Source organism: Paroedura picta, chromosome 5 (assembly GCF_049243985.1).
Source record: "Paroedura picta isolate Pp20150507F chromosome 5, Ppicta_v3.0, whole genome shotgun sequence".
Classification (NCBI taxonomy): Eukaryota; Metazoa; Chordata; class Lepidosauria; order Squamata; family Gekkonidae; genus Paroedura; species Paroedura picta.
In genome coordinates this window covers 73,863,756-73,935,844 of record NC_135373.1, presented here as the reverse complement: position 1 = coordinate 73,935,844, position 72,089 = coordinate 73,863,756, and the positions used below count along the sequence as shown (strand labels likewise).

Sequence of the window (72,089 nt, the reverse complement as noted above, 5' to 3'; positions counted from 1 at the left end):
ATTTAAATGGAAACAGCAGCAAATACTACAAAATTAAATTCCATAAATTTATAAATCACCCCAATTAAAACAAAATAATGAGAAACTGGAAAGTAATTGCATACCTAGCCACTTTGGTACTCAGGGCAGATAATTATTTAATACTTCCTTCTCTTTGGTTTTTGTTTGATTGTTTGTTTGTTGCCATTGAGTCATATCTGACTTATGGACATCTGTAGGATTTTCAAGGCAAGAGATGTTCTGAGGTGGCTTTCCATTGCCTGCCTCCATATTTTATTTATTTAGGTTTATTTATTTAGATTTTTATACCACCCTTCCCTATGGCTCTAGGCGGTTTACATAAAACATTTTGAAACATTTACATAGAACACTCGCAAAATCAATATAACAATATAAGAATAACAAGAACATACCAACAAGAACAGTATTTTAACAATAACTCTGACACTCCCTCAGTAGGTTCGGTCCCCCAGTCTGTGTGTGGGGGGGGCAATCTGTAGATGTTATGGGTCAGTTGGCCTCACCAAATGCCTGGTGGAAGAGCTCCCTTTTGCAGGCCCTGCGGAATTGTGGAAGTTCTGGCAGGGCCCTGATCTCTTCGGGGAGTTCATTCCACCAGGTGGGGGCCAGAACTGAAAAGGCCCTGGCCCTTGTTGAGGTCTGACGTGCCTCTTTAGGGCCAGGGATCCACAGCCTATTGGAAGTGGCAGAGCGTAGCATTCTTCTGGGGGTATAGGCAGGGAGGCGGTCTCTCAGATATACTGGGCCCAGACCGCATATGGCCTTAAAGGTGATTACCAAAACCTTAAGCTTAATCTGGAATTCAACTGGGAGCCAACTGAGTTCTTGGAGTACCAGCCGGATATGAGAACTCCATGATGTCTTATTGAGAAACCTGGCCTCGGCGTTCTGCACCAGTTGTAGTTTCCGGATCAAGGATAAGGGTAGGCCTGCGTAGAGTGAGTTGCAGAAGTCCAGTCTAAAGGTGACCATCACATGGATCACTGTGGCTAGGTGCTCTGGTTCCAGGTAGGGCGCTAGTAGTTTGGCTTGGCAGAGGTGGTAAAATGCCAGCCATGCTACCTTTGTGACCTGGGCTTCCATTGTAAGGGAAGCATCCAGGATCAAGCCCAGGTTCCTCACAGAGTGAGTTGCTATGAGCTGCACACCGTCCAGGGTGGGCAGGTGCACTTCCTCCCATGGTCCCTTCCTACCAAACCACAGGACCTCCGTCTTTGCAGGGCTGAGCTTCAGACGACTTTGCTTGATCCATTTTGTCATTGCTTCCAGGCATCTGGCTAAAGATGCCTTTATCAACCCTACTTAGCTTCTGAGATCTAACAAAATCAGGCTAGGCTGCAGCTATCCAGGTTGACTGCTTCTGTAGCAACAGTAAAACTTATCTGATCGTCTTTCACTGTCAAATTATGTGTGCTGTATCTTTTGCTTTGCCATTGTTTTTATGTAGTCGCTTTAATTGTTCAAATGTCTAAATCAGCTTAGTTTTAACTTTGTCCTAAAGCTAGTTCCATTCCTTTACTCATCCCCCAAACTCATACTATGAGTGAATTATTGTATGACATTAAACATATAGTTTGTCTCTGATGCTCTAAGGGTGCAGCTCTTTTGGAATATCCAGTGGGCTTGGTTCCCTAAGTAGAAGAGAGAAAGAACATTAGAAGATTTGTTTTGTTTACAAGGAGAGCATCTATACCATCAAAGAGGCATTTTGAAAGGACAATAGACCCATTATTATATGCTGCAATGCTATGAAATGTCAATAAATGGAATGAATGAATGAATGAATGAATGAATGAATGAATGAATGAATGGATGAATGGATGGATGGATGGATGGATGGATGGATGGATGGATGGATGGATGGATGGATGGATGGATCCATTACCATAACTAAGACTGGGGGAGAAGGAAATAAAAGAGTGAAGGGTCCTGCAGCCAAAGTCTTTCACCTAACTTACAACAGTCTTTTTCAGCCATTCTGTCTCTTCTGCACTCAAAATCCACTGTTTCTTCACACATTTGCATGTGCAGACACACCTGGCTTCTCCTCAGAGCAGGGGTGAGGTCACTTTCCTGGATCTCTAATAGATAGATGAGCCAATCACAGAGCCCAGCCTAGATCACAGAGTTGTTGTGATGTTAAAATGAAGGATAATGATGTAAGTAAATTCAGTGGGATCCTTTGAGACAAAAGGTAAGGGAGAAAGTAAGGAAGAAAGTCCTCAATTAACTTTCATCAGGCAGTATTCAGAACATTAGATTTTTAAAAGATAAATTAAAATAAAGACCCAAATCCTGACAAAAGGAAAAAATGTTGAAGCAATTTTTCTATCAAATTTCAATTCTTGATTAGGAAATGGTCACAAAGTGGTCACCAAAGTAGCCACAAAATTCAGTGGGATCCTTAATTGAAATGAATGGATACAAAGTAAACATCTTTACCTCTGAGTGTTTAAAAGATCTTTGGTATTTTCTATTTAATCTTTTGGCAAGAAATATAGAAGACATCTTAGTTATTCATTGAGAATGCTCTTCCCAGGAGGTTTTGTGCTTAAAGATGAATTGTGTGTTTGTGTCCTTATAATACTGTTCTATCAATGTGCTATACAAAGCTTACTGCAGTATTATTATTAGCATGCCCATCTGTATAAGATAATTTTGCCCCCTCATAGCTTCATTATGTTTTAGAAAAATGAGTGCTTTACCTAGCCCAGGATTAGAAATGTGCTCTATTTTATACAGGTGACAACAGCCATCAGATACTAGTTTTAAAGATGCAATTTCAGGAACAGTAACATGTTCCAGAAAGCTGATTCCAGTCAACTAGTATGGAGGACATGTGTAATGGGGAAAAAAATTAGGGGGCGTTCGGATGAAACAAAAAAAGAAAGTAAGGCAGATATTAATCCTTGTAAAACATTGGTGGCAGAATCGTTAATCAAAGGGATTATGACAAAGTGAAGATGTGTCAAAGCTTTAACTGATAGATGTTGTAAAATGAATAAGAAAATGTCAAGGATTTTAGAGGAAGCAAACACCTGTGAGCCAAAAATGATGCACATTTATATTTCACAAAACAAGTTCAAACATTAATCTTTGATTACAATTTCTGGCAATAAACTCTGCCAGAGATAATTTTAGTGCAATCTGTGTGAGTGCTGAGTACTGAGCATTTCTATAACATGAAGCTGATCAGGGCGGCTTATTCCATGAATTGCCCCCAAATGGATCCTCTGGACTATTATGCATGTACAATTTACTGCAGAAAAGCCTTGACTTTGAATTTCTGTGCTTGCTGTATGCACCATTCTTTTTTTTCTTCGGTGTATTTATTCTGCAGCTACAACCAAAATACCCACCATTTTTATTTAATTGGGGTGGGAATATCACTTGTGACATATGGGAAGCTCCTGGATGGGCTTTGTTGGGCAGTAAAATCTAAACTGGGATCTCCCCATAGGCTCCCCATGAATAATTTTTGTTCTCTAGTGATCCAAGTCTAGCAATAAACTCATATCACTAAACTCACTCTACTCGTAAAAAAAATAACACCAAAGAACCCTCTATATCAGCCTCTCTCAACCATTTTACCTTTGAGAAAACCCTGAAACATTCTTGAGGCTTTGAGAAACCCCAGAAATGGCACAATCTTGCAGGATATGGTTGGGAAGCACATCTGTGTAAACCTGTGTAATACTTGCTCCCCTCAGTTCTGGGACATTCTTCCTATCTAAATATAAAATACTACTATATTTTCACCTGCTGGATTCCAATTTATCTAGGAGGGGCCACAAGTGTGGCTTCGGGAAGATATCACCAAATATCTGCACCTGACAGATACTGGCTACATGGCTGTGAAGTCCCAGACACACTATTACATATTATTTTGGAGTACCCAGTTTTCTCCATCTAACGAGCTGCAATTCAGTTCTACTTGACAGATCTAAATTCCAAATGTAGTTCCAAGTCCCTTGTTATAAAAACAATGCTATCAGAAAATGATCCTATTAAGCTTGTTAAGGTACCTTGGGAATATGCTCCAGATAAATAACTACTGTTTGTTAATGCAGAAGCATAGCCTTATATTATTTTATCCTTGATATTGTTCTCACTATATTGTGATTTACTATGCCAATAAAGGTATCTGAGTCACAGCTGTGTACATGCCCACCCCAGGCCCATCCGCTTCCCTCCCCCTCCAGACCCATCATTGGCCATTTGCAAGGGGGAGGAGTCAATATGACTGTCATACAACACAAAAAATGTTTAATATTTTTTTCAATATAAAAATTAATTAACTTCCACCCCTTCAGGAAACCCTTCCATGGCCATCAAGAAACCCCTCAGTTTCACAAAGCCCTGGTTGAGAAAGCTTGTTCTTTACAATGGGAAAAGTTAGCATGGAAGAATGGGGGAAGGATTGTGGAAGGCACATTTTCTAGTTAGCCTAATTAAAGTTCAGGTCTTTGTCCAAAGGAAATTCTGTTATGGACAGATGTAACACAGGGGAAAATCATTCCCATGTGGCGAGGAGCTTGAAGGCACCAACACATAATTAACAACAATGCTTTGCAGTAGGTACCTCAAGAGCAAAAGTACTAAGCATATGGTACTAAAAGTACTAAATATCTTAACACCGCCCGTGGCGCCGCGGGCGCCACGGACTAAATAAAACAGTAAGAGGTCCTGGGGCGGGATGAGTCCGGGATGAGGAAGGGTCCAGATTGGACCCTTCCTCATGACAGACAATCGGAGGGACCAATCGGCAGGCGCTAAGCGCCTGCCGATTGGTCCCTCCGATTCCCAGCCCCAGGAACTGTGAGCCGCGCCTGCCTGTGTCGGCCTGCCTGTGTCGGGAGCGTCAGAGCCCCATCGCCTCTTCAGTCGCCGCCAGATGCGCCACCGCAACGGGACATCGCCCCCTCGCCCCACCCAGTCACTGCCGCCCTCCGGAGGACGCCTTGGGAGCTCCGCCACCACCGACATACTTCAGGAGCCCCCAGCGCCGGTGCCGCCGCCCTCCACCACGGCCTGCCAGCCTACCCCGCACTCCAGGTAGGCCACGAGCCCCCGGCCCCACAGCACAAACCTGACCTTGCCAACCCAGCCCACTGAGCCCCGCCGCCCTCATGGCCTGCCCTCCTAGCGCCCACTGCATTTTGACTGCAGTGGGCTTTTTTACTAGTTTTTTATAAAAAACCAAAAGCCAGTAACTGAACACCACCAAATACTGTTGGAGAGCAGCATCCTAAAATTCTAACTAAATTGGCATCCAGGTACTCAGCACATACAGTCTTGAAATTTTAACTCATAAATTCCTCCTGAACAGAACAATATTAAAATCTCAATTGAATACTGACAAAGATAGCACCAGATGAATATCCAAAAGCCTGAAATAGCCCTCCATGTTGAAATTTTACACCATACTTCAGACAGAGGTAGATATAGAGGTAGAGAAAGATCTCAGATGTCATGTTCAGTGCCCATATGAGTACAAATTCAGGCCTTAAAAGGTCAAGACCAGTCTGTTGATTAGGCATGGAATCAGGTTGATTGCAGCCTTTAAGTATAATACTTTGACAATACTGAAATTTTTCAATAAAGAGAGACACCAACTGAAAGAAGAACCTGGGACATTTCATCAACTAACACCACCATAATTTTATTATCTATGTTTCCTACTGGATGGTTTCCATTTTTTATTCTTGTTCCCAGAGTGCCAGCAGTACCACCAGGGAGACACATCTAGTGCAAATTGAAATCAGAAGCAGAAGAACCGTTTTTGGTTCTTGGTACCCCCCTTTTTACTGCCCAAAGGAGTCTCAAAGCAACTCACAATCAACTACTCTTACTCTCCCCACGACAGACACCCTGTGAGGGCTGAGAGAACTCTGAGAATTGTGACTAGCTCATGGTCACCCAGCTCGATGGGTGTGGAGGAGTGAGGAATCAAAACTGGTCCACCAGATTAGAGATCTCTGCTCTAAACCAAGCTGTCTCTTAAAATCATAGTCTGAGGCCATCTTTCCCTTTCTCTTTTAATGTCTAGCCTGAAAACTTCTATAATACTGGAAAGGTTGTGTGCTGTGATTTGTCTTACTAAACAATATCATATGACTTTTATTTTTATATTTTATTTTAGTAGTGTGTATTTAATCTAAGGCATGAGTAATTGTAACTAGATAACATGTAGGGTGATCCTCTGGTGGCGCAGAGTGGTAAGGCAGCAGACATGCAGTCTGAAAGTTCTGCCCATGAGGCTGGAAAGTTCAATCCCAGCAGCCGGCTCAAGGTTGTCTCAGCCATCCATCCTTCCGAGGTTGAAATGAGTACCCAGCTTGCTGGGGGGTAAATGGTAATGACTGGGGAAGGCACTGGCAAAGCCACCCTGTATTGAGTCTGCCATGAAAATGCTAGAGGGCATCACCCCAAGGGTCAGACATGACCCGGTGCTTGCACAGGGGATACCTTTAACTTTACTAACATGTAGGGTGGCCAATGTACAGGTGGGGTTGGAGTTCTTCCAGATTTCAACTGATCTCCAGACAACAGAAATTGGTTCCTCTGACATAAATGGCAGGTTCAGAGGGTGTACTCTATCTGTACTGAGCTTCCTCCTATCCTCAAATTCCAGCCAACACTGGCTCCACTCTCAAACATCCAAGAATTTCCCAAGTTGAGTTATAATTCTGCTAGAAACAGACACTGTGGGATTATTACCAAACTAGAAAATAAGCCCGCTGTAGTGTTAATACAGCGGGTGCTAGATGTTAGTCCTGTGGCCCCCCCTTGCCGTGGCCTACCTGACAGAGCGGAGTCCGAGTGGGTCTGTGTGCGGGCGCGGCGGGGGTGGCGGGCGCTGGTGCCTCTGGCGCTGGCGCCGCCGATCAGGGGCCCACTGCCGCCGCTGATGGCAGTTCTGCCGCCACCGCCAATCACCGCCCCACCGCCGCCGATTGCGGCCCCGCTGCTGCCGCCAATCATGGGCCTGCTGCCGCCGGTCGTGGCCCCGCCACCGCCGTAATCGCGGCTCTGCCTCCGCCGCCGATGGCGGCCCAGCCGGCGCCGATCGCAGCCTGGCCGCCGCCGGCGATCGCAGCTCCGCAGCCGATCATGGCCCCGCTGCCACCGCCGATCGCGGGCCTGCCACCGCCAATGGCGGCTCAGCCGCCGGCGCCGATGGCAACTCAGCCAGCACCGATCGCGGGCCCGCCGGCAGCGCCACTGATGGCAGCTCTTCTGCCATGGCCTCTGCCGCCGCTGCCAGCTCCTCTGTCACTGCCAGTTACAGCGCTGCCACTGGCGGCTCCGCCAGCGGCTCCGCTGGCACCGCTGCTGTCGGTGCCGGCAGCTCTGTCGCCACTGCTGCTGCCGCTGCTGGCTCTGCTGCCACCGTCAGGAAGGTGAGCAAAGTAATGGCGGTGGGTGGGCGAATGTGGGGAGAGTGGAAGGGGGCGGATCGGGAGGCGCTTTACGCCTCCCGATTAGTCAGTCCGGTGGCAAGGGACCAATTGCAAGCTGCTCTGCACGCGGCTTGCAATTGGTCCCTTGCCGCTGGACTGACAATCAAAGGACCCAATCGGCAGGCGCTCTGCGCCTGCCGATTGGCCCCTTCGATTGTCAGTCCAGGGGAAGGGGCCTATCGGCACCCTTCCTCATCCCGGACAGGGCCCACCCTCGGGGCCCTTACTGCTAGGAGCGGTTAAAGATGTGCATTGGCCATGACCATGCCAGTTGTCAGAGATTTCTAGCCCATTCCATTGCATCAAATATCCAGATGAAGTCAATTTCGGTCAGATGTAAACATATTAAAAACTATAATTGCTTTCATGATATCTTAAAATTGGCCTTTAAAAAGCATTGACAGTGACTTACCACTTCTCTGACAGATGTTCTAAGATTTGTGAGAGTTGCAAGTTAAACCTGGTAAAGAGAAGAGGGAGGAAAATGAAATACTCCTCTTTTTGACAACAAATCCATATTGTGAACATATTCCATGTTGAGCTAACAGCAATAAGAATGAAAGAACCACTGGATAAAAAACAAACTGACCTTATTCCGATCTATTCTACAACATTTAAAACAAGCTTTATAGAACTTTTCAACGGCTGGGTAGAATGCCCAGCTGACTCATCATCATTAGGTTTTCTACAGCTAATCATTCTATCAGTCCAGAAAGTGCCATGAATGAAAGGTGGAAGAGTTAATAAGCAAAAACAAAATTAGAACTGGTGCCAGAAATAGTGACTGGCATTGAAAGCAGTCACAATGATAAGCAAATGGTCCTACAAAGCCTATAAACTCTCTTTTTGACTGCATGCCTGTGATACAAACACAAGTGCTCTTCCCCAGCACGCATATATGAGAGTTGGCTGTTTCTTCAGCAGATGCATAAACTTAGTAATAGGAAAAGATGCCCTGTCAAAATGACAATGTGCATTGGCTCTGCCTATCTAGATGCCTTTGACAGGAGAGTTTATCTAAAACTTGAGAAAAATGGTGCCACATATTGGCACAGCTTCATCAATAAATAAAGAATCTATTCACAAAGGAAGGTTCTTTCCTTAACATAAAATCCCATTCCCACAGTTAGCTGTTAAATAAATGTAACCTTAATAAATATTGCAGTAACAATGACTCAATGGGAGTGAAAATTTAGAATAGATTATCAGCCATACACTGTGTGGTAGAATTTTTTAATGATCCAGAAATGCCTCCATTATCATCTTTGAGAATCACTCGTAGGCCCACTAAATCCTCTAGGATGAGCTTTCGAGGACAGGTGAGCTAACATAGCATACCAGTCTCTGCCCTGCCCCCTGTCCCTCACTGCCAGTTTGTCTATGAAGATGGAGCTAGTTAGTACCTGTGTAGTCTGTAGCCATTTTCTTGCTTCCAACATAGAATTGTCTCAGAAGAAAGGCCTCTTTCTGAAATGAAGCTGCCTCAGACTGAATTAGACCCTTGGTCCATCAACATCAGTATTGTCTCCTCAGACTGGCAAGCTCGGCAGAGGTCTTTCACAGTACCTGCTACCTCATCCTTTCTCCTGGAAATCTGGGGGATGTAAGATCCATTTTAGCATATATGTTAATGGATCATCTTTCTCTCCATACTGCTTTAGAACAAGTCTATCAGTGGTGCAGTAGAGAGTGCATATGTGGATCCATAGCGTATTCCAAACTAATTCATATGGGGGCAGGGTTACTGATGGCCCTGATACTGTTTAAATTGCTTTTCTTAGGGCTGGTTCTATGCCTTACAGTAAAAATCCCATAAAATGTTTTTAGCTGCTGCAGCTGGAAATAAAAACTAGTTTGTATCCCACAGCTAACTTGGTACATTGCCACTGGGGCAGACTAATCTCACCTTGGTCCATTTGCCATTAACTGTTCTCTCTGCATTCCTGTTTCCATCTGTTGGGTCAATAAACAGCTTATATGGACAACTGCAAACAGCATGAAGGAGTCAATACTCGACACTAAAGCAAAGGAAACTTGCTCATTCATGCTGGCACCAAGATCCTTACAACTGCGTCAGTGAAGGAATCCATATGATTAAACCAGTATGTTTCATTGGAAGACTACAGTGTTATGCTTCCCTATGTAAAGTATATACCAGAGTCATAAATGTTTCATTCTAAAGACATGTACATTGGAATATTCAGGAATTTAATCTTTTTAAGCTATAATCCTACAAAGATGTTCCTGGGAGTAAATCAACCCTACTTCTGATTAGACCATTTTAGGTTTGCTTCCTTTTGGCACTGAAAATGTCCTGTATATCCTATATATATCCTATATATGAAAATTAAATACACTACAGTGGTGGCAGAAAAAACAGTTGCTTCATAAACAATGTGGCATCTTTACTGTTTGCCATCAAATTACAGCCATCCGATGGTGACCCTGTGGGGTTTTTAAGGCAAGAGATGTTCAGAGATCATCTGCCATTGCTTGCCTCTCTGAAGCAAGCTGAGCATTCTTTGGTGGTCTCTCATCCAAGTACTAACCGTGACAGACCCTGCTCACCTTCCAAAATCTGATGAGATCAGCCAGCCTGCCAGGGTCCTGACAGGACAGGGTCCTGAATCTTACATGACTATAGCAGAGCCAATAAGGCCACGTTTCATGGGGCCAATTATACAAGGTTTATAGATGACAATGAACAATGCAGCAGCAATAAGCAGAAATACACTTAACATGCTGACGTGGAAATCCACAAGAGGTTTGATAGTATAGAGTTGTCAAGGTATTTGCATGTGTGATACTGCTGTCCATGTCACTCTAGTTTCTGAAGAATTTTGTAAGGCCTTAAGAAAAGGCCTGCTGGATCAGATCAAAAGTCCATCTAGTTCAGTATCTTGTTTCCCATAGTAGCCAAGCAGTTGCTTTTGCAAGCAGGATGCATTGGTCAAATCCTTCCCTGCTGTTGTTGCACCAGAAGTGTGGAGTCAAATGTTTCTGAGCATGTTAGTTTCATTTAACTACAAAAGCTATCCAGTTAGCCCTCTAGTGACTGTCCTGCCTTATAGACTATCTAAACCAGGGGTAGTCAAACTGTGGCCCTCCAGATGCCCATGGACAACAATTCCCATGAATGTGAATGCTGGCAGGGGCTCATGGGAATTGTAGTTCATGGACATCTGGAGGGCCACAGTTTGACTACCCCTGATCTAAACTGTGAGCTAGCTTTGTTACCTCTTAGATATAGAGGTAGTCCTGATTGAGATTTCATTTCAGACATAAATTTCAGAGAAGCTATTATTTCTTATCCTGAGAGTCAGCTTGGTGTAGTGGCTAAGTAGTGGTGGTCTCTAATCTGGAGAACTGGTTTTGATTACCCTCTCTTACACATGGGTATCCTTGGGCCAATCACAGTTCTCTTAGAGATCTCTCAGTCTCACCTACTGCCAGGGTGTCTGTGGTGGGGAGAAGAGTAGGTGATTGTAAGCCACTTTGTGACTTCTTTGGGTCGTATAAAGAAGCATATGAAAAACAGCCCTTCTTCTTTTTCTTCTTCTTCCCATCTGAAATATAGGGATAATCACAATGATGTGATTAATATGATAAAGATATGTAAATTCCATTGTGATTAATCAAGGTCCACACAATAAAAATATACTCTTCTTATACAAAAGAAGAATTGGTTCTTAAATGCCGCTTTTCTCTACCCGAGGAAGTCTCAAAGCGGCTTACAAACGCTTTCCTCTCTTTACCAGAGACACCCTGTGAGGCGGGTAAGGCTGAGAGAGCCCTGATATCACTGCTCAATCAGAACAGCTTTATCAGTGCTGTGGCGAGCCCAAAGTCACCCAGCTGGCTGCACGTGGGGGAGTGGGGGTTGCGCTCCACAGCAAGAGGAACCCATGCTGAGATAAGCTTCCCCCCTCATTGTCTTCATTTACACAGATGAAAATGTTTTGAAATTGAAAACTAATATTAACTGAGTGGGGAGTCACAAGATAGTGGTTGTCCACAATCAAAAAGAAGGGTCTAAATCTGCCTCCTCTGGCTTTTTAGAACTTGGGAAGAAAGTTTGTGATGAACTATGGAAAACAAGGACTGAAAGAATGAAGGGTTTTTTAAAAATATATGATGACAAACATGAAAATTATAAAGGCTGCAAGACTGACTGATAGAAGATGTGTGAATTGATTAAGGAAGCAGAAATGATTTGGAAATAATACTGTACACCACAGTTTTGACCTTTGCTGTGAATTTCAATAACTGAACTGTCTATCTGGAAAGAAACAATGAGAATGTTATATGTGTTTACTATTTTGAGCATAAATATTATATTGCTCAAATCATAGTGATGATTGCCCTACAAATTCTTGAGAGTTTGAGTGCTAAGCCAAGTTTAGATCCCAATCTTGCCATGGAAGAATTCTGTGACCCTGGCCCAGACACTCTCGCTCAGCTGAACCTATTTTACAGGGCAATTGTAAGGATAAAATGGAGGCAGGGAAAATTTTCAGTCCCCATTGAGGAAAATTTTATGGAAATATAATACAAAAATTAAAATTGAATATCATCTAAATAAAGCCACTCAAGATTACAACCCACCTTAACATAAACATATTTATGTGGAAATAAATTCTACCCCAAGAGAAAAAAAATGTATGTTTGACATTAAAAGGAAGAAAGAAATGATACATCAGATGGGGAGCAATGGTTTCCCCTATATATGAGGATAAGATTTGAAGCTACCCTAGAAATCTCAATCTGCAAATTTTACTGGTGTTGTTCCACCTTGAGCCAAGAAGAAAGCGTAGGTATATCTTTTAAAAATAGACAAGTAATTACACATTAGGAAGGTTCTTCTACCTCTAGTTATAATTTACCGGTGGAACATGCAGCTATGGGAGACAAGAGTTTTCTTTTTTGAAGGTTTTCAAAAGCTACTATTCAGATGTAAACAAGCCAGCATGATATAGTGGCTCAAATATTAGACCTAAACCTGGATGTGCTACATTCAAAATGCATTTAACCATGAAGTTCATCGGGCAAGTCACCATCTCTCAGTCTGACCTCCTTTTATAGGGGGGTTGTGAAGTCAAAATGGAATGAACCCATGAGTGCAGCCTGAGCTCTTTGAAGAAAGAAGAAAGAATAAGAAACAAACTGGAGAGATACATGGATGATGCTGCATACAACAGGGGCAGATTGTCCTTCCAGATCTAACCCTCTGTTCCTTGACTTCCAGGCAATGTCTGTTTTCTCAAATAGATATGCTTCAATAGCTCTGAACTGCCTTCTTCATACACAACTGTATGAGCAAGCACAGGTATAAATTTTATGAGGACTGGAGAAATTAGTGTTCATGGATGCAGGTGAAATAATAATCACAGGAGGCAATGTTCTGAAGTCAATTTATACACACCCACTAGTCTCCTAATCACAGCATATTTTAAAAGAGCAAGGGGAGGAAATGGGAAATGCTTTAGAAAAAAGTCAAGTGCTTTTCCTTAACTTGGGTGACTGAACATTCATAACTAATACAATCAAGCCTTTCCAGTAATAGCCTAAATGAGCATCCCAAAGGATGATAGAATGTTCATAATTTGCTGTTTTGTGGTTATTTGTGACTAAGCTTCTGCTTTATCTTTTGCCATTTGTGCCATTTGCCAAGGCTTCTGTTTGTGCTGCACTTTGTTATGGGGGTGCATTCCTCTGCTGCTAGGTGTTGTCCATTCCTCTGGAAGAAACTGCTCTTGTGTGAGCAGACAAGTCTACAGCTGGAGGAGTACAATTCTTCCTGCAGGAGGAGGACTAACAGAAAATGCCACTTGGCCCAATTATTCACGGGACAGTGACCAGGCCAGTGCTAGTATGTCATTGGGGCAAATCCCCGCAGACACACAACTTCAGCCTAGCCCCCTCCTGTCCCTGGTCCACATTAGAGCTTCAGATGCCCTACAGGAAGGGAATGCTGATTTTCCAACACTCCCTTTCTTAACGTGGGCATCATTGGCTTTGTGGTGTTGCGAAACTAAACACGATGGTGGGATAGAGTCACCATGCTACCTCACCCTCGTGCCAGGATGCCCACCGCTGCCACTACTGCTGCCATGTGGTGTGGAAGAACCTGTCTGCCCTGGAGTTGTGCATGCACACACACAACTCTGGGGCGGACCATGTGAGCCATGGGGTTTTGACCCCATGCATACATGGGAAGCGATGGGACATGCTGCCCCACCACTAGGAATCGGCAGCAGTGTGGTGTGGTTCCCGCTGTACATAATTGGCCATAGAAAGCAGAAAATGAAGACTTGGTATTCAAGTTGGAGAACTATCGCCACCTGCTCATTAGCATGAAAACTGAAAATGTGCAAGTGTGCTGCCCTGTGCTCTTTGAAAGTACAACAGGATAAAAATGCAACTGAGATATAAAAGATGTATCACTATTTTACAATAGCGGCTATATGATAATTCAATTAAGGCTCTTTATGATAGCAATAAAGTTTGGAATCACTGCCACATCATACACACCACCGTGAAATTAACCAGTATTACCACTACATCAAGGTTAAAGCAATTTGATTTTGAGAAAGACTTTGTTATTAAAGATTAATTTTCTTTCATTCCAGATGCGACATAAGCTGTTACTCAAATTATACTTTGCACTGTTCCGGAGATGTTTTTCACTGACACTTTTGTAACTGTAATCTATAGTGCCCTAGCAGGAGTACACTTTGCCAGACTGATTGTTTCATTTATTTAGTTTCCCCCTTCCCTCTGCCACATAAAGAGCATCAAAAGTGAGTGTTTCAATATACATTACAAGTATCTGTTGATACAGAGGCATTTGCGCTAATATTGACCTAAGAATTCATATTCCTTCTTTCATTTTTAGAATAATTGTTTATGTTTTTGTCAGCTGTCTTCTGTGTTGTGCACTTGGGTTTGGGTTTTTAGAATCTTTCATCTTGTGCATGCATAAAACTTGTCTTTTATGTGCAACTGGTATATACAGTACACATAATTTATAGATAATTTATCTAACATTATATAAACCCTATTAACTAATGCACAAATAATGCTGGGAAACTGCATAACGTTTACAATAAAATGGTGCAAGGATATGGAGAGCTGTTAAACCCTGTCCCCACAAGTTCAATTTGCACAACTAATGAGTTTGAGGCAATCACAAAAAGGATCCATATAGCCCTGGACTGTGAGTTTCAACAATCAAAGAACTAACTGGGTATGCAGGACGCAGCCTCCAGAGATGCAGTGGATGGCAACAAGAGAGAGGACTTTTCAGTGGTGCCATTTCTCTTTTGCAGTGCCCTCTCACCTTCAGGCTCATCTGGTACTGTTACCCTCCAGGCCAATACGTTTCTTTGCCCAGGCTTTAACCTAAGGAGTTCTCAAGTTCTGCTTCTAGAATGCTGAAAGTGGCTTCACGTCATCTGTTAGCAGCAATACTTTGTTATGTCCCAATCTTACTGAGATGCATCAAGTTTTGTAGGATGGGAGAACGAGCAAAGCCCAGCTCATTTCTCTTCTTTTCTCTCCAACCTCAACATGTCAGTGGGGGCTGTACAGAAAAGGAGGTGATCGCTCCCGCTCTCCACAATCTCAGCTATGCAGGGAAAAGAGGAGACACAACCTCTTTCCTCTCACCTTTTTCAAATGGGGAGAGGAGAAGCATTGCTTCTGTCTCTTCCTCATGCAACAGTTACCTCTAGGCTGGACTTCTGTAACTTGCTGTACATGGGCCTATCCTTATCCTTGACTTGGAAACTACAACTAGAAGAAGAAGAGTTGGTTCTTATATGCTGCTTTTCTCTACCGAAGGAGTCTCAATGTGGCTTACAGTCGCCTTCCCTTTCCTCTTCCCACAAGGGACACCCTGTGAGGCAGGTGAGGCTGAGAGAGCCCAGATATTACTGCTTGGTCAGAACAGCTTTATCAGTGCTGTGGCGAGTCCAAGGTCACCCAACTGGTTGTATATGGGGGAGCCCGGAATCAAACCCAGCTCGCCAGATTAGAAGTCTGCAGTCCTAACCGCTATACCAACTAGTCCTGAACACAGCTGCACAGGTCCTCAACAGGTCCTCCCTAAAGGGCCCATATTTGTTCCATCCACTGATAGCTCCACTGGATTCCAGTTGAATTCCAGGTCAAGTTTTAAGGTGCTAGGATCATAGAATCATAGAGTTAGAAGGAGGCATACAGGCCATCTCGTTCAAGACCCTGCTCAATGCAGGATCAGTCTATAGCATCCAGGGTGATAAAAAGAAGAGTTGATTCTTATATGCCACTTTTCTCTACCTGAAGGAGACTCAAAGAGGCATAAAATCACCAACCCTTTCCTCTCCACACAACAGACACTCTGTGAGGTAGGTGAGGCTGAGAGAGCCCTGATATTACTGCTCAGTCAGAACAGCTTTAACAGTGCTGTGGCAAGCCCAGGTCACCCAGCTGGCTGCACATGGGGGAGTGGAGAATCAAACCTGGCTCACCAGATTAAAAGTCCACACTTCTAACCACTACACCAAGCTGGCACTGTCCAGCTGCTACTTGAAGACTGTCAGTGAGGGGAAGCTCACCACCTCTATAGGCAGCCAATTCCACAGCTGCTCTAATCGTGAAAAGAATGTTCCAGATATTTAGGCAATAGCCACGTAGTTTAAACACATTACTGCAGGTCCTATTCTCTGCTACCAACAGGAACATATCCCTGCCTTCCTCTAGGTGAGAAGCTTGCCTTCAAAGCCATCTGTTGTCTGGGCCCACCATACCTAAGGGACTGCTCTCTGCCTAGGCCCCCCAAAAACATTGTGCTCTGTAAATTCCAACAAGTTAGTAGTCCCTGGCTCCAAGGAAGTATGTCTGGCCTAAGCCAGGTCCAAGATATTTTCTGTGCTCCTGGAGTAAGCTCCTGGAGGAGACCAGGGCCCTATCAAAGCTATCTCAGTTCTGCAGAGCTTGCAAGACAGAGCTCTTTTGCCATGCATTTGATTGGGGACAGTGTCCAAATAACATCAAATGGGCTGTCCCTGAACAACTCCCCACCTCTGATAGGTTATATTGGAAAGCTCCTTGTTGGTACTGAGATGTTGAGGTTTTAACACTGATTCATTTTTTTGTTTTTAAGGTTTTTAATATCCATGTTTTATTGATGTGATGTGTACACAGCCTTGAGCCACATGAGAGGGTAGCATATAAATAAATAAATAAATAAATAAATAAATAAATAAATAAATAAATAAATAAATAATAGTATTCTGATAGGCAGGGTCTACCCATGGACATTCTTCTTTCTAATTAAGTCTGTTGACTTTCTTCCCCTTCTGTTCCTCTCTCTCCCACTGTCTAAATTTAGATTGTAAGTTCTTTGGGGTAGAGACCCTGCTTTGTTCTTGACCTGCTGACTCAGACACAGCAAATCAATGTTTATGGGTTTGTTTGTTTTTAAGATAAACTATGTTCCTGGCAGTAATTAGTGATTTTACAGTAATTTTGGGTTGACCCCATCTAATAATCCCTCTTCTAGTCAGTTATGAATAAAATCATTTTTTTTAATTCCATGGATAAGCCAAACCTGCAGCGGTTTGAGCATCTATTTTGGACTGTTCAGATTTCAAGTATAATACTGATTGGTTTGATTATTTCAATGTTGCATCTTTTTTTTTTAATTGTGAATTACCATGAACAATTTTTTAAAAGTTAAAATGGACTGTAGTATATATACATCATGAAATTCATACTTCAGATGCAGAATTATGATTGCCTGCAATCAATACTTAGAATTTTTTTTAATGGAGTTACCAAGTGTTTCAAATTCTGTCAATGAGGAACAGCCATTTCACACTTCAAAACAAGGCAAACCCATTTCTGAGAGTTTCTCTTCCCTGCCCCATCACATTGTCAGTGCTTGTGCCAACTCCAAAGAGCTGAGCAGATGTGACAAGCAAACCATAACAGCTCTGTCTAAACCTATCTAGCAAGCCTATTAAAGCTAATATATCCCCCAAAGGAGTCTAAATTAAATATACAAATTTGCTATTATTCTACAATCTAATTAATCCATGGATCTCCTAATCATAAATCTTATTTCTAAGTAAATAAATATCAACTAAGAGGTAAAGAGGGAATCAAATGTTGTTTGTGGGGCTTGTAAAGGGACAGAGGGAAAATTGTTTCTGTATGCACAATATCAGTCTACATCAAACCATCAGGGAACTTTCTAAGTGAAAGGGAGGCAGCTATGCCTCCCTTTCACTTAGAAAGGACTCCTAGGAAAGTCCTTTCTGTTGCCTGTGCTTTCTTTGGGATTCCTTGAGTACAGACAGATCTCAATCACTGGCTTTGTCCTCATTCCATACCATCCCTATAAATAGGGATGCCAGGTCGCCCCAGGGCACCAGTTGGAGATAGTAGGGTAGTTTTTCCATATCCAGGTTGGGATGCTACAGGAGATTTGGGATAGAGTCTGGGGAAGGGGGGAACCGGGACCTCAGTGGAGTACAATGTCATAGAGCTAATCTTCACAGCATCCAGTTTATCCAGAGATATTGATCTCTGTAGTCTGGAGATAAACTATAATTCCAGAGGATCCCCAGGTCCTACCTGGAAGCTGGAATTCCTATCTATAACAACCATGGTGACACCAATCATAAGGAAATAAAACCCATGGCCCATATTATCTGTGTCTGGAAAATCTGCTTTACTTTCGCATTCCAGACAGCCTTATTTCTACAGAAGCCAAGGGGACACTGAACGTATATAATTATTCCCACTATCCAGAATTATTTTAAAATTGGATTCTGACGAAATCAGAATATTTCAAGTGGCATTGTTTCATTAAGCTCAAATACTTCAGAAGCTAGATTTAACATTACTAGTGGAGTCTACTTTGTGAATTACATAAATGAAACAATCAAGAGTAGAATGAAGACATTTAGATTGAACCAAGAAGAAGAATGGCACACATTGAAAGAGAGGGAAAGAGGTGTCACACCGGGCCGCGCCCGCACACCGGGCCGCACCCGTGGGCCGTGCCTGCGCCCGCGGGCCGCACCCACGCACCGGGCCGCACCCATGGGCCGCGCCCGCGCACTTGGCCGAGCGGGCGCGGCCCACACGGGCACAGCCCGGCCCTGATTCCCTCTCCCCGCCCTCCCGCAGTAAGAAGCTTCCCGGGCCGCAAGCTTGCGGCCTGGGAAGTTTTTTACTGCGGGGGAGGGGCGGGGAGAGGGAGCCGCGGCCCGGCGCCATGGCCTTTGCGGCCCGGCACCGGGCCAAGGCCCGCAGGTTGGGGACCACTGGTTTAAACTACAAGTACAATGATATAGGCTATCAGGGGGGGGGAATTCACAATCAGAGTAGTTCAGAAGTGGAATAGGCTGCCTAAGGAGGTGGTGAGCTCCCCCTCACTGGCAGTCTTCAAGCAAAGGTTGGATACACACTTTTCTTTGATGCTTTAGGATGCTTTGGGCTGATCCTGTGTTGAGCAGGGGGTTGAACTAGATGGCCTGTATGGCCCCTTCCAACTCTATGATTCTGTGATTCTGTGATTACTAAATTAATAGTTAGTCCTTGAGTGGCCATGTGAAGATTCACTGATAATATTGAGCTTGAAGAGTTGGTGGAACAGACTGAGTAACCTCAGAAAGGGGGGAAGAATGGGGGGGGGATTGTAGAACCTCAGTTTATCAGAATTCAATTTTAAGAAATGAGAAGTCATCCAGGAGTAGAACAGCAAGAATCAGAAGACAGAATTAAGGGAGGAAGTATCTGGCACTTGAACTAAAACTCATCACCATAGAAATGAAATTCTCTTGCAACAAGATGCTTTCTGCCACTTCCTGTGGTGTTGAAGAAACAGCAATAACAAGAGGTATATTTTCATTTCCCTCTGTTGTACTTGGAATATTGTTTCATGTATCTGTTTAGAGAGCAGGCCTTCTGTGTCTCTAAATTATGAGAATACAGAACACAGGTAAAAAGGCTATTCCCGTCTTCAGATGAAGGCAGATAAAGGCATGTGCAATCACTTGAGGTATGGCATTCTCCACAACATATTAAACAACAATCAGAAATATTTTGGGTAGTGGGATGGTGGAGAAATCATACATATAGTTTACTATCTAATAAAGGGAGCTTTGACTCTTGAAAGCTTATACCCTTGGAAATCTTGTAGGTCCTTAAAATGCTACTGGACTTGGAGTTTCACTGTAGACCAACACAGCTACTATCTTAAAACAGTGTACTGTATATATTATGAATCCTATCCATACAGGTAATGCATTGTCTTCCCATTCCTCAGCAGCATCCTGCTTTCACTTAAAACACCAACAAGAGATAAAGGAGACTCTAGAATAGGGCACAGAAAAATGCAATACTTGCCCAGATGTATTTAGGATTTGCTCCATTCATGAAAGAGGAAGAAAGGGCAGTTCTGGCTCAGTTCTCTCCTTACTGAAGCATCTCCTTACTGTACTTCACGGCATGCCATCCTGGAAGACCTTGAGCCTAAGTAGGGGCATTTCAAGAAGAGAAAGTAGAAGAGGAAGATATTTTAAAGGACAATTTGGTGGATGATCTACTGATGTAGCATATAGTCCAGCTTTCTGTGTGGGATATTCTGGGAGGGATTCTAAACATTCATACAGTTGCCATAAAAGAACAGAATTACTCAAGATGGGAGTATTGCCATAGAATTTTAGCATCTATAAATAAAAACAAACTGCACTAGTCCCAAACATGAAAATCCTTGAAAAAGACTTGTTTTTATTTTATATTTAGCAAAACAGAATTTTAAATTATAAGGGTACATATATTCCATAAATTCCCATTTACAAAATCCACTTCCATATAATCCTCATTTCTCTTTTTAAAAAATCTCTTGCTTAGAAAGTCCAGTCTCTGCTTTGTCCCACATAATTGGCTGTTTAGTATACCCATATTTCTTGCTTCACCCCTTACACTTTGGGCCTGGGCAGCCAAAGGTGTAGGCCTTTCATTCTAGTACTTTAATTTCAGTTAGGCTGGCACTGTCGGTCCAATCAGCAAGATGAAAATTGAACTGGGCACTTCCTGGCTCAAGCTCTCAACCACTATATTATACCAGCCAAAAGGTGAACTCAGCATTCCCACCTACATTTGGCCCAGCTACCACGATAATTAAGCTTGTTTTCTCCTAACAATTCAGGAACCTGGGTTAGTCTGAAGAAGATTTTGATCTGTACTATCTTTTCCCATGGACTTTCTTTTATATCTTCATTCTAAAATGTATTCTTTGTACCAACTTTGTTTTCCCCGTGGACCTTGTTAGTGATGATGTCTGATTTGAACATATGTGATGTTTACACTAACAAAAGAAAAAAATGTTTCTCTAGTGGTATATGTAGCTGAATGAAACAATGCTCCATCAGTGCTAATTGTCCACTTTCTCAGGTATCCATTTCCAGCTGTGACCTTATATCAGGTGTTTCTGAGGATAAGAAAAAGCAGGATCTCACACATGAGTATTCCCAACAGCATGAATAATTCTGAGTCAGTTTAACCCTTGCAAATATATTAGCACTCAAATGATTGAGATAGCCATCAGAGGTAGAACTTGAATCCATTTATTAAAGAGTTGCTTCAGTGAGGGATGTTTATTCTTATATGTGAGCACTGGTTTTCACCCTACTCTTCGAAAAGCAAAGATCAAATTATTGTTGGCTTTAGTATCATAGATTGTCCAGACTGACTTGCTAGTGATATCATAGATTTCATCACTTTCATCAGGGAACTAATAAAACTGACTGGGAGGTAGGGGAGGTTGCTTACTTGTAACAGTCATCACCTGTAGATTTATACTGATGGGTTTCATTCTTATGCTAGAAAGTGGTATTTGGAAATGCAGTCTTGGACTCTACATGCTTCAAAGTAAAGAAAGCATAACATCTAGTTCAGTTCTCTTCTGTATATTGCAGTGGTTACAGCATTTATTTAATTTTTTATTTACATTATTTATATTAGTCTGCCTTTCTTACTTGGATTTAAAGTGGATTAAACAGAGTAAATCAATATAATCCAAAAGATTATATTCAATAAACAATACAATATGATTTGGGTTATAGAACCTATCAGAACATAGTGCCCAGAACATAGCATCTTCAGAGGGTAAAAATCATGCTAAATTTACTGAAGTTACTGAAAAGAATGGGGGATAGAATTGTACCATGATGATAACTGGTTGCTAGAAACAATCCTTGGAGTCTGATCTGTGAGAAATTCAAAACTGTTTAGCACACATCTCCTGATACCTAGTTCTGTTTCCAAGCCCCTTAATAAGATGGCATGATATAGTGTATCAAATGCTGCAGATAAGTTCAGTAAAAGTAATTTAAAAAGCATGGCATCATCGATGTTTCCATTTTTATCTGATATATGTTAATAATCAAAGAATCAAATGAACGTTGTTTGCTGGTCTTTGACCATAATAATCAAATCCTGGATTCTTGTTGGCCCACTACTGTTCGCTCAATTTCCCCAAAACTGGAAGATTAGAGACTGGGCAATAATTGGCTGTATTTTTTAAAGGGAGGATTTTTAAAGTAGCAGATGAATACTGACATCATGGGGTGGTCAAGGAAAGATTCCCTGAGTTAAGATTGATTTACAATAGATACTATTTGTTGAAGTAGTCCTTACATGATTTTATCAGCCAGTATGGACAAGGATCCAGAATACAAATATTGACCTTAACTGATCCCAGGAATTTGTCAACATTAATTATGGAAACTGGGTGTAAACTGCACGGAGCTTTTATTCCAACCCCAGGTCGATTCAGTCCCTGCCCTCTACACAGAATGCAATTTCCGTTTGGATTTGGGGCGATTTAAATTTTCCTTCTGCAGCAAGAAGGATTGATCCGGAGTGACCCTACCTTTATTGTGCGATATCTTAGAGTGCTTTTAATGCTCAATATTTCAAGATTCAGATTAGAGAAACCAGGCTGTTTTGAATCTGGGCTCTCCTCCGTGGTAGAAGACCCGTGATTGGCCACAGGTGGTCATGTGGCAGACTTGCCTTAAAGGAGAAGCCCCTAATTTCTCTCAACTTCTGTCGGTCCTGGATTTTTTCTCCCTTCTCTGCCTTTTTCGATTGTCTCACCCACCCCCTCCAAGAAAAGAAAGAGGCTCCCTGCTTGGCTCCTTCCCCCCCTTCAAGAAAAGAAAGAGAAATTTATTGCAACTGAGGGGGTGGACACTGCCAAATTCCAAGATATTGAGTCATTAATCAACGCAGAGATGCAAATGCTCTTCCGCTTCTCCGTCTCTACTTTTCCCCCCGTTTCTGGCTCTGCTTGATGCCACCTCATTATGAGGCAGGCTAATTTTCTTTTCTAAGTAGAAGAAGGACTTAAATTAACTCAAACTAATAAGTAACAGCTCTTATTGCATATGTTTTGGTTTTCGAAGATAAGAGAGATAAGAGCCGTGCCTGGAAAGATCTCGCGAGAACTAAGCTCCAGAGACATTGCTTTAATATCAAAACAGACTGGTGCTTTCGTTAGGACTCTGTAGAACCTCTACTGGTTATTTGCAAAATTGCAAATATATTTTGGAAACAACATATGCATAATTGATTAAGTCTAACAAAATTCCAAGCCTGGAACATGTTTTCGCTTAAAAAATTTGCATATCTTCTAGAGAAACAAACACAAGACCTGAAAGAATCTATAAATGGCTCGCTTAAAAATATGCTCATGGAGTTTAAAGGCATTAAGGAAGAAGTTTCTAACAGGAATGATGAACCAATAGTAGTGGCTGATGATAGCTCTAAACAAGGTGGAAAATTACCAGCAGAAGAGGAATCTGAAATTATGGAGATGGAAAAGGGGATGTCAGAGTCTTGCAGCTCAGATAAGGACACCCTACCTGAGAAGATATACAGCCACTCCAAAGCAACAGTACACACGAATCAATTAAAAGACATATGGATCTGCGGTGAAAGCAATCGATTGAAAGGAGCTTCTTGGAAAAACATCTGTACTGATATTGGAGTCCAGGAGGTACAACTGTTTCAAGATTTATCGATGTATACTCCGAGGGAAAGACTACAACTGTACCTTCCTAGCCAAAGACCAACAGGACAGAACATTAGTCAATGGGAGCCACAAGACGTAACAAGCCTCGATATGAGACCCCCTTAAGAAGCTTGGGGAATGGAAATGTAACACAGTGGTTGAAATTCTTTTCCTCTTTTCCCTCCTTTCCGTAGCTATATAGGCAATATAACTAGTTAAGAAGTTAATCTGGGGTCTAAGATCTTCTAAGTCAGCTGAATTTGTATTATTAAATCTAATTTCGTAGTGTCTACCAGCCCAAAATTAAAGCATAACTAAAAGGAGACACCTAATGGAATGGGCTTACATTATAGTGTGGGGTTTTAGATTTCCTATGATAGCTGAATTTGAATTATCTAACATATCTCTGTAGTGACTTTCAGCCTAAACTTAAAGCATAACTAAAAGGAGGTTCCTAACTGAGGAGGTGTAAATGTAACTAACGAAGAATTTATTCTACTAATTAATGAAGACTCCATTTTATCATTTCTGGTATTAATAATGTAGACTTATATAACTTAATAACCTTAGCAACTCATAAACATATATTTGTTTCTCTTCTTTCCGTACAACTAAGCAGGCTTGTTTTTTTTTCCTTTTTCCTTTTCCCTAGTGGAAATGTGGAGGGCTCTAGGACCACGTTAAGTATAAACTGTTTATGATTGTTAAAATTGTCAGAAACTATGCAAACAAATGCTGAAATGATGGTAACAAAGTAGACTTCTCTTTTTAAATGTGGTGCAAACGTGAAAAAGTCTATAAAAAGTCTATAAGCTTTGGGTAAAAGTCCTTAATATTGTAGCCAGTCTTATAATCTTAAATGAAGAGAAGAGGGTTTTTAAGATTGAAACGGGGAACCAAAATGTTTTTCCGCAGTGCCTCTCAACCCACATACAGAGCTTCTTCTCCTATGCGACGACGACAGCAAGACTAGAATTGGCCAAGAAATGGAAAACGCAAGAACTACCCTCGACAGAAGACTGGCTGAATAAACTAGCTGATTTTGCCAAGATGGCCGAACTGACACTAGTAGTGAACGGAAGAATAGAAGAGGCCTTTCAAGAACAATGGGGCCCTTACCTGAACTATTTACAAAGGGGATTAAAATGGGGAACCAAGTGTATCAAATGAAGAGCATAACTCTCCTTTTCTGTATTAACAATGTAGATTGCATGTATCTTACTATCTTTAACTCTGGAAAATAAAATAAAAACTCTCTATAAAAAAAGAAAAGAAAAGAAAGAGGCTCGGCTCCCCCCCGCCCTTCTGAACTACTCTAACCACGTGCAGAAGACTTTCCTCTTTCAATGGGGAGGGGGAGTGAGAGGAAGATCCAAGTTCAAAGCGATCTGAATTCAACAGGATTGACAATGGAATAAACAAAGTAAGTGCAGACTCTGCCCTGGGTCAAAATGATCCATAAATAGAGTAGATAGTGTATTACACTTTTTCCAGCATGCTTGCATTACAACAGACATCCAGATCAAGGTGTATTCTTTATTCTGAACACACTGTGGCACCCAAATTGGAGGCCTTTTGAATTTAGCTGGAAAAATGCAGTTGGAGACTTAGCAAGAGGCAGGTATGTGACCTTCATCTAGGTATATCCAGATTTCTTTATTAACTAGTAGTAAAGCTCGTTGCAATGGGTGCTAGCTCATGTTTTGCTGTTGGTTTAGTGCCTCAATTGGAAGCTGGAAACCCTAAGAGGAGGTTTCTTGTCAGAAGTATGAATCATAATTTATGTATATAGATTACTTGATTTATAAGCCATTCCTGTATAAGATGCCTTATGGCAGGTAACAGTTGTAAAACCCCACATTAAAATCCCCCTAGGAAATCCCTTAGGAAACTCTAAATAAACCAGTCAGGTATAAACTAGAAGTCTCCTTGTTTCAAAAAGAATTAAAGCAGTACAACACACACCAAAAAGCACATGAAATGCGCACACACACACAAACACACGATTAGAAGAAGAAGAGTTGGTTCTTATATGCCACTTTTCTCTACCCGAAGGAGGCTCAAAGCGGCTTACATTCACCTTCCCATTCCTCTCCCCACAACAGACACCCTGTAATGTGGGTGATGCTGAGAGAGCCCTGATATCACTGCTCAATCAGAACAGATTTATCAGAGCCCAAGGTCACCCAGCTGGCTGCATGTGGGGGAGTGCAGAATTGAACCCGGGTTGTTAGATTAGAAGTCCGCATTCCTAACCACTACACCAAACTGTGTTGATTATCTAAAGAAGGTATGGTACAAGGGAATAGCATTTGTGGAAAGAGGTGATAGTTACCATCACAACATGCAGAGGGAAGTCCACATATTCAGGTAAATGGCCAGTACTTCATAGAGAAAAGGAAGAAAGACTACACACAATTAGGCAGGCTATAACAGGTGGCCATAGAACACACACGTGAGAGATATTAAAATTAATATTAATTTATCTTTGTTCAAGGTTTAGTTTGCCCCCTCAAACTCTCTCATATACAAGTGGAGGTGTGTGAAGAGTCCCAGAACACAAACAGAGAAATTGGTGCTGGCTGTTCTAGTTTATGGTACTATTAATTCTGCGGGTTCAGTGATCACAGACTCCAATTCTTCAGAACAGCTCTTTTTATTTAGCAACTCCAGCAACAGACTACAACTACTGAACAGAGAAAAACAGGCAAACTCATGCACTTTTATACCTTTCAGGCAGCCAGCTGCTGCCCCTGATTTGCTCTAAGCAGAGCAATCAGGTTCCTTTGATTAGTTAGTTCCTTGGCTGGCAGAAGCCCTCATTTGCATCAGTGGCCAAATGCCCACAGACATAGCAGGTACCTTAGGCTGTGCTGATTTACCTATGTATAACAATGACCATAGGAGACAAGTGATGGGTTTGTCCATGTATGAACAATGGTCTGAGTGCAACCTCATTGGGTTCCCATGAAATAAACAATAACCATGATTGCTTCCCCTGAGTAGAACAAAGATGTTAATGTTTCTTGACAACCCCTTGAGTACTAGACAGGAAACTGTTTAGGCAGGGTAGCTGTTAGGAATTGCTAATTGAGGTCTTTGGGTGTGAGGGGAAGGAAAAATTATGAAACTGATGAGATTAGTTACCATTCTTAGAGAGCCTAGTGTGCCAAAAGTGTGCCTTTGGGTGGGGAGAGAAAGACATTAGCAAAACAGCCCCTTAGTTCCCAAAAAAGTCTAATGTAAGTGTCCAGGTATGATCCTGGAGACTGACATTTGGCTGGCATCCATGTTCTCTATACCTGTCTTGGGAGCAGACAGCATAACTATAGACAGTATATTTTGCCAATTTTAGATGCAGTGTCATTTATTTCAAGGTCAGTTTTAGCCAGGCAGTGTGCTACAAATTAATATATTTTATAAAAAGTTTGTGAATTGTCCCTTACATGATTATTGATTTATATTGCCCTCTTTTGCTCCCTTTCTCAACTGCAGAAACAATAGCCAACAGCAGGTGTGATTAGAGGGGGGGAAGGCACTGAATAGGACTGGGGGGATTAAACTTTTGTCTATTCAAGTTTTTCTTTCTTTTAAGAAAATGTTTATTGCCTATCAGTTTTCATGAAAAGCTGAACAGAGTGAATATTCAGTTCATGCAAGTTATGAACAGCTCTATTTTGCCTGTTTCCTCATTTCATGCTGATGTTAAACAAATTAACATATACACCTCAGCTTCTCTGATGATTACAAAGAGGGGATCCCAAGAAAATGACATTTTTTCTGTTCTTCATTGGCCATTTTATTGTAGCCATTTTATATTCCTTCTGAAAGGAACCTGCACTCCCTAATCATTTGCAGCACTGCTTTGTTATGGCATCAAATTCAATTAAGCCTATCCCTACAATTACTTTAATTTCATAAGGACAACAAAGAAGGCAATGTAATTTTATAAGCACGGCATTTGAAAATTGATTTTCACTTGTTCAGAATGTCTGTTTTTCTTCAAGTCAAGCATATCACATGATCAGTTTGGTGATTTCTTCACAATTTAAAATGAGCTTTTCCATCTGCATGGGCATATTCAGCCCTCCAACTGACTGGGGAGGGCACTGCTGATGCATGCTCACAATTTAATAGCTTATGTAGGTTGTATGTGCCCTAGGGCCAACACAGACAGAACATACATCATTCAAAATAGGTTAATGGTTGAATATATGTACTGTATTTGCATGGGCAGAGACATTAATCAGCCAGCAAATGCATCATGTTGGCACATGCTCAAAAGTTATGGGATCAATCTACTATTCCCAATGTGAGAATGCTCAAATATTTCAATCCAAGTAAAAACATTTGATGCCTGTTTTAAGAAGCAGGCAGGCAAAACAAACAAGATTAAAATAATACAAAAAGAAGAACTGCAGCTTCCTTATCACCATCAACCCAGTAGGGTCAAAAGAAACAAGAAAAGCTATCTTGTAGCTTTTTTCAGGATCGTTGCGTGAATGGCAAATGAAAGATGATAATGAGGACAGGTCCAGCACAATGTTGAGAATGTACATGCTCCAAATGTTGGCAATACTATTTAAAACATTTAAAGTGTCTGAAGTGGGCTTTTTACCATTTGTAATCAAACTACAATTTGAGCAGAAGAGGTTTCATATCTCACTCTTTTTACCTCCACTAAATTGTCAAACATACCCAATGAACATCACAGTCCTAAGCAGATTCAAGAGGACACCATGAAAATGTGAAGTGCAACTTTCATAAGGCTGTGTAGTACTGTTCATGTACAAATGTCCTATCTAGAATTTTCAGCATGGATTCTACATGCCAGCAATACCACACACAACAATCCCCAAGGTACAATTCTTTCATTAGGGTATATATTTTAAAACAATGTTTAGATGTAAACACAAAAAGGGGGAACTATGACTGCCATGAGGTAGAATAACAGTGAGCTTTCCCTAACCAATATGGATCCAATCAGTTTGGTAGCTTTTGATGCACAGCTATACTACCACTAGACACACAGAGGGCCTAGGTTGAGCCTCATATTACAGTGCTATATTTTATTTTACTGCTGCCACAAAGCAGTTGGCTCATTTGGGGAATCATGTAAATTGAATTAAGTGTGCATAGAGTGGAAAGATGATTTTGAAAATAACTGTAGCTTACATGGAACTGCAATTTTCTATATTCCAATCTGTTTCTGGAATGAAAGATTAATTGTGACATTGTTGGCTATTGGACAATTGCCCCCCAGAAGCTAACAGGTTAGGCTTCCAAATTAACTTGCACAGAGGATAAATTTCACTTTTCAATTTATTCAGACTATTGGTATAGTTTAATATATCATTGAAACCACCCTTTCTGAAACATTTCTTTTCCTATTTCATAAAATGTAACTCTTGAATGAAATGTTTATATAGAAGATGGGAAAATACATCTTCTTGATGTCTCACATCATTCAGGGACTGAGAAAGTGCAAAAGAATTGTCAGGCAAGTACTGGTGCAATAGGACAATGTATTGCTCACTGGGAAACAGATTTCAATGATGTCAACCGAAGATTTTTATCTATATGAGAATAGTTCTGGTTCTGGTCGAGTTGGGTGTTGCTCTTCTTTGTAGCATTTTGCTTTTCTTATTTGATTTCAGCCCATACTTACTAGAAAGTAGCTGGTAAAGAGTCAATTGGGAGTACTCCAATTTGGAGTTTAAATCTCTTAACTAGGATGCTCGTTTAGGTTACCAGATAATTTTTTGCCCCAATAATATGGCTGATAAAGCTAGCTGGTGGGAATCTGCTTATCTGATTGATGGACATACCTTTCTAACATTCATTTTTCAAGCTCTCAACCAGCTATAGTTAAAATACAAAGCATTTTAATAAAAACCTAACCTATTATTTTAGTTTCTCCATGGTTTAATCTGTTATTGTTTTCATCAATGATTTTGGAACATGCCAATATATACAAAGGGCATTGGCCTTTACAGAAAAAAGGAAAGCTTTCTTGTATTCGACAGCAGATGAACTTTAGGAGAGAAGCTAAAAAGCTCTTTGAACAGTAGAATCATAGAATCATAGAATCATAGAGTTGGAAGGGGCCATACAGGCCATCTAGTCCAACCCCCTGCTCAACGCAGGATAAGCTTTTAAACAATTTTTTTTAAACAATTACTTTAAACAAAGTAAGCTTTTAAACAATTTTAACATTTTATTGTGCTCTCTGATGGGGGAGAAAATATAGCCAGTTGAATTCTTATAAATCTTAAATTTTATTTCCTTATATATACAATTCATCCATAATTGGTATCACTAACTTGGGTGGCAATTGATGAATTATATTTCTAACTTCAAACAACCTATAATGTGCTATAAAAGATCAAGTAGGGAACCTTCAGCTGAATCAATAAATCTAGGTTCCCACCCTATTCTAATAAATGTGATATATTACATTATGACATCTCTATCCTTGAAACCATTGGTGAAGCCTCTAACAAAAAGAAATTATTTATTATTTAGATTTATTTCCTGCCACTATCGTAAAAAGCAGGTTACAACAATAAAAACATAAAAATCCACACACAAGATAAAAAAAATTTAAAGCCAAAATAATCAATATTCAATAACTTGGCAGCAAATATAAAAACCCCACTCCCTCCCCTCCCCCTCCACCCCCCTCCACCCAGCACCTTAGGGGAGGGTCTAGCAGTGCCTGTCGTACCAGATGGAATTGCTTTGCAACAAGGAAAGAAAACTTCAGATTCTTTTATTAATTACACTATTGAAAATATGATGGATGAACCACAATTTGCTCCAAAGCATGAAAGACAGGCAACACAATATGATTTTCCTGATGATTGTACATTAGTGTTTTTATCAAGAAATTCTTCTTTGAGTTCTAAGGAACATGTTAGTTTTTGCCTAAAAACTTATCTAGATGAAATGATTGCACTGCATCAGCGGATTAGAATATATTAGCTGCCCATACATTTCTGGCAGCAAAAAAACAAGAGCCAATTTGGTGTAGTGGTTAGGAGTGCGGACTTCTAATCTGTCATGCCAGGTTCGATTCTGGCTCCCCCACATGCAACCAGCTGGGTGACCTTGGGCTCGCCACAGCACTGATAAAGCTGTTCTGACCGAGCAGTGATATCAGCGCTCTCTCAGCCTCACCCACCCCACAGGGTGTCTGTTGTGGAGAGAGGAATGGGAAGGCGACTGTAAACCACTTTGAGCCTCCTTCGGGTAGGGAAAAGCGGCATATAAGAACCAACTCTTCTTCTTCAGAATATTTTAGTGCATTAAAAACAATAAGGGTGTAAATGCTTTACACTAAGCACATTCAAATATAGCTATGCAACCTTATGCTTCATTTTTTAGAGTCCATATCCGATTCAGAAACTGGCAAACTTTCAGATTCTCCGTGGTCTACAATGGACCTGTCTTTGGAATCTAATAAAATGTTAGTATATCCCATCCCATAAAATATTGATACCTCTCCTGGAGATCAAAGTGGCAAGCCAGGGAATACCTGTTATTTATTAGATTTGCCACAAAAATTAATTGATCCTGCTCAGTTCCTGAAACCATGAGTTATTCTTACCTTCTACTCTGCTAACCTTCCTAGGCAAATCTGGATTTTTTCCTGCTCCTGTTTTTAAAGATAATAAAAAGAGGCCTCTTAATTTAATTTATTCTTCTATTATATCAGCTTGAGAAAAATAATCTCAGCATGAAAGTTTAAACCAGTATCCCATTAAAGACAGTAGTTCCAATTATCCGATTATCAATTAAATCAAAAGTTATGGATATAGATGGAGACTCACTGGGATCTATCAATGTACATTTACAGATGGAGCAAGAATCCCTCATATAAAAACTAGAGTTGCTCAAAACTAAATTACTCTGTTGTTGTTGTTAGGTGCGAAGTCGTGTCCGACCCATCGCGACCCCATGGACAATGATCCTCCAGGCCTTCCTGTCCTCTACCATTCCCCGGAGTCCATTTAAGTTTGCACCTACTGCTTCAGTGACTCCATCCAGCCACCTCATTCTCTGTCGTCCCCTTCTTCTTTTGCCCTCGATCGCTCCCAGCATTAGGCTCTTCTCCAGGGAGTCCTTCCTTCTCATGAGGTGGCCAAAGTATTTGAGTTTCATCTTCAGGATCTGGCCTTCTAAGGAGCAGTCAGGGCTAATCTCCTCTAGGACTGACCGGTTTGTTCGCCTTGCAGTCCAAGGGACTCGCAAGAGTCTTCTCCAGCACCAGAGTTCAAAAGCCTCAATTCTTTGACGCTCGGCCTTCCTTATGGTCCAACTTTCACAGACATACATTGCAACTGAAAGACCATAACCTTGACTAGATGCACTTTTGTTGGCAGGGTGATATCTCTGCTTTTTACAATGCTGTCTAGATTTGCCATAGCTTTCCTCCCCAGGAGCAAGCGTCTATTAATTTCTTTGCTGCAGTCCCCATCTGCAGTGATCTTGGAGCCCAGGAAAATAAAATCTGTCACTACCTCCATTTCTTCCCCATTTATTTACCAGGAATTGAGAGGGTCGGATGCCATGATCTTAAGAGGATAAATGAAACAAAACATACTGCAAACATGGTTTTCAAGTCACTACTGAGAAAAAGAAACTTTGTAGATAATCTAGTTCCCTATTGGTGAAAAAGAGGTCTTTTTACAATATAAATGTTCCTTATTTCAAATGCATGCATACCTGTAAATTCCTTGCATACATAGTAACCCATTGAGAATAATAAAGGTGGACTTTCAGCTTACAGTCCATGACAAAAATATGCAGGCTTGTCCCCTGCTCCTGTCTTTTTAGAAATCAGCTGCAAAGTGCTTCAAGAAAAAAAATCTGGTATCCTAAAAGAGAAAACATGGAGAGCTGAAGTAGGAGCAAACTTATTTTCTTTATTCTTAAACAAAATGACTTGGGTGAAAATAAAACTCTTCTGGGAAGGGTGCATCCTTAACCAAGGCCCTAGAATCAGTAAACAAACCTGAGGTGAACTGGAGAATAGTTAGTAGTACTGTTGAAGATATCACCAATTTTTAAATAGATTTGACAGTTTTACAGTTGCTCAAAATATGAAATCAGGGTTGCATCGCTTTACTTGACTTTTTTGTGTCAAAATATGTTCCTCCTTTCTTCCTCTATTTAATGCAGGCTCCATGCCAAAGTTGTCTTCTAACGTCTGCTATGCCAGATGTCACCCCTTTTGCCCTTTTGCTCTATCGGCAGCTTTTCTTTTAACTCAGCTGAAGCCTCAGTTAGTAAAGAGACTTTTTTTTAATTTAGTAAAAGAGTCCTTACAAATAACATCTTTTGTATACTTGAATAATAATCAGAAATTCCAGACTCTAGTGCTGCATACAACTACAATGTATATAAGGAAAGATTACTCTTCAGTCTTTTGCAGTACAGTTCCTCTCCTTTGCTGTAAGTGGTGCTGAGTCTGAGAGAAGATCATCATATTCTCACTATTCCCATACTCTGAGAGAACAGCTAAGCCATCATGCCTGCAACACACATCAAGGCAACTGAAAGTGGAATGTTATGGCAAAGCCCTAAAGCAGCAGAAGAAAGAATGCTATTTCAGATTGGGGTGAATTCCAGTTTTCATTAATATTCAAAAATTCCACACAAACGTAATATGGTGAGGGAAAATATTAATTCCTTTTCTTCTATTGTTCTGATGGAACTATATTTGCTTAACATGGAAGCATTGCAAAATTCCTTGTCAATGGATAAGCAAGTTGGAACAGCTTTTAGTAGTGCCTTCTTCCAATTATATCTACATTGAAAGATGTATCATTACCCAAACCAGGGAGCCGAAATGTTTTGAGCCTGTGGGCCTTTCTATAATTCTGACCAAGCATGGTGGGTGCAACCACAAAATGGCTGCATCAAATGACTCAAATGACTCAAAATGACTCTTGCCACATACCTTCAAGCATCCCATGAAGATCCTTGTGTTGCACTGTCAGCTGCTCCCAGATTTTTTAAAAAAAAATCTGCACAGCCAATCGAATTTCTAGTGGTCAATCAGAAACCTTGCTGGGCAAAAGCCCTCATTTTCTCAAAACACTTGGTAAGTGCCAGGAAATATGTTGACATGTTTTATGTATTTGCAACATGTTGCTTTATTAGACACTAAGTTATTACCAAATTATAAGTCTCCTGAATTAATTGGGGAAAATTAGTGATTTAATTGAAGACTTAGAGAGAGGAGCATAACTATGGGATCTCCATCTATTTCTAAATAAGTAGATTCTAAATTAATCAATCAAGTGTAAACTGGAAAATTGTTTTTATTAAGGAGAATTTAAAGGGTTACAATCAAGCATGCAAAAAAAAACCCACTGAATTATCTAAGAAAGGCAGGAGTGAAAATAAATAGCCTTTGGAAAATGGAGTAATACCCACTGTCATGATGTGAAGTGGGTAGTCTGTGGATTCAGCAAAACAACCAGTGCTTCATGAAAGGAAGGAAGGAAGGGAGCCCACACCCAAGCACACAGTGTATGCAAAGCATCCAAAGAACACACACATACTGAATGGTGTTGGGTTTATAGGGAAAATGTAAACTCAGTCAATGGCTGATGGCTAGCCCCTAAAACAATATGTTGATATTATTTCCTTTGTGTGACAAATAACCTGTGAGGTATGTGATGGGTTTTGTCTGGGTGTGGACAAGACTCTGGGAGCAATCAATATGGGTTCCCAGAAAGTTAGACAATGCCTGTGATTGTTCTACCAGAGTAGAACTAAAGAAGTTAATGTTTCTTGATGACCCCTTGATTGCTAGACAGGAAACTGTCTGGATGCAAGATGTGAGCAATAACAAATTGAATTATGTGGGTGTGAGGAGGAAAGACTGAAAAACTGATGACATTAGTACTAATTCATGGAGAGCCTATTGGAGAGAGAAAGCCATTAGTGAATCTTCCACATAGGTTCATAGAATCTAATCTAATTAGCCAGGTGTATCTGGCATCCATATTTTCTGTACCTGCTTGGGAGCAGACAGCATATTTTGGTCGAGAGGTGACTGGCATCTATTTCAGTGTCCATTCCAGTGTGCTGCAAATTAATGTCTGATGCAGTATTGAAGAGAGGCGTTTTTGTATGTAAACTACCTTCAATGTGAGGAAGGGTTGGGATACCAAAAAAGTCTGAGAGAAAAGAAAAGAAGGAGGAAAGAAATGATTGTAGTCCTCACTTGCAATCTAAAATGGATACTATTCTGTGTCCTCAGAATTCCATCACCTAATTCTTCTACATAAATGAAGCAAATCTCAGTTATCTCCATGTAGTTGCCTGTCACTGTATGACCCATTATGCACGGGGGTTTTAGCGCGCGTTTGGGGTGGAATGGCGGCGACTAAATTCACAGATAACGCACAGAGTCGGCTGCAACCGGCCGCAGATTCGGTGCACGCCGCCGAAAAAGCCGCGTTAGCGGAACATGGAAGAAAGTGCAGCTTCCCGGGTGACCAGGGCGCAACCGGAGGTGCTGCTGAATTGACCGCGTGCATAATCGGGGAGGGTCGGAGGCGGTGCGACCACTCAAGTGGCTGCCGGAACGAACGGCGGCGCAGGCCGGGGGGAACCCAAGGGAACACAGACGGAAAGGCGGCTGGAGAGCTCACAGTGGAGGGGGGCGAGGGGATCGCCGCGGCTAAGGACGGCAGAGAGGCCGGCCACCCACCTCCCACCCATTCCCATACACACACCCCAACCACAAATGAGAATGGAGGCGAGGTCTCTAAGAAAATACAAAAACTTTATAAAACAGTGTGAATGAACAAAGCACAAATATACAATACAAAGCTTAAAGTAGGGGAAACAATTTAAACGGGAAACCTATGGGGCAGAGGAACCGGGGCAGCAAAGAAGGGGAGAGGCGAACTGGGAGTAAACTAAGGGGAAGGGGAAACATGCTCCCTCCCCATCTGTGCCCGACAAACCCGGCAGGGCTGCGCTTGTGCAGGCTGCTTCCGCCCTTCCTGTCCTCCGCCTCTGACACTCGCCAACGCAGCGGCGCGCTTGCCTCGCTTCCCCTTGGCTCCGCATCGATGCCTTGGCACCCGCCACTCCGAGTTTTGCCGCCGTCATGCCCCGTCCCATGCATAACCGGTTTGCTTCGCGTCTTCCCCCTCCGCGTTTTCCATGTGACCCGAAAGTTGGGAGATATTGGTTAATTAGGGATGCACAAGTACCTGCTGTTTAGCCTGTTTTTGTTGAGACAGTTCAGTTATCCGTGAGCAGCTCAAGCTAGTATGATAGTTTTCTATAATATATTTAAATACTATAGTACAGTGGACTGGCAGCTTTTCATACATGTCTGTTCTCACAGAGTCTGATGGGAGCTCTATCCTCCCCCAAGGCATGTCCTTACTATCCACTACTTCACAAACAATTGGTTTTAAAAAGGAGAAAACAAGTTGTTCTAAATTAAAACTGGACTTTTCTTAAATCTGTTTGGTGTCTGCAATATGATTCATTTTTACACAACATTTTTCATAGCCTTATGGGAATTATTAACCAGCTTTCTCTCACTGTCATAAGTTCTCCCTGAGGGAGAACTAATTATCAGAAAAGTAAAGAATGAATAATATTCAGCATTTGCTAATATGTAGTAATTTTTTTAAAAAATATTTCTTGTCAAGAGGTAATTGAACCAGAATGGTTAGAAGAACACACTAAGGTCCTTGAAAAACTGTCATATTTATTTATATGGAAATATGTTTGCTATCATCATCATCATTTTGCTATTTGGTGTGGCTACTGCTGAGTGATTCTAGGAGAGTGTATGAAAGCAACTGCCCGCAGACAGTCGTCTTAGCATGATCATAGAATCAGGTATGCATAGCACTGAATGAAGCTAATAAATACAGTAAGTAAAAGAGTGCATATTGATTTTTAAACTGTCTTTATAATTTTAGATAGACAATATTTTATATACTCTTGTAAAATGTGCTTCTATATGTAAAGGAAGAGATTAGATCTAGCATAATGGAAAGAGAGGAAACGCCACTGAATACTACAGTTTTTCATGATTGTTGAATATACTATATTGATTAATCAACAAACAGCAAATCTAGAGATCCTAAAAATGTTTTGGGAATTAGAATCATAGAGTTGGAAGGGGCCATTCAGCCCAGCTTATCCAATCCTCTGCACAATAAAAGACCAGTCTAAAGCATCCATGATAAATATCTATCCCGCCATTGCTTAAAGACTGCCAATCTTTAATAATAATTTATTATAATTATAATTCATTATTTTGTCCATAGAAATGAAGTTAGCTTTTCAGCAGCACAAATTCAGAATGAATGAAATAGGTATACAGTTTGACTTGGGTTTCTATCTAAGTTCAGTTTCGATAAACATGTTTATTTCCACCAAGTAGGGTTGTCACAAAATTGACCACATCCTCCCAAACACTGTAGAATTGTGCAGAACTTTACATTCCAGGTGATGATGATTAAAATATATGACCAAATAACCACACATTCCACTTGCCAAAAGTTAGTGAGCTATGTTTAATCATCTATGAATGTATGAAGATGATTTAAACCACAATTGGTCCATTAAGCACACTATTGTTTACCCAATCTGTGAGTCCTCTAATAAGTCATTTAACAGGGGCAGCTGTTCACGGTCAACATTTGGTACCCCAGATCATTTAACTACATGTCCTGGGAGTTTAATCCGGGACCCCCTGTATGCAAGATGTTTCTCACCTACTGCCCCCAAAGTCCCATCTTTGTACCAGGCTGATATGGACCATTGATGTAGTGGTTAGGAACACAGACTTCTAATATGGCAAGCCAGTTTTGATTCCTCACTCTTCCTCCACATGCAGCCAGCTGGGTGATCTTGGGCTCGCCACAGCACTGATAAAGCTATTCTGACTGAAAAGTAATATCAGGGCTCTCTCAGCCTCACCTACCTCACAGGGTGTCTGTTGTGGGGAGAGGAAAGGGAAGGTGACTGTAAGCCACTTTGAGACTTTCTCGGATAAAGAAAAGTGGCATATAAGAACTAACTCTTCTTCAGTGCAAAGGAAAACAATGAGCTGAAAAGTCTGTAGAAGAAAAACAAGATAAAATAATAAAGATAATAACATAATAAAGATAAATACTGCAAAGGGAAGGAGTGAAATCCAGAGGTACATTGAACATCTAGGATGGACAGAACAGGTTAAGCTATTTAAAATGTTTAAAACATATTGTTATCCTATAGTGAAGACTGTTGTACAGGGAATTGGCACCTAACCCTCTTATCAAATATATTAAAAATAAAATAATTCAATTATCCTGAAGCCATCTGTAAGTAGAAGTAATTCCCACTACTTCTGCTAGACTCAATTAAAAAATTATTTGAATACAAAGTGATGTCCTGATATTGCTTACCATGTCCACTCCAATTTTATTTTAATGTTATGCCTACACAAAATATGCACGTTAGCCATGTCCCTGGGGCACAAGTGTTTCCTCTTTGGCTGTTACTCTGTTCATAATGAAAATTAATGTAACATTAAACCTTTTGAGGAAGGAAGCAACATCATCTCTTGCCCTGTAACTTCCGCAGCTCATTTACAAATTCATGTTGTGAAGCGATCAGATCAGCTTAGGAGAGCACCAAGTCACCATGAATGTTTTGCCAAAGGTCAGATCATTTTTGACCATGTCTTATTCCTTCCTGGGAGAAATTGTAAAAGACAATGAAAGACATTGCACTATTTACCTTGTCAAGAATAAATTCCAAAGCTATATTTAAAAAACAGAACACAACCTTGTTTAGTATTGTAGAATCATTTCTAAAACAGAAATTAACACATGCAGAGAAATGTTGGGTCATTTCACTTACAGGAACCATGCAAATATGATTTCAAAGTGATGGCAAATAAAAATCCATTAGCTTCTGTGTTATTCATCACATAGTTTCATAACATAAGCAAATGTCACCTGTCTCTTCCCATAGGAAAACTGAAGCAACTTCCCTAATCTGAACCAACAATATTCCAAAACCCGTTTGACTGTTTATCCACCTATACATTATCTGCAATACACAATTTGTCTGTCAGTATCCAACCTTTGTGCTAGCAGCACTCCTCACAGCAGTATTTACTTTTGCCCCCCCCCCAGCACCTCTGTTCATACCTAGGCTTTTACACATACTTTTCCTATATCAGAGGTCACTTGGAAAGCACAAAGATTTGAGGTCTTCAACAGAAACAGCGAGACTCATTTCTTGGAGAGGGTCTTTTTGTTTTTTGTGAAGGGAGATCTTCAATTGAAAGTATACTTACCTTTTCCTGGCAAGCAATTAATCAGGTATTGTTTTCTTTGAAAGTCTTGCAATGTTGCAGTGTCAATTTGTTTTAGTTTTAGTTTGGTCTAAAGCCATACTAATATACTCATTGCATTGGCTTAAATGGAGAAGACAAAATATAAATAAACAAAATATCCTGACATTGACCCATTATGCATGGTGGCAGCTACTTTGCACTGCTGCCGTGCTGTTGTGGCGGGGCAGGATGCCCCACCATTCCCCGTGTACTCACACATGCTGTGCACCGGGGCCAAGAAGCCCAGGAAGCTGCCAGGTGGTGTAAGTGGCAGTGGTCAGGGGGGGAGTGAGGAGGGGAGTGGCCAGGCTCCTGCCACACGCTATGGCAGGGGCAGTGGGATGCCCCTGCCATCTCCGTGGCTCCGCAGAGCTTGCATGGGCGTGGGCTGGGTGGGCCAAAAGGTCCGGTGCTGGCAATTATGCACAGAGCCAGCCTACCCCAGCCCCTGCCGGTGCCCGCAGTATCCTGAGGACTGCGGAAGTTCCCGCGTTCCATGCCTGCGCTGGCGATGGGGACGTGTATATTTGGGGAGTTTCCCCGATGCCCTGCCGCCACCAGCGGGGGTGTTCTGGCCCATGCATAATGGGTCACCATGACACTAACTTGAACGCTAAGATGCCTGCCCACCCTCAGTAAAAACATCTGCTCATAGAAGGCAGGAGGGAACAATTTGTATTACTCCTCATCTCACAGAAACTTTAAGCCCCATTACATTCATTTAAGTCCACTGAAACATAGAGAAATAATTTGGCAAGGATAGGTGACTGTAGCAAGAGAGGGGAGACATACAGCTCTGTTCCCAAAGCATAAGAATTCGAGTCACTGGACATTTCTCAATCAGTCAGTTGGATCCAGTGATCTTTAGGCAGAAGAATCATGAATATTTATCTTGTTCCCTTCCTTTCTTTATAACCCCAAGAAAGAGGATTTTGATAGTCATGGAACTCACATAGCTTGATAACCACATGTGACCGGATTGCATCGAAAAGACGGAAGGAGATGCAGTTACTCCATCTTCCCTTTTCTATCAGCATAACTTCAGTGAATGAAGATGTAGGGCAGGGATTCCCAATCAGGGTTCCATGGAATCCTGGGGTTATGAGAGTGCTCTCCAGAGGATATGTGGCCATTCCCATAAGTTTGGGTGGCCACTGACATTACTAGATGTCAGTGGAGCCCTCTTCCTCTGTTGCTCTAAAGGCCTAGTCTCTTTCTCCTCAATGGAAATGGTAAATGATCAGTTGATTAATCAACTGGCTTGCACATCTTACTTCCATGCCCGCTTCTCTGATGGTATGTGCCACCACTTTTGTGGTTCCTCAAAGCTTGAAAAATATTCCTGGGGTTCCTCCATGGTCAAAAGCTTTAGAGAGGTTGATGTAGGGTTTTACCCCTTCCTGCTTGTATATTGAGACATCATCACTTCAAAGACACCAATCCCACAACTCTCAAAACTAACTTTTCCAAGGCTGGAAAGGACTGTGGGGTATGGGAAACAAGGAAATGTTCTATTTTTATTTGCACCTTCTGTTGACATATTGCTAGATACAACCCAATCAAATTCTTAGTTGCCAGTGCTGAGTTGGACAATGTAACAACATAAACAAATATAAAATTTTCAGCAGCAGGTGCACTGCAAAATTCAATTCAACCCTTATACTCAACATTTGAGCTACTCTTGCTCTTCCTTTCTTGTCCTTTGGCAGCAAGAACTTATCTTCTGTGCCACAGACAGGAACAATGTAATTACATTTTAGCACTGTTGCATCTCCTTCTGCTCATCCATTCATCTTATTTATATTTAAGATTGGGAATGGGGATTATATAAGAATGTAATCTGCCCTTTCTATATCGCAGTTATTGTAATGCACATTTGCTAAAAACTCCAGGGACTCTCTTTCAGTCAGATAGTCCATACTATCATCATCACAGCTGTGAACATGTCTTGGACTTATTTTACACGATCATTATTTTCAGATGCACAACATCTTTTTTTTAAAAAAAAATCTTCAATACTTTGAAAAGCATGATGATTTCATGCTCTCATTCTAAAATGGGTCATGTCCTTAACATCATTTATGATAATTACCAATAATCCTGAATTTATGTATGCAAAACATATTGGGATATTGCTTACATCTGTTTGGTGCAGAAGGTTAACATTTGTAACATTCTCAGATACAGTTAGGCTATATTTGTATTACTATAATTAGTAAGTAGATATTACTTTCAGCAGCTCATAATGTTCATTAATGCTCCAAAATCTTCCTTCCTAAAATGCAAACCAATAAAGTCTACTTTAGATCTTCATTTGAAGACATATTTTACAGTATTCTTATTTCCTATTATTTTATCATCTTTGTTTATAACATTCATAATTTCATCAAGAAACCTATGCTGTAGCTTTGCTAAAAGTATAGTGAAAGTTTAATTAAGCTTTATGCTGCTCTGAAATGGGGAGGGAAGAACTCATTATCTTTACAGAGAACAAGAAATAGATCTCAAGGGAGATTTAAGGGAAATTAAACTTATGAAGCAATTTGACTACTCATTTAATAAGTTGTTCCAACACATTATTAAATATATACTGGTAAAGTTTTGCAGAGTAATACATGCCACTGTTTATAGAGAAGAGACATGGAGAAATAAGCCAACCTAAGCCAAACAAATCTTATTTAATTACTCAGTAAAGATGCAAACAAAACCCCTACATCCTGCAAGAAATATTTCCCACAAGGTATGTCCAACTTCATTCCCATTTTTACTTACATATCCTGTTTCCACCAACAGAAAAAGGTATTTAAGAAAATACAGAAGTCTATGCAGGAAAAAAATACTAGTGTGACAAAATGATTTCATAGCATAATCCAATTTGATTACATTTTATTGCTTAATGGTGTGATCCAGTTTTAGTGCATTGCTTACTGTATTATTGTGTTCACCCTGAGTTTCAACAAGAAATTTGCAAAGTGATAGTCATGTTGTATATTGTATTGAAATATAATAGTCATTCAGGTGCCACATTTGTTTTATCTCTCAGCAATAAGGCAGGTGATAAATAAGGCAGGTAGGTTGATGATGATAGGTAGGTAGGTAGGGGGGAGAGGGAGAGAGAGAGAGAGAGAGAGAGAGATACCAAGGAAATGTACCAAAGGAATTTGTCCCTAATCGGGTACTACACAGTAACATTAAGTAAAATGAATTTTGCAGACTCAGAAATTTAGTTTAAATGAAAGTTTTGACTCGTGGTAACAGAATAGAAAATCAAAATAGATGGTAGGCTAGGAATTAGTCAAGCACTCTGACATTCATACTTTTCTGAAGCAATATTGAATTGTGCCCCAGGTTTCTCCTCATAAAATAAAGATATCACTATGAACTGATTTTAAACCACTTTAGCCTGATGAATTAGTCATAAATATTGAAACCAAGAACCAGCAAAAAAAAAAAAAAAAAAAGATTGGATCTAGCATGTGGGAAATGCTAGTCTTTATGCTGGAACATTCACAAGATCCATCAAATATATCAAAATGTATATCAAAGTGTTTATAAACATCAGTTTTGATAACTTCATTGCCTCAGAACTGGTTCCATGAATTTACCTTTTGGGCATTTTTTACAACAGATGCATTGTTTATTAGAAAAATAAACTTAAATAGCTTATTACATTCCCTGTGGTGATTGAAAGAGCTGTCAAGTCACAGCCACTTTATGGCAACGCTATTCAGTTTTCAAGGCAAGAGATGTTAAGATTTGGCTTGCTATTGCCTGCTTCTGTGGAGCAACTGTGGACTTCCTTGGTGGTCTCCCATCCAAGTACTAACCAGGGCAGTTGAAGTTTAGATTCTAAAGTCTGGCAAAAGCTTATGACTATGTTGAATGCTGACATGAGATCTAGTAACACAAGCAGCGCCAACCTGCCTCTGTCTCCAGAGATCACCCATCAGTGACCAGTGCTTTTTCCATGCCATGGCCAGAAGCCAGAATGGAATGGGTCCAAGACTGACACTTCATCCAGGTCTTTAGCAGCCCTTTCAATCACCTTCCCCAGAAAGGCTAGATGCAAGACGAGGCAGTAACTGGCCAGGTCCCACAGATCCAATTATGTTTTTTTTTTCACCAATGCCCATTTGAGCCCTTCCGGGAATTCTCCTGTTGAGTGAGAGAGAATGATAATCTCCTAGTGGGCCTCCTATCATCTCATTGCTTGTTTTAAGGAGCCATGATGGGCAGGAATACAATGGGCAGATTGTCAGCCTGACTGAATTTAGCATCCTGTCCACTTCAGTCAGCATGAACCTCCTGAAGCATTGTTGTCCAGGTGTAATGGCGGTTGGCTTGTTGTTTTCTCTCAGAGGAGTAGTTCTAATATGGAGATGGTGGTCAGTCTTGGCTTTGTGCCACAATCTTTCTCTGAGTCCCAGTCCAGGTTTTCCTATAGCAACTGCTGCAATCCTGGAGCCTTCAAAACAGTAAGTTGAGCAGCTAACCAGTGGAGCAGGGTCCACATCATCCAGTAAGAGTGGGAGAGATTTAATTCAAACCCAGCTTTCTCCATCTTAGTGTAGTCTCTAATGGCTACACCATGCCAAAGTCCTATAATTCAAGTGAAGCATGGCAGTTTTCTATAATATGTACTACATCCTCCTTATTAAGAAGTCTAAAAATGGGAGCAAATGTATTCTTGGTATTCCTCTGTAAAGCACCTTCAGTTCAGTAACACAAGTGGATTTGTGCAATGAGATGCAAAGTAGTAGTGGTAGCTGTTTCCAAACATTAAAGAAGCACTATAACGGGGCACATATTCCATCCTCTCTATGTGGTTGCCAAAGTACGGATATTGTACTTTACTCTGACTTGACAGAGTTTTATCTTTTGTAGATTATTTTTGTAAACCTAATTCATCAGAAATGTCATGCAGCGAGGCAGAAGTAATCTAAATTAGAACATGAGTTATCCAAACATTGATTGACTGGTAGTCTAAAGCCACAATGAAGTTTCCCTGCATGAAATGCTTTCATACTTCAAAGTCCAGAGTGGAAAATTAGAACTTTGGTACAAACAGACAAAAAACTATTGTTTGCTTTCAAAGAAACAAGCAGTGCTATTTTTGTGCTGATTTTTTTTCTCCTACTGTATTCCCTCCTTCCTTTCTTCTATCATGTTTGGCACTTTTGAATTTTCTTGTTTTCAAGTGTGTGTGGGGAGGCAGGATTTAATCATACAGTGGCGAAATGCCAAGTTGCAAATTGAAAAGCATTCCTTAATAGTAAGAAACGATCAATTATACAGTGCATTCTAGCTGTGGTGCCAAACTTAGTTGTAAGCACATTTCCTAGTATTATCCCAGTTGGAATGACTTTTAAAATACAAAAGTGAGATGAATAATTTAACACCACGCTGGGAGATCTTTATTAATTAAGAACGTCTTCTAGAGGTGTTATTTGCAACCCACACCCCCACAATGCATATGACTGCTCTTCCTAAACTGCCGAAAGAAAAGAATGCATCTCTTGAATCATAAGTCTTTCCACTGCGCCAACCAGCTAAGCATTCCAAAAGAACAAATGCTTACAATTGATTTAAGGAGTCCATTTTCCAAGTCAACTATTTGTCTTGGGGAATCTAATTCTTATAGAAAAACCAAAGGGCACCTGGTGCCAATAAGCCATTTTTATCTCATGCTTTTAAAAAGTATTGCAGTACCAACACAAAGCACAACTGTGTATGGCCTTAAAGGTAATTACCAGAACCTTTAGCCTGATCCAGAATTTAACTGGTAGTCACTGCAGTTGATGGCTGAATAGCTGAATGTGGGACCTCCATGGTGTTACTGTGAGGACCTTGGCCACTGCATTTTGGACTAGCTGAAGTTTCCAGATCATGGTTAATGGCAGGCCTGCATAAAGTGAGTTGAAGTCCAGTCTAGGGGTGACCGTCACATGGATCACTGTAGCTAGCTGTTCCAGGGCCAATTAGGATACCAGTAGTTTGGCTTGGCAAAGGTAGTAAAATGCCAGCAATGCTACCTTTGTGACCTGAGCTACCATTGAGAGGGAAGCACCCAGAATCATGTCTAAGTTCCTGGCAGAGTGAGCCCCTGAAAGCTGCACACCATCCAGGGAGGGCAGACACGCTTCCTCACATGGTACCTTTCTACATAGCCACAGGACCTCTGTCTTTGAAAGACTGAGCTTCATACAACTCCGCTTGAGCTACATCATCACTGCTTCCAGACAGCAGGCTAATGCTTCTGGGGGAGAGTCAGGGTGGCCATCCATTAGGAAGAAGAGCTGGGTGCCATCAATATGCCTATGACAACCCAGCCCAAACTTCTATACCAGTTGGACAGAAAGGCGCATGAAGATGTTGAGTAAAATAGGAGAGAGGACCACTCCTTGTGGGACTCCACAAATGAGTTTTCAGCAGTTTGATGTTCTCTCTCCTATTGCTATCCTCTGTCTGAGACCCCTGAGGAAGGAAGAACGTAACTAAAGGGCTGTCTTCTGTATTCTGGCATTGGCAAGGTGGCAAGTTAAAAGCTTATGGTCAACTGTGTCAAACGCTGCTGAGAGATCTAGTAGTATCAGCAGTGCTGACCCACCTTGGTCCTGCTGGTGATGAAGGCTGTCTGTCAGGGTGACTTGCGCTGTCTCTACCCTATGGGCATGCTGTAAACCTGAATGAGATGGGTCTAGGACTGAAGCTTCTTCCAGGAATGTCAATCCACAACAGCCCTTTCACCATCTTCCCCAGAAACACTAAGTGCAAGATGGATCAATAGTTGTCTGGCTCTCATGGGTCTAAAGATGTTATTTTTTCTCATTAGTGTACCACTTCCTCTTTTAGTTCCTCTGGAAATTCTTCCATTTTGAGATAAAGGTTGATTACCTCCTGGAGGAGAGGCCTTTATTCTTATGTCAGGTGTTTGCAGGAGCCATGATGAGCAGGGGTCTAGCGGGCATGTGGTTGGCCTCACTGCTGTTAGCATCCTGTTGAATTCAGTCAACGTGAGTCATCTGAAGTTACTCAGTGTTTTCTCCAGAAATAGCCAAGGGACCTCTAGTTCACTTTCTGTGTCTAAGGATGGAGGGAGGTCACGGCGGAGTGTCAAGATTTTGTCTGCAAAATTACTCGCAAATGACTCACAGCTGATATCCAATTGACTACTGTTTGTTGCCCTTCTACCAGGGCATATCAAACTTTCCAAAATAATTGTGCCAGGTATGAGTCTGCAGATGTGATGGTAGCCAAGTAAAAATTGTGTTTTTATTGACTTCACCGCCATCTCATAGACCTTCACTTGTATTCTATAGGATGTTCTTGAGGTTTTGTCGTGAGTCTTCCTCCAAACTCATTCTAGTCATCTCCATTCCCATTTCTTGCTGTGGAGCTCCTCAGTGTGCCAAGGAGTTCACTTGAGACAGGGGTGGAGAGGATGTCAGGGAGATATCTCGTCAATGGCAGCCAACATTCTGTCATGCCAGTCACTTACCAGGCCATTTAGAGAAGTGCTGGGAGGCATTCAGGAATCCAGTTGGATCCATAAGTCTCCATAGGTGGGCTAAAATTTGCTCAGGACCCAGTTGAAGAGGGGGTGGTAGCCTTAGCCTTCAGGGCATAATGGTTTGACCATGAAATGGCATTTGCTGTGACCAGATCCATGTTCAGACCCATGCTGAAAATGAGATTCAAGGTGTGGCTTGTTTGGTGGGTGGGGCCAACAACAAATTTTGCATTCATGTTTCAAGTCCACTCCATTGTACCTATAGTTAAAGGATCTCAACCAGTTGGGAAAATCTTTTTTTTTTCTGCTGGAAAGTTGATGCTGGGCTAAGCTGATGAATAAACAATAGTGTATCTCCTTGGATTATCATATAATTAAGGTATATTTGCTCTTCGTATAAATTCAGCAAAAGAAATGTTTGAAGAGAGCATGTGGTTGTCTTAAGAGCCAGGAAACAACCAATTATGCCACTGCAATGCTACATACTAGATGTACTTCCTTAACTGGTTACAATGAGATTGTAAGTAGCAAATCTGTCAGAACAGATTTATTCCTCTTGTCTTGCAAAGGCAATCCTTCAGCATCATTAGTGGAAAGCACTAATGTACTTACTAGGCTTCCTGGCAACATTCTTGATATCAGGGTGGACACACCTGTTCACATACCATGGATGAAGTGGGTATATCATGCTGAGCTCCAATGTGAACCATTTGTCGATCTCAAAAAAGAATATTCCCCTTACATGTTACCTTATGTACAGAAGAGGAAATATAAACTCATTTATCCACCAATGAAGAGGCCCATCAGTTCAGTACATAAAGGAAAAGCTCCTAAAACTATACCTATCAGAGAATTTTCAAGCCAAAGAATGCTAATATTTGGATGAGGAATGATTAAATGAATATAAACAGCAGGAAAATCAAGCTCTCACTGATAATAGTTACTCGTGAAAAAAAATGTTTGTTTACTTGAGTGTGTTCTGTGGGATACCTGAATAAAAACTTATCACAGCCAATGACAAAATTGACTTGCATTTTTTAAAAATTGAAGAGCACAGTAAAACATGTGTTACATATTATAGTATTCAGATGGTTTGTAGCCACTGGCTTTTACCAAGGTTACAAAAATTATGCAGAGTGTGAGTCATGGCTGCTACTTATCCACCCACTGCCTCTCCAAACCCTAATAAGAATAGCAATATCTCGCAAGTGAAGATTATCCTCCACTATTATTTTGTTTACTCGCCTACAGATTTTTCTCAAAAACATATGTGTTTACCTTCTAATATAAACCATAGTGTACTCCCCTATCCAGTGTTTCTAAGAACAGCTGCCCATGCTAATCCAAAATTGTTAACCATCTGCTGAAGTTGGCAATGACAAAGATTACATCTCACTTTGTCCATATTATGTGCTGGACCAAATTAAAAAGAGAAGAGATACCATTATTTCTGTTGTGCTCTTGACTATGATGTCCTTCACTATGACTATTTCTGCACATACATAGACTGCCACATCAGTGTTTTGAAATAATCTATTTTTGTAAAACTTATTATGCAGTTTCTGGCTGCTTCAGGAGTAATTGTGAATTTAGTGCCTTGTTACTCCATGGTTTCCAGATCCACTTTTTTCCTGTGATTCTTTTTCCTTCGGATAGTAACTCACAGATTTCAAGTGAGAAGTCACCAGGACTGAATTTTTTTTCCTGCTGCTCCGGCATGTTTACAACCCCAAGTCCTTTGAACAACATACTGATTTTAAGTGTCTTTTTGACTGTGTTATGATGTGATGTTTTAAACATAGTAATATCACTGTGTTATAATGCAGGGACAAAATGAACAGTGAGTTTTAATGTGGCTTTCTCCATGCAATTACCCGTCCATGAAGTTCTTTTTGTTTCTTTTTGTTGTTGTTGTTGTTGGTAAGGTTTGTTGCCTTACACTTGTATTGTTTCTTAATTCTCACCTTCTCTTCCTCTATATCTCCCACTGTGTTTTTGATGACAATTCAGTCTTTTGAACATCTGAAAATAATGGAATTATAAAATTAATTTGACAAAAATGGAAACTCAACTTGTGCAGTATACCCATTTAGTGTGCTTCATAATTATTGAACAACACTGTTATGAATAGGAGTATCCTGTTTGGTGATTGCAAACAGAATACTATTTTCATTAGGATTTAGTGGCAATCTTTGCCAGCAATTTTCTTAGTTGTTGATTAAGGAGAAAAAGAAGAGTTGGTTCTTATATGCTGCTTTTCTCTACCAGAAGAAGCCTCTTCTCTACCAGAAGAAGCGGCTTACAATCACCTTCCCTTTCCTCTCCCCACAACAGACACCCTGTGAGGTAGGTGAGGCTGAGAGAGCCCTGATATTACTGCTTGGTCAGAACAGCTTTATCAGTGCTGTGGCGACCCCAAGCTGGCTGCATGTGGAGGAAGAGCAGGTAATCAAACCCAGCTTGCCAGATTAGAAGTTCACAGTCCTAACCACTATGCCAAGCTGGAGGAGTGTGGGATCTTTGAAATGGTGGCAACCATGCTGTTCCCCATGATACACCTAGCCATTTTTTTAGTGTTGTGATATTATAACATTACTGCACAAATGCAAAAAAAAGACGCTCTGTCACTGAGGAAGTACATGACAACACACTTCACGTTCTTCATAATTATCGAATAACACTAGTGTAGTCAGTTCAACATTTGTTGGCCATGGTAGCAACCATGATGTTCCCCACGATACATCAACCTTTCTTTTTTACAATGTAATAAGCCCATTGTGGTAAAAAATATATTGGGGCCTAGAAAAGGTGCTGGAGAGAGCCCTCTCTTTCAGCAATAAAAGGTGCATAAAGCTCTGGAAGAGGATGTCATGATGCAATTTTGTGAAAGGAACGTGGTGTCTTGAAATAGATGTGTGAAGGAAGAGGCCATGTCTGGGCTGAGGCTGCAAGTATGAGGGCTAGTGGGAGTTTGGATCTGTGTGAAAAGAGACATGCATGGCTTTGCTATAGCTTCCCTCCAGCAGTAGGTCACAGTAGAATTGTAAGAGAGAAGGGGCTTTCCTCTGGCATCCCTGTCAGCCAGCTGTTAGGCTAAAGTGGAAAGCTCTCCCCGCTCATATGCAACCCTTCAAAAGAAATATGTGCTCATTCACAGACATGCTTGCATTGTTCTTGGAAGAGCAGCAGTGATGGCTGACCCTCAGCACAACACACAAACACATACACACACATAGAGAGAGAGAGACAGACAGACAGACAGACAGACAGACAGAGACAGAGAGAGAGACAGAGAGAGAGACAGAGAGAGACAGAGAGAGAGACAGAGAGAGAGAGAGAGAGATGTGTTCCTCACTTCAATCAGTTGCTCTTAGAGGCTTCTATCAGTGAAGAGCAACCAGCTGCCCTCATCTGACATGGCTGCCAGAGCACCACTTTAAGAAGCTGGAGGGGGATGAAGCACCACCCCAATACAAAAGAGATGGTGGTGGGTAGCCAATCGGAAGCCACATGTGGAGTCATGAGGGGAAATCTGCATAAAAATCAACACAATTAGCCAATTATATAGCAGATGATAATCTGACTGTGCATAATATTATGTTACTGCACATCTGCAAAAAAGTACATGACACAGCTGCATAATCCCCTTTCAAAAGAAATGCAGAACACATGGGATGGGAGAGATCTGAATTCAAGGGGGGAAATCTCTGCAATAAATACCCTTTTGTGGAAGAAGTGCTGCAAAGTTGGAACATCAGCTGGGGATTCAACTTGCAAGGAACAGTGGCAACACTGAGGTGTGGAAAAGGTCCATGACCCACACAAGGAGACCCAAGAAATGGTTGCAGTTTCCCTTTGACCTAATACCAGACAAGAAATAGATCAAGCACCTATGTGTTAAAGTTATTAATCGGACTCAGACTCAGAAAATCTTTATTGGCATACACAAACACAATCCAAGGAAACAAAATGGATTAGACCAGTGGTCCCCAACCCGCGGCCCGCGGCCCGGTGCCGGGCCGCAAAGGCCTTGGCGCCGGGCTGCGGCTCCTTCTTCCCTCCCCCCCCGAAGTGAGAAGCTTGCCGAGCCGCAAGCTAATCGGCTGCTTTAGCGGCCGATTTGCTGGCAGCCCGGAGGGGCCGGGAGGGGGAGCCGCGGCCGCCAGCATGGCGGCGGCGCAAACGCGCAGGTGCGGACTGCCGCGCACGCACGTTTGTGCCCCTACCGGGCGCAAACGCACGTGCGCAGCAGTCCGCGCAGGCGCGCTTGTGCTGGGGCTGCCGCGCGTGTGCAGGCCCCCGGGCCGCCCTCTCCCCAGAGTCCGGAGCAGTGGGCGCAAGCTTGCGGACCGCTGGATTAGACAACACTACATTCCCGCACTATCAAACATAAGTTATGTAAGCCACCTCGAGCCTTCGGGGGGAGACGGGGTATAAATATAAATATAATAATAATAATAATAATAATAATAATAATAATAATAATAATAATAATAATAATAATAATAATAAGTTATTTATTTGGAAGTTAAATTGAGGGGGGAGGTACAATAAGGGACTGTGATCCTCTTGTTCTGCAGTTGGTTCTTCAGACTAGAACTCTGTTCTTCCTTGGATCATATAGCCAGTATTCGACAACACCCTCCCCCCATTTAGATCTTAGTAGTAGTTTACCAGGATGAGCCATACAAGTGTCACTTAATGTGAACTCAGATAACAACAATCCCAGGATAAAAGTGATAAAAATACCACTTGTGCTGCAGACTGCTTTATAAAGGTATATTTATAAGTACATTTGTACTTACTTCCATTGTGTTCACAAGGTTTTGTATTTCATTGTAACCATAATACGGTGCCTGGGAAATAGCACTGTGCTCTTTCTAGCACAGACTGCAAAAATGGTCTATGCAAGGTAGAGAAGCCCAAGGTGCTGAAACATAAAAGGCAATGAGTGTAGTCAACTGCAAATCCACTGAGATATTTAGTCAACATTCCTCAGGCTCTTCACAGAAGAATTACCACTCATATGGGATCATGATAAATCCAGTGCCTCACAATGCCCCCACCCCCACCTTATGTTTTAGCAATCTATACAACATACTGCTTTGTTGTTCTGCAGGAATGCTTTCCTTTTGTGATCTGTGTAGGAACTCAGCAGTAGTTTACAGTGCCATACTAAGCAGACTTACTTCATTCTGAGACCATTGACCCCAACTATCTTCAATGAGAATGGGTGTTGAGTAGGCCCGTGTAAAGTTTAGCTTTAATCGCTGTAATAGAAAAAGTTGTGTGATCTTTGGGGGGGGGGGACCACATGCATTGTTTGCAGCTCAGCACTACTTGAACCATATTCAGCAGATTTATAAGCTAAAGATGAATTAAATTGCAAACTGCAACTTGGCAAAAGCAATTTGGTGTTGCCACTTTTAATGTCCAATTTGTGTCCATTGATTCTTTTGTACAGGGACTATCCTGTTTATCCAAAATAGAAAGTGAATGGGCTTTGTTGACACAAGATAGCATTCATTCTACTTATTAGTCATTGGGGATCCCCAGGATAGTATAGATGATGTTTTCTGGTCCTGAAATAGTATTGTGTGAGTGCATGTGGGAACTATGTTGGGATTTAGGTTTTCTTCAAGGTTTAGTTCTTGGTTGTATGTATGTGTTGAGTGGTCCACTGTTGGTGAGAAGCTGTGTTAGGCTGGGGGTTCACAGTCTGTGAGTCAAGGCCTGCCACCAAACTCCTGCAAAAAAGAACTATCATTCTCTAGGGTGGGATGAAGATCATGGATGATGAACTGGGATGGTCTGAGCTACTTGTGAGACTCAGAGGCTGACCTTTTCCTTAAGAGGCACAATGAAGGCACTAAGTAAAATGTAAACAACTTTGAAGAAATTCACATTTAGTGTTAGATTCCCACTGATCCTGGGTTTCTCGCACAGTCTTTCATTGGCAAGAGGCTGAAGAGCTAGCATCCACAAATCCCTGTGTATTGCTGCTTTCTCCCCTATAATCCTGCAAAGCAGACCTTTCTAAACTCATCAACACATTAATCTTTTCCCCTCAGCATCAAAGCAGTTTAATCTTTGGCAAAGTAGCCTTCAATAGTTATATTAGAAATCTTATCTTACTAAGACCAGCAACATCAGGAATCAATAGATGAGAGCCTGCCAATGTTATATCCAAAGATGTCTGTCCTTTTGTCATAAGACGACAGAGGAAATTCTAAATCTGAAGATACCTCTAAGTGGTAAAATGGGTGTTATTAGGTCAAAACATATGAACATTGCAGGCTGAAAACATCTTCAGAGGTCTTTCTGGGTAGAAGAATGATCCATTCACAGTATAAACATTGTCAGCAAAGTTTCACTTTGTCAAAGTAGCTTTCAAACTGCAGCCATAGCCAGGCAAGCAAAATGGTTAAGGAAAATACTGAAACGTTCTAGATACTACTACTTCAAGAAAATTGAGACAGCCCAAAGTATCTCACTTGTTGCTTAATAATTTTCTGTCAAAGATTGGCCATTAAGGGATGTTGGCCCTGGGCCCAAGCAGGGTTCTTTGCTTACGCCTTTGCCTAGAGGGATTTACTCAAAAACACACCAGACAAGAAAACCTTTTGTTTGTTTGTTTGTTTACCGTATATACTGCCATTTAAGCCGACCTGCATATAATCTGAGGCACCAGTCGATACCGGGCCGCAGCTCCTATTCGTCCTCCTCCCTGGCTGCTGCCTCGGGGGCTGCCCTGCCACTCTGCTTCCAGCTCACCTTTGGTGCTCTCTGGCGGCCACAATGGCTGGGGCTTCCCCTCGGCGTGGTACTACACAGCTGCTCCTGGGAGCGCACCCCAGCAGGTGGCGGGAAGACAGAGGCGCCGGTGGGAAAGCAAGGGGCTCGGGCGGTGGCAATGACGTCCCTCGGCAAAAGACTACCCCCCCCGGGTCTCAGTAAAATTTTCAAGCATTGACCAGTCCCCGGTGATTAAAAGGTTGGGGACCACTGAATTACTCTATATACCCGCATATAAACCGAGGATGGCTTTTCAGTGTGAAAAACTAGGTTTATATGCAAGTATAACTAGGCTTATATCTGAGTATATAGGGTAATTTAGCTGTAGCTAAGTAAGACAGTCACAGGAGACTCATGTCCACCAAAATCTGTAACTCTAACAGAGTTGGCTCAGAGGGCTAGTCTCAAAGCATCTTACAATTGCCTTCCCTTCCTCTCCCCACAACAGGCACTCTGTGAGACAGGTGAGACTGAGAAAGCTCTGAGAAAACTGTGAAAACAGAACTGTAACTAGCACAAGATCACCCAGTTGGCTGCATCTTACTCACTACACCAAGCTGGCTCATTTCCTTTATTACCAGTCCATCAGAGACATCATCACTTCTTTGTTTTCAATTTAAACTGGACAACACAAACACCAGTTCAGGACTTCCAGGAGACTCTTTCATCATGATACCTAGTATGCATGCATACAAATAAATAATACATGTGGAAAACCCACTGTGGTGGATGAAAAGCCCTACAAATCTGCTGGCAACGTTTATTTAGCTTCTAAAGGAATTTCATTTTCTGAAAAGGCATCCCCACATTTTGCTTTGAATTTGTACTTTAAGGGAATTTAATAATGAGTGATGCCTGGACCCATGCCAGGAAGTGAAACATTATGTACAAAGCTATTGTCATGACAACCTGAGTAGGCCACACTTCAACTGGTGCTGCCTTTTAAAATGATGCACACTTATTTAAACTTTTGTGGGGCACAGGGGGAAAAGGCAGATTCAGATTAGGTTCTTATGTCACTTTAAAAACTTCAGTCAGGCTCGTAAAACAAAGAGAATGAATGCATGTCATATTAGGAAATCAATCTAGTGACTGTTACCATCAGTTAAAATGGGATACACATATCCAGTTTTAATCTCCATATCACTATATTAGAAAATGGACTTGCCACCCAAGTAATGCACTCTGCTAAATGTCACGGAGACTGGAGAAAGCATCCTTTACTGTGCATCAGTTGCAGTGGTGTCCCCATTGTCCACAGGTGCCAACCGCTAGGTAATTAGTCAAAGATAGCTGGCAAAGACTAAGATCTCTCCCCTTTGGCTGCAAACAGCATCAAGGTCTTCCTTCTGGGTCTGCCATCTCAGCTCTCTTAAGCCCCTGCCTAGGCACAATCATTTTGTAGCTGAGGCTTGATGTTTTGGTTAAGAGTGGCAGCTTCTAATCTGGTGCTTGATTCCCTGCTCCTCCACATGCAGCCATCTGGGTGACCTTGAGCTAGTCTCAGCCCTGATAGGGCTGTTCTCACAGAGCAGTCCTTTCAGCCTCACTTATCTCACAAGGTGTCTGTTGTGGGGAAAGGATGGGAAGTGATTGTAAGCAGCTTTGAAACTTCTTCAGGTAGTGAAAAGCAAGGTATAAAACAACTGGTTCTACAAGAGTTCCCCCACCCCTGCTACAGTCTAGAAGCAGAGACAGTCACTTCCCCTACCCCCTGCCAAGTCCTACCCGTTTCCAAGCCCGAAGGTCTTGTTCCCTTGCAAGCTGCTTTGCAGGCACAGCTCTACTCACTCTGTCCCTGATTACTGCCTCTGCCACCTCTTCATGGTAGATAGGGTTCGGCTTGCAGCTTCTGCAGTATATCAGAAAAAGAGTCTGAATGGATGACCCAGTTGGAGGTAAGACCCACCTTCTAGACACCATGCACACTTAAAAATTATTACTAGGGAGGCATGTGTTAACTTTTACCTCTTGTCTGGAAACCTCATGCAGTTTTATCAAAAAGGATGCTGTTGAGAGGAGCTACTGTATTTCCCTGTGTTGCGTTACTGCTCTCCAGTGCTTTCAAGATATGTCTCTGTGTCTCCAGTACTTGAAATCAGATGAACTAGGGGAAAATGTAAAAATCACTTGGAAAAGACATGTGATAGGGCAGGACTTATTCCCTTAACATGCAGTCTCAAGATCTTTAAAAAAAATGGATTCACTTTTCTCACACATGAACAGGTGCCTTGAATGTTTTTCCTAATGAGAGAAAAGAGTGTTATTTTACTGGAGAAAAGGTGTTTCTGCTTAATGTAACTAAGGATTACAGATCTGAGATCCTGATTCTTTGGTACTTTCACATACAGAGAATCTGATTTCTCCTTATCACCGATATCTGACATCTCTTCTCATTTGGAATGAGTGTTTATGGGTTTCCTGTCAGGAGGGAAAGGCTTCACCTCTTTCAGAGCGAGTCTGCAAGGCATGGGGTTTCTTATCGCTAGGAGAACAAAGCTTGGGCCCATTCCACATAGCTTTTGCAGCTGGATTTTCCTGTGCGGAACAGGAAGTATATTGATAGCGCATATGTAGAATAGTCCCTGGACAGAGCTGTGTCTATGCCTGTATCCCCCCCCCCCCGGTTCTACAGTATGTGTGGCTAGAGTGTAGCTCTCCAGATGTCTAAGAATGACAAATACCAAGAGCCCCTGCCAGGCAGGGAAGAGTCACAGTTTAGCCACCCTTGTTCTTCAGCCTTACTTGAAAAACCCTACACAGGTGGACTGACTCTACTTACCTATTGTGTGTATATACTGTTACATACATGTAATCGTAAAGGTAAAGGTATCCCCTGTGCAAGCATCGGGTCATGTCTGACTCTTGGGGTGACGCCCTCTAGCGTTTTCTTGGCAGACTCAATATGGGGTGGTTTGCCAGTGCCTTCCCCAGTCATTACCGTTTACCCCCCAGCAAGCTGGGTACTCATTTTACCTACCTCGGAAGGATGGAAGGCTGAGTCACCCTTCAGCCTGCTGCAGCCTCTGCATGGGCAGAGCCCTCAGACTGCATGTCTGCTGCCTTACCACTCTGCACCACAAGAGGCTCCTACATGTATATATATTTTAATTTAATTGTAAAGGCCTTTGGCCAATACAATAAAATCTACTACTATACTGTTGCATGAGTATATTGTTTTGGTAGTATAGTTTTGCTGAGAAAGCAGTGAATTGCCAGTTTTTGAAAATGTTGCATTTTACTACCTAAAAGATTTAGTCTGATATGGTCTTCCCAAATCATACTGATGCCCAAGTCACCAAGATAGCTGTGGAATTTGGTAAACAAGACAGGCAAAATGTCTCAATTTTACAATTACAGTTTATTTGCTGAGCAGGCTGCAACCAGCCAATATGTATATTATGACAGCAAGTCAAGCAAAGGAACCAGAAGATTAATTTGCCTGACTCAATAATTTCCACCCATGTTTATGTCTGTTGTGGTATCTAGTAGCCAAAGGATGGGGGGAGGGGACAATTTTACCCGGTTAATGTAAATGGTGGTTTTCTAGTTCAGCAAATACAAAACTACAAAAAGGGATTGGAATACAATGATTCTCAACTTTGCTAGGTCCAGGCAAATGCAATTGAGACAATCTTTGCTTTACAAGTGCTGCAGCATTGCCAATTAATAAATACTTGTGTTTTTTTATTTATCCACTTGCTTCTAAATTAATTTCTGTATAATACCCTGCAAGGTAAATAGACTGAAAATGTGAAAAAGGCAAAATACCCATGTAGATCAATTGCACGATTTCTGTGCCTGTGAAAGGGAGAAGAAGAAGAAAAAAATAATACACACAATCATGTACATAAAGAAATTGCTTCAACCAATGGCTTACCACAGCATATAACCTGGAGGTCTTGCTGACCTTGGCTTCCTTATAAGGTTGTGGGGACAGAAATGATTTTTGACATTGCAGCATATGGAGGTGAAGACACTGCCCAAGGCTGCATCTCTCTTAACAGCATTTGTGGCATTAACAAGTTGTAGGAACCAAAACTTTCCATATGCTACAAGAACAAAATTAAGAGTGGCAGCTGGAGCTAACAACTTCACCTACACAGCTGCTGACCACCATGAAAATACACACACATCCTTTGATGAATGAGGATTTTCTCAATGCTGCATGACCGAATATTGTTCATCTGTGTAGAACTAAAGCTATGTTAAAAATTACTTGTGGAATGGCCAGTCTTAAGGTTATCAAGCTGTTTCATGGGATGCTGCAAAATTTGAGGTAAACACATTTGAAAAGCAGGCATACTGTGTTTGTTAGCGGCAAGCATTCACTTAGACGTTATAAAAGACTGTGGTCTATACTACTGTATTCAGCTTGCTGAAACTAGGTCTCACTATGCCAGGTTTGATTCTGCACTCCCCCACATGCAGCCAGCTGGGTGACCGTGGGCTCGCCACAGCACTGATAAAGCTGTTCTGATTGAGCAGTAATATCAGGGCTCTCTCAGCCTCACCTCCTTCACAGGGTGTCTGTTGTACAGAGAGGAAAGAAAGGCCATTGTAAGCTGCTCGGAAGGATGGAAGGCTGAGTCAACCTTGAGCCGGCTGCTGGGATCGAACTCCCAGCCTCATGGGCAGAGCTCCAGACTGCATGTCTGCTGCCTTTCCACTCTGCGCCACAAGAGACTTGTTCCCAGATATTTAACTAAATAAACTTTATTTTTATATCCTGCCCTTCCTATGGAGTTCAGGATGGGTAACAATAAAAAGGTAAAGGTAAAGGTATCCCCTGTGCAAGCACCGAGTCATGTCTGACCCTTGGGGTGACGCCCTCTAGCGTTTTCATGGCAGACTCAATACGGGGTGGTTTGCCAGTGCCTTCCCCAGTCATTACCGTTTACCCCCCAGCAAACTGGGTACTCATTTTACCGACCTCGGAAGGATGGAAGGCTGAGTCAACCTCGAGCCGGCTGCTGGGATCGAACTCCCAGCCTCATGGGCAAAGCTTTCAGACGACTGCCTTACCACTCTGCGCCACAAGAGGCTCTTTGGGTAACAATACATACAATAATATAACAGTGAAAACATAAAAATCTAAAATAGTCATCTCCACTCCCAAATAATCATATGGGGGCGGGGTCAGAGTTACAGGAGCGATCTTCTTCAGTTCCAAGCAGTAGGCCAGCACTTTGACTGCCATTGTCTGCATTTTTTAATTTTTTCACTTCTTGCATGAATGTTATCTTGAATTAATGTAAACTACATTTGATTATTCTGCAGCATTGCTAAATAAATTATTTTGATTTATTTAAGATAGCTGTAGACAATCTGATCATTTCCCCCCGGATTATACATATTTCTTGAAAGCTAAATCCAAGAATTTTCACATTCTTGTGCTGTTTTCAGTTCACTAATTTTTTTTGGAAATATTATTTCAGCGCCCGTCTGCATTATTCAAATTAATCCATGAATTATGCATGCACGTACATTTAGCAATGTTGCATCTTATGTGGATTGATGCTTTAAATCTTTTGCAAGTTTTGAAGATTTTTAAATAACGACAGTATGTGTTACCATTAGTCTGTCAAAGGTATTAGAATTATTTACAATATCCAACAATTGGAATTCCACACACTTTTAAAGTACATTGAATTTTCCAGTCCATTTTTGATAACAGCAGCTATAATAGAATACCGTAGCAGAAAAGTAAATTATAGACAGAAAAAATCCATTTCCATGGTAATGGAGTGTGTTGCATGACACTGTTAGGATCCTCTCAAAGAGCAAATAAATGTTGTTTAAGAATCTCACTGCTCAGAAAAAGGTGTATATTAAAATTACTCCTAGTAAGGCATCTAGTAAGCTAAAAGTATCTATTTGCTTTTTAATAAAATAGATTATTTTTGACCAAAACCTTGAGACAAGAGTTCAGTGATGAATCAAATCAAAGTGACTGAAATGGATAGGAAAAAAATTTAGCTGAAAGACGTATTATTTTCCTATAGGAATGTTTCAGAAATGTATCAATTTCTGTGCTTTGAAAATTACTGCAGTTTTCTTTACTGAAACAAAATGATATCTTATTCAAGGTAAAGGTGGTTTTAAAAATCAGAAAAAGTGTAGAAGTCATGGCATAGCTACTTGCTCAAAGGGGGGCAAAATTGACAGATGCATGGGGGATACATGCCTCAGTGGTTATTAGCTCTGACTAAAGCAGTGGTTCTCAACCTGTGGATCGGGACTCCATTTGGGGCCGCTTGGCCCCTTCCCCGGGATCTCCAGGTTGCTGGCTGCTGAGGCGGCAGGTGGCAACGGCATTTGGAGGTGGGTGGTGGTGGCAGGGAGCAGTGGGCAGAGGCGGTGGAGCCATGGCAATAGCCGCCTCCATGCCATCTTTAGTGTTATGCACATGCACATGTGCAATTGTGCACGCCCCGTGCGCACGCTGCCCATGTGCATGTGCACACTGCTGCTGAAGCCGCCGCCAAAGTTGGGGTCGCCGAGCAGGTAAGGTTGAGGACTGCTGTGCTAAAGGAAAATTCATATTTAGAGGCAGTACATTTCTGAAGAGCATTGCTAGGAGACACCACGAGAAGAGGTCTTGGCCTCTATGTTCTGTTTGCTAACCCTCCTAGACATCTAGTTGGCTCCTGTCAGCCTCCTCCACATGCAGCCAGATGCATGACCCTGGGCCAGTCACAGTTCTCTTAGAGCTGTTCTCAGAGAGGACTCTATTAGACCTCCCTCCCTCCCTCTCTCTCTGCCACAGTGTGTCAGAGAGCAGTGCTCAAATCCCAGGATCCCACAGGTGAGGAAGTGTAAACTAAACTTAAGAAAGGTATTGGTTTCTTCAACCCACTACTCCTACCTACATTCTCAACAATCCCTCAAAAAGACCAAGTTCTCTGTATTTTAATTTCTCTTTTAATTGGAATAATTGATTTGAACAAGTAGATTGTATGTAACTATGACTAGTATAATACAATGTAGTTTGGAATACTGTATATATGGATGTGTGTGTGTGTTTTTCTCTGGTCTGTAAACAGAAACCGCCAAATGCTCTACTTCAAAGAAGCTGATGCCATAAGATGCTTCCATGCTTAGAATCATAGAATCATAGAATTTGAAGGGGCCATATAGGCCATCTAGTCCAACCCCCTGCTCAACGCAGGATCAGCCCTAAGCAACCTAAAGCATCCAAGAAAAGTGTGTATCCAACCTTTGCTTGAAGACTGCCAGTGAGGGGGAGCTCACCATTTCCTTAGGCAGCCTATTCCACTGCTGAACTACTCTGACTGTGAATTTTTTTTCCTGATATCTAGCTTATATCGTTGTACTTGTAGTTTAAACCCATTACTGCATGTCCTTTCCTCTGCAGCCAATGGGAACAGCATCCTGCCCTCCTCCAAATGACAACCTTTCAAATACTTAAAGAGGGCTATCATGTCCCCTCTCAACCTCCTTTTCTCCAGGCTGAACATTCCCAAGTCCCTCAACCTATCTTCATAGGGCTCGGTCCCTTGGCCCCAGATTATCCTCGTCGCTCTCCTCTGTTTTTCAATTTTATCTACGTCCTTCTTGAAGTGAGGCCTCCAGAACTGCACACAGTACTCCAGGTGTGGTCTGACCAGTGCCGTATACAATGGGACTATGACATCTTGTGATTTTGATGTGATGCCCCTGTTGATACAGCCCAAAATGGCATTTGCCTTTTTTACCACTGCATCACACTGCCTGCTCATGTTTAATTTACAATCCACAAGTACCCCAAGGTCTCGTTCACACACATTGTTACCTAGAAGCGTATCCCTCATCCAGTAGGCATGCTTTTCATTTTTCTGACCCAGATCCAGAACTTTACACTTATCTTTATTAAATTGCATCTTGTTCTCATTTGCCCATTTTCCCACTGGGTTCAGATCTCGTTGAACTCTGTTTCTATCTTCTGGAGTATTTGCCAGTCCTCCCAATTTGATGTCATCTGCAAACTTGATGACTAGTCCTTCCACCCCCTCATCTAGATCATTAATAAATATGTTGAAAAGTACTGGACCGAGCACCGAGCCCTGAGGTACCCCGCTACTCACCTCCCTCCAGTCTGATGAAACACCATTGACAACAACTCTTTGAGTGCAGTTCTCTAACCAATTCCCTATCCACCTGACTATCTGAAAATCCAGATTGCAGTCCTTCAATTTATCCATCAGAACATCATGGGGAACCTTATCAAAAGCTTTACTAAAATCCAAGTAAACGACATCAACCAAATTTCCACGATCCAGCAAACCTGTCACTTAGTCAAAATAGGAAACCAGTTAGAGTTTGTCCATCCGCACCCAACAGTGGGCCTATTGCCTCCTTTACTTTACGTTTGCTCCTCACATAACTGAAAAATCTTTTCTTGTTACAGTGGACTTCCCTGGCCAATCTTTGCTCACTCTCAGCTTTGGCCTTTGGCCTTTGATCTTGCTTGAGAGGACAGGGCAAGATCTTAGCTAATTGCTGTCAGCAATTGATTATCTATTTGCACATTATTCTCTTAATGTGACATATTTATTGTACAACAAATGTTTCCCATGTAATTCAATCTCAAGTAAACAAATCCAAATTTCTGTTTTTTCCTATTCATCTCTGGAATCTGTTGACCATTTTCATTATGCAGTATGCTAATATATGCTGACTCGCTACCTGTATGAGTTAACATATTATTTCCATTATATTATATTGCATCTAAGGAAGTGTAAAGGTAAAGGTAAGGTATCCCCTGTGCAAGCACCAAGTCATGTCTGACCCTTGGGGTGACACCTTCTAGCGTTTTCTTGGCAGACTCAATACGGGGTGGTTTGCCATTTCCTTCCCCATTCATTACCGTTTTACCCCCCCCCCCAATAAGCTTGGTACTCATTTTCCCAACCTCGGAAGGATGGAAGACTGAGTTGACCTTGTGCCGGCTGCTGGGATCGAACTCCCAGCCTCATGGTCAGAGATTTAGACAGCATGTCAGCTTTACCACCCTGCGCCACAAGAGGCTCCTCTAAGAAAGCTCACATCTTGAATAAAACTTTGTTGGTATTATTATTGTTGTTGTTGTTGTTGTTGTAGTCCATGAACATCTGGAGGACCGCAGGTTGACTACCCATGCTCTAGAGGGTATTTTATTTATTTATTTACTAAATAATGCTTTTAGGAACAGTCACATGCTTGGAATAAAAATCAGTTGCAGGTTAAAATATCTCTCACTCTGATGTGCTGAAAGCAACTTACTGTCCTTAGTCAAGGCCCAGACTCGTGTTGGAAAAGCTGCCAACAATCCTTTTGTTCTTGAGTCCTTCTGGGCCCTGCTTCCTCCTCCTAGTCAAGAAAAGCACAAAGAATTCTCAGCTTTACAAGGCGAGCAGCCAGTCACATTTTCATGATGTAGTCCTTACAGCATCTCTCCTTTAGTAACAATGAAAAAAGTTCTTATCAGCTCACATTCCTTAGGGGAGAGGGAGTGATTGCCTGCAGCTGGAAGGACCCCTGTAGAGAAGGAGAGATGACACTTTGTTCTTCACAAAGGGTGCCTGTTGTGGGGAGAGGCAGAGAAAGGTGTTTGTAAGCTGACTTGGGACTCCTTTGGGTCGTAAAAAGTACAGTATAAAAACCCATCTCTTCTTTGTGTGAAACAAGATGCTGGACAGATGAGCCACTGGTCTGATATATCAGGGCCTTTCCAAAGTTCTTTGTTTTTCTGTGGGTTATTTTTACATTTAAAATGTTGGTGTTAAAGAAAATGTATTATGTTCTAACTAATGTCATCTTGTCTCCTTAGAAGGCCAGATCCTGAAGATGAAACTCAAATACTTTGGCCACCTCACGAGAAGGAAGGACTCCCTGGAGAAGAGCCTAATGCTGGGAGCGATCAAGGGCAAAAGAAGAAGGGGACAACAGAGAATGAAGTGGCTGGATAGAGTCACTGAAGCAGTCGGTGCAAATTTAAATGGACTCTGGGTAATGGTAGAGCAGTGGTCCCCAACCTTTTTCAGGCTGGGGACCGGCGGCAGCAAGGAGGGCGATTGCCCAGCCGTGCATGCCGCACATGCGCGGCCGAAAACGCGCATGCTTGGCACTTTTGTGTGCGGCCCTGCTTCCCTCTCCCCCCCTCCCACAGTAAGAAGCTTGCCGGGCTGCAAGCTTGCAGCCTGGGAAGTTTCTTACTGCGGGGGGGGGGGGCGGGGAGAGGGAGCCGTGGCCCAGTGCCAGGGCCAGGGCCCGGTGGTTGGGGACCACCGTGGTAGAGGACAGGAAGGCCTGGAGGATCATTTTCCATGGGGTCGTGATGGGTCGGACACGACTTCTCACCTAACAACAACAATAACAAACTAATGCCAGGAGATGTGAAATGTACAGTATAACACAAACTCACAAGATCTCAGAAGTTAAGTAGAATCTTTTGGAGACCACCAAGGAAGACTTTGCAAAGAAATGCAGTGGCAACCTACTTTTGATTAATCACTTGCCTTGAAAGCCCTGTGTATTTGCCATAAATTGGCCACAGCTTGACAGCAATTCACATAGACTCACATGCCAATGTATTTGAAGAGGCAAGTCATTTCCCACTTAAATTCCAGATAGCCAAATTTACCAAAAGGTGGTTCACTTTGCAATATTTGTGGAAAGAAATCAAGAAACAGGAATCATGCACTAGGTTGATCTGCAATACATGTAATTTCTGAATTAATGGTTAGTTAAAGAAGCCATCCTTCAGCACAACCTTCTACCTGAGATTCAGGTTGAACCTCTCATCTATAGAACGGTCCAGCATCAGTATTGTAGAAGTTACTGATTTTGCACATACTTATTGTTTTTTCTTTCCTTTTTCCATTTTGCCCAACAGCAAAAAGCACTTAGTGTGGAAAAGTCAGGGGAAAATATAATAAGGGCACACTAATAAAGAAATAACGTGTGCAGAACAGAAAACATGTTTCTACTCTAGTGGTTTTGTATGTAGTTCATATTTTACTGTAAGACCTAATTTAACACAATGCCTCATTTATTTTTTAAATAATTTTTACTAAATAACCATTATTTATGATAACTCAGTAATGTAACTGCATATATTTCCCTGCAGATGCTTGTTGGTGAAACCAGTAGGGACTTTAAGGAATTTTAACTGAGTAATAAAATTTATTTTTTCTTTATTTTGCACGATCAGTGTTTTTTTAATCTCCTGACAAATGTTGGAGAAACATCATAAACTTAAATTCATAAATTCCATTATTGATATTTTTGATGTGATAATCCATAACTGATGTATTTTAATATTTTACCTACAAAACTAATCCAGGAATCATAGCTACTTTCCTTCTACTTGCTAGGCGATAACATGCTGCCATATTCTTGCTATCCCTTCCCATGTCCCCAAAGTGTTCTGGATTTCACCATCCCTTTCTCTCCCTGTGTCTAGGTTTAACTATCAATAATACACTTATTTTATCTATTACTTCCTGGAAACTGCCTGCTAATATATCCCATGACAATATTTTCAATATACTAAGTTCTACATACTGTTTTCATCAGCATTAATATCTGCTCATTTGTAATTTATCTGCTGACTTCATGCCTCTTTTTGCATATATTACTTTATGCTAAAGGTCAAATTTTCAGTACTGGCAAAACTCAGAACCAGGTTGCTGAAGCCATGTTAGTGATGATGACGCTTTGTAACTATGGTCTCTATTAAACCGCCATACAGTGAAACACACAGCTGCAGTCATGACAAGGCACACTGCAGTAGCAAGCATCCCACAACAGTCAGATCCAAACAGAAGCTATATATAGGAGCTAGTGAATCTGCAGTACCCTCAAGTCTGCAGCCACTTAAAGCAGGACTTCTTCCAGCATCCTGTACATACATTTTCCAACTCTCTTGGACAGGTCTGACTTCACCAGGTTGTACCATGTTTCAGTGGCTCCCAAGCTTCACAAGTCTGAGGTACTCTATACCTTAGATATCATTTTGGAAACTTAAGCAGCTAAATTTAGCACTCAGTGACTCGCTGACTGGGTGCTGGATGCTGCATTCATATCTAACTGCTCTTTCAGCAGCAGCACAAATTATGAATTCCCTTCTGAGTACTGTTCAGGGTGCTTATTTTTACATTTAAGGCCTTTTGTTTGCCTGGATCTCACATAACTGGTTACCTCTGCGCCCACATCAGTTAATATTGAGTTACCTCATACTGTCTGTCATTCCATTTTTTGGCCAACCACAATTAATGAGGGCCAAAAATACTGAATGTTTGTTTGTAATATAATTTCTTTGGAACCAGGACCCAAAAGAAGAAAGAAATATGGAGCAAGTTAAATATGGACTGAGGTGGCTCACTGAGGCTTTTCACTTGGGGATTTTGATACTAGTCACATTGCTGTATTTTAAGTTTGTATGATTGTGTATTTTTAGTACTATATTGTTGTGTAAATATCTTTTATTGCCCTGTGTGAATGTGTTCCTGAAAATAAATAACCTTAATAACTTTCAGCCACACCTGTCTTTCTGAAATATCTTCCCCTCACCACTGCAAAAAATAAAAATTAGAAACACATTCTAAAAAGTACTTATTTATCTATTGCACCAAGAGAGAATACATTACCCTCTGTGAAGCCAGGGAAAGAGCTGATTTTGTGAAACCTTTATTATCTTGCTCATTCTTTCTGTTTAATTGACCAAATCTATCTGGAGGGAGTACATTAAAAACTACAGTACATTTGCTTTATGTAGGACAGAAGTATACCCTTTTACTTCTATTGCTTGAGGTTCAGCTGACAGGTTTAATTATTCTTACTCTCAGCGCTTCTCATTAGTTTACATTCAGCTCAGGGTGCATTATGACAGGTAAATTGCTCACTACAGTGTTTTATTTCCAGAATGGTTCCTTCCAAGACCACTGTTTTGTTTTTTTTTAAATCCCCCTGTCTTCCCATTGCTGTAACCTACCCATGGAGAATATTGGTATCAAATTGCAAACTATAAATACTTTGAAATACACTGATAAAACAATTCTGGGGTCATTTGCCTCTCTACAACAAATGTGAGAGTAGTTTAAGCAATTCTATTCATAATCCTACTGAATATATATTTAGTGGGTTTTCCTCCCAAGAAGGTTGGTCTTAGAATGGCACAGTAAGTCTCCCATACAAGAATTTCCATTCCCATTGCAAAATTCTCTGCTCTGTTTGAGATCGCACGGGTTTCTTCATAAACTGTCCTCAGATGTCAAAATATAGATAATCAGCAGAGACTCAGACCGAGATGATTTAAAGCCACTCGTGAAATGGCCATTTAAACATAGTCTTCCTTAGGTTAACCAACATGTGGAGTTCACCTTGGCCCCACTCGGGCCTCCGCCCCCTTCAGCCGTTATGCCCTTTGAACCTCCCAACGATTGAGACACAACATGAGCTGTCAGTCTGCTGTTGCTAAACCTTTAATCTTGTCCTCCATCGTACAGAACTCTCCCGTGTCTCCACTTCCTCCCTTTTTATCCTTCCCATGCCAAAACCCCACCCCCTATTTAACTCCCCTAGATCCCCTGTGCTCACTGACCCGCCCTTCCTTCTAGCATGCCCCGCCCGGCTTCCCTGGTAAGTTTCTTGTGTTTCTCTTTTCTAGGTCTCTTCACTTCCTGTTCATCAGGCAGGCCCTTTCTTGGGTTGTACGGGCTGCTGCTGTAAACTGTCTCTTCCCCCTCCCTCTGCCCCAAGCGCGGGCTGCCCGACTATCCTCATCCTCGACTCTCAGCGCTGACAGTCTGTTAGGACATGCAGGTAAATGTGGGCTGTTGTTGTTCTTTCCCTTCTTGCTCTCTCCTCTCTCCCTCCTGTCTCCTGTAGTCTATGGCCGCTTCCTCCTGACCTCCCTTTTGATTCTTTCCCATGACCTTAGTCCGGGCAAGAAAAATGGCTGCTCTGTCTCCCCTGGGATCTCGGCGGAGTGTTCAGTGGCTTTCAGGCTGTCTGGGGCAGTCGCTTCTCTCTGTCCTAGTGGTTCCCCTGCTTGGCAGGATTGGTGTTTTCGGCTGTCTCTGGTCGCTCTTCCTATTGGGGTGGGGTCCTCGCTTCTCCTCCTGTCTCCAACCCTCGGCTGTCCTCGGGAGGCTTGTTCTCTGCTTCCTACCCTCCCAGGCGGGAGGTGAACCATTGCTGGGTGTCTCCGCCCCGTCCTGCCCCACCCCACCCCGCCCTCTTGCCCAGAAACAACATTAATCCAACACTAATTTCTTTTCAAATATTGTTTCATGCAAATCTTACATTGACCATTTTTAGCAGTAAGGCTGAACTAAAGGAAGAGATCTTGGCCACCATTATGTTGTTCCTGGGTACAGCTGGAATTCCATAAACACAGGAACTTCCCAATTCACATACACCCCTCGGAAGAGACTATGAAATTATGGAGACATGGGAATTTGACTCATGTCTATGGGCGTCAGTTGTCCCCATTTAAAGCCAACTGTGGGGCAACCACAGGTATCCCCTTTGAAATATGTTGGAAATCTTCTGCCTAGCTGGTACATCAGAGAATAAGAAATGTGAGGTTGAGCACCCGCATCAGAGTGGGGCTTTGCGGTGATGACTGGCAAACGTCCTCATAGCTGGTATCCATATGTCTGTGCTGGTATTTGGGAAGCCTCCCCCCCCCAATAGCCCAGACAAGGAGTGACTGAGCCACTGAAGACCCACCAATGTTGCCAGCATCCCCCAGTGGTCTATGGAGGTGCCACTGGTTCCACATAGCCTTTCCTTTCCCAGAACCAAGACCACTCTCCTCAACACATGCTTCCAATTGGTAGTTTTTAGAACTGCCATTGTAAGTTTTTTGCCAGGACAAAACAAGCATGGTGCAGTCCCTGGCCACAGGTGATCAGGTACAGGGCTTGAACAGGACTGTGGTGTCATTCCTGTGGTTTATCTGCCATAGCCTTCTAAGCTTCGGGCCTTTGAAGGTAATGGCAAGTGTGCTGGAATGGGGCTGCAGCACTGGGCCTGGTGAAGAAGAGAAAGGGAATCAGTGCCTGCAAAGCTGAGTATTTTCACTACTGAGAGGGTTTGAGCATGTACTAGTCACACAAGTTGCCAGGTAGATGACCTGCAAATTTAGAAACACAGTGGGATGGTTCATGGAAGGAATTGCATATCCACATGGATGGCCTGTCCCTCCAAAATGCAGGCCACATGTAACCACCTTGCAAACAATGGGTACTCTAAGCTCTGCAGGCAGAGGGTCCTAGGATAGTTGTGAGTGGCTGGGCCCTGGCTTGCTACACATAGTCATGGCAATTACTGTCATAGTAGCCATGCTTCAGGAGAGCCATCAGAAAGGCTAAGTCATATTGAGCATGGAACCCTTCAATTTTGCCTTCAGCAGCCATGGGTGCCTTATAGCCACTACTATATGCCCAATACATGACTATCCCAGAAAGATGAAAACACTGCAGGAGCTCTAAGAAGCCTATTAGGATGAACAGAGAAATTCAAGAGGAACTAAGCAAGAAAAGGGAAATGGAGAGCTCTAAAGAAGAGTACCTACTGGTTACTAGGCACTGTAGATCAATCATCAGAAAGGCCAAAGCTGAGAGTGAGCTAAGATTGGCCAGGGAAGCCCATTGTAACAAGAAAAGATTTTTCAGTTATGTGAGGAGCAAACGTAAAGTAAAGGAGGTGATAGGCCCACTGTTGGGTGCAGATGGACAAACTCTAACGGAGAATGCAGAGAAAGGCTCAGCGCCTAATTTATATCTGTTTTTCCCCACAGGTCAAAGGCTTTAGGCACATCTAGAGTTGGCAGTAGCCAAGGGATAGCATCTGGGTGGCAGGTTGACATGGACAGAGAGGTTGTCGAGTGGCATTTAGCTGCACTGGATGAGTTCAAATCCCCCTGCACTGGATGAGTTCAAAGCCGGATGAAATGCACCCGAGAGTGCTCAAAGAACTTTCCGGAGAACTTGAAGAACCCTTGTCCATCATCTTTGGGACCTCTTTAAGGACTGGAGATGTCCCGGAGGGCTGGAAGAGAGCAAACATTATTCCTATCTTCAAAAAAGGGAAGAAGGATGACCCAGGAAACTACAGACCAGTGAGTCTGACCTCTGTTGTGGGGAAGATAATGGAGCAGATATTAAAGGGAGCGATCTGCAAACATCTGGAGGACAATTTGGTGATCCAAGGAAGTCAGCATGGATTTGTCTCCAACAAGTCCTGTCAGACCAACTGGTTTCCTTCTTTGACCAAGTAACAGGTCTGCTAGATTGTGGAAATTCGGTTGATTTCATTTCATTTCTATACTATTGTCTATACTATTTCTATACTTTTTGATGTGGGAACACATCTACTGCTACAACCTTGAGATGGAAATGGGTACAGATGTGACATCCATTGTCCTGGCCCAGGGAGCATGCCAGAAAAGGGAGGAAGGTAGCTGGCACAAAGGCGGCCAACAGTGGAGGCAGAGACCCGAAGGAGCTCCAAAGCTGGCAGCCACAGGGTGGCCAGCTGAGACAGTGGAGGACTGCAGAGCATGGACATGTAACAGGTTTGCTGGATTGTGGAAATTCGGTTGATGCCGTTGACTTGGATTTTAGTAAAGCTTTTGATAAGGTTCCCCATGATGTTCTGATGGATAGATTGAAGGACTGCAATCTGGATTTTCAGATAGTCAGGTGGATAGGGAATTGGTTAGAGAACCGCATTCAAAGAGTTGTTGTCAATGGCGTTTCATCAGACTGGAGGGAGGTGAGTAGCGGGGTACCACAGGGCTCAGTGCTTGGTCCAGTACTTTTTAATATATTTATTAATAATCTAGGTGAGGGGGTGGAGGGACTACTCATCAAGTTTGCAGATGACACCAAATTGGGAAGACTGACAAATACTCCAGAAGATAGAGACAGAGTTAAACGAGATCTGAACACAATGGAAAAATGAGCAAATGAGAACAAGATGCAATTTAATAAGTGTAAAGTTCTGCATCTGGGTAAGAAAAATTTAAAGCATACCTACTGGATGGGGGATACACTTCTAGGTAACACTGTGTGTGAACGAGACCTTGGGGTACTTGTGGATCGTAAGCTAAACATGAGCAGGCAGTGTGATGCAGCGGTAAAAAAAGGCAAATGCCATTTTGGGCTGTATCAACAGGAGCATCACATCAAAATCACAGGATGACATAGTCCTATTTTATACATGACTGGTAAGACCACACCTGGAGTACTGTGTTCAGTTCTGGAGGCCTCACTTCAAGAAGGATGTGGATAAAATTGAAAGGGTACAGAGGAGAGTGACGAGGATGATCTGGGGCCAAGGGACCAAGCCCTATGAAGATAGGTTGAGGGACTTGGGAATGTTCAGCCTGGAGAAAAAGAGGTTGAGAGGGGACATGATAGCCCTCTTTAAGTATTTGAAAGGTTGTCAATTGGAGGAGGGCAGGATGCTGTTTCCGTTGGCTGCAGAGGAAAGGACGCCCAGTAATGGGTTTAAACTACAAGTACAACGATATAGGCTAGATATCAGGGGGAAAAAATTCACAGTCAGAGTAGTTCAGCAGTGAAATAGGCTGCCTAAGGAGGTGGTGAGCTCCCCCTCACTGGCAGTCTTCAAGCAAATGTTGGATACACACTTTTCTTGGATGCTTTAGGATGCTTTGGGCTGATCCTGCGTTGAGCAGGGGGTTGGACTAGATGGCCTGTGTGGCCCCTTCCAACTCTATGATTCTAATTGAACAAAACAGAAAGTAGTGGTATGCCATAGAAACTTGGGGGTGGAACTACTAAAATTAACTTTTAAACTTAATTAATACAATGGAGCTAATTATAAAATCTTAACTATACCACCCTTTAATTGAGGCATGATGTGGTGATCCTCGGTGTGAGTAATATTGACAAATTGATACAAGAAAATGTTTCTTAAGTAACCAAAATGTTTGATTGCCCCCCAAAAGAATTGCACTTTGAAGTGTTCCCTAGGATGCTCATAAACTCTTGGGAATCCTTGAAAAAGTGAATTCTGTATTTTTCGGTAAATTAGAGAAATTATAATTATGGTTTGATTTATTAAAACTACCTTTTTTGATTACAGTTGAAGGCCATAGAAATTCAGAGACACAGTCATGTTACAGATGGAAATAAATTGTTCAATATATCCTGGTGGGAAGAAAATTGCCTAATATATTGCTGGGGTCATAATAGTTTCTTTACTGTCGGCAAGAAGCCTATTGTGAAACATAACTAATAACTGAAAATGTTGCATTTGTTAAATCTACTCATGTGAAAGTTAAGTGGGATGAAACATATTCAGGTTAACTTATACTATTAATGCAGTGACATCACATAATATTTCTGTGTAATGGTTCAGTAACTTATATGCACTTCCATATTAATTACGTTTTTACTTCTCTCTTAGATCCAGAAGTACAGTATATACATGGAAGGTATCTTTTGTTAAACAAAGTGCGCATTGAGTAAAGGTAAAGGTATCCCCTGTGCAAGCACCGAGTCATGTCTGACCCTTGGGGTGACGCCCTCTAGCGTTTTCATGGCAGACTCAATACGGGGTGGTTTGCCAGTGCCTTCCCCAGTCATGACCGTTTACCCCCCAGCAAGCTGGGTACTCATTTTACCGACCTCGGAAGGATGGAAGGCTGAGTCAACCTTGAGCTGGCTGCTGGGATTGAACTCCCAGCCTTATGGGCAAAGCTTTCAGACGGCTGCCTTACCACTCTGCACCACAAGAGGCTCTACGCATTGAGTACTTTGATATAATTTATCCAGTCATACTGGTCATATGATCACTGACTGACACCAAATTCTCTTTGTGATTCAGACT

At 41.9% G+C, this 72,089-nt stretch overlaps 1 long non-coding RNA gene across 1 annotated transcript; it reads right to left on the bottom strand.

Moving 5' to 3' along the window:
* Positions 1 to 19,963: 19,963 nt before the first annotated feature.
* Positions 19,964 to 55,358, bottom strand: LOC143839081 (uncharacterized). The gene is made up of 6 exons (XR_013231592.1): positions 55,206 to 55,358; positions 55,029 to 55,089; positions 50,163 to 50,302; positions 48,317 to 48,464; positions 38,125 to 38,283; positions 19,964 to 20,009 (listed from the first exon to the last, which is right to left on the bottom strand). It is a non-coding gene; the product is annotated as an uncharacterized LOC143839081 (long non-coding RNA).
* Positions 55,359 to 72,089: the final 16,731 nt, after the last annotated feature.